At 38.3% G+C, this 72,089-nt stretch overlaps 1 protein-coding gene and 3 long non-coding RNA genes across 4 annotated transcripts; 3 read left to right on the top strand and 1 right to left on the bottom strand.

Annotated features, from left to right (window-relative positions):
- Window positions 1-3,984: 3,984 nt before the first annotated feature.
- Window positions 3,985-17,576, top strand: LOC110675094. The gene is made up of 3 exons (XR_002499273.1): window positions 3,985-4,146; window positions 12,063-12,192; window positions 17,410-17,576. It is a non-coding gene; the product is annotated as an uncharacterized LOC110675094 (long non-coding RNA).
- A 413-nt stretch (window positions 17,577-17,989) lies between these two features.
- On the top strand, window positions 17,990-20,767 carry LOC110675806. The gene is made up of 2 exons (XM_021841614.1): window positions 17,990-18,092; window positions 20,186-20,767. The coding sequence occupies exons 1-2, from the start codon at window positions 18,075-18,077 to the stop codon at window positions 20,699-20,701; spliced, it is 534 nt and encodes a 177-aa protein (XP_021697306.1). The 5' UTR covers window positions 17,990-18,074; the 3' UTR covers window positions 20,702-20,767.
- A 6,037-nt stretch (window positions 20,768-26,804) lies between these two features.
- Window positions 26,805-27,782, bottom strand: LOC110675095. Its single transcript, XR_002499274.1, has 2 exons — window positions 27,531-27,782; window positions 26,805-27,416 (listed from the first exon to the last, which is right to left on the bottom strand). It is a non-coding gene; the product is annotated as an uncharacterized LOC110675095 (long non-coding RNA).
- A 29,926-nt stretch (window positions 27,783-57,708) lies between these two features.
- Window positions 57,709-58,193, top strand: LOC110675096. Its single transcript, XR_002499275.1, has 2 exons — window positions 57,709-57,795; window positions 57,852-58,193. It is a non-coding gene; the product is annotated as an uncharacterized LOC110675096 (long non-coding RNA).
- The last annotated feature ends 13,896 nt before the right edge of the window (window positions 58,194-72,089 follow it).

The raw sequence follows: 72,089 nt of genomic DNA on the forward strand, positions 1-72,089 counted from the left end.
GTAGGTGTATCAGCTATGGACATAATGTTTTCCTATTTCGCCATACGCGATAATTCATTTGTTCTCAGTTTTTAGGGTAGTTTGATATCAAATATATTTTGCTGTTAAAACATTTTAGAGCATTCAAAATGTGAAAGTTTTCGAGAAAATCACATATGGAGGAATAAGGGCCCGTAACATCATTTGGAACGTTATGTTAACATATAACATTTTTATTGAAACATAAATAAATTTATATAACAATTAAATATCACTATGAATAACATAGAATGGGAAAGAAGAGGCATTATCAGGGCATCATTGGACTTACAACTAGGCAGAGGATTGGAGTGCCAATAGGAGAGATAGTGTAGGCCGTTCGCGTATTATACTTTTATTTAATTTTACTTATTACTGTCCTAGCTATAAAAAATAACTACATACATAACACAGTCTTAATGTTCATTTTATTTAATTATTATAGTTCAGGCGTGGTGTATTATCGTATTTCATTGGTTCCAGGAATATTATGAAGTCTGCGTACCGGAGACACCAATTTAATCAATGCTCTTTATCTTTCAGCATGTTCTTCTCTACAAAATGTATTTATTTCTGGAGATTGTTTTTGGAGATGATATTGAATCCATCACATTAATTGAAATAAAATCTATATCAATCATACATGTACACAATTAACATTTTTATATTTTTTTCATTATATTCATTTCATTTTTTAAAATGTTGGGAATTGGGAGGGTGCATCTGGGCATCATTGAAGTTGCAGCTGGAGTGGAGTGCGGGAGTTTAGGGGAATGTGCCGTAACATCCTTGTAGATGGGTGTATGTCTCCAACAGTGTAATGGATTTAAATCGACCTTCTTCTAACAAACCATCTCGTGGAAAGCTGGACAAGTACTGCGATTCTCATCATTCTATTTGTGTATTATATTGTTTTTCCTGCGGGTTTCGCGTAAGTATCTCTGCTTACGGGTCCGTCACGATATTTTTAATTCATGTATTTTTTTTCAGTATATATCAGCAACATAATAGCAGGAAGCCGTCGCAATCATTATAAACATTGTCATTGAATTTTTGTTTTTCAGTCTTGTTGGAACAATATGTTATTATGTATTTAATATTAATCATCTTTCATTCAACGATTCTAGGTAAAATCATCGAGTTTTTGCATGATTTCTTATATTTTTATATTTTAAATTATTGTATATAATTTTATTACATAACAATCATGTAATTGAATCATATAACATGGGTGATATTGGGAGGGTGCATCAGGGCATCATTGAAGTTACAGCTGGACAATGGAGTGGAGTGCCAGCCGGAGTCAAGGGTTGAAGTAACCGTAACATCCTTGTAGATGGGTTCTTCTATCCCAACAGTTGTAATGGATTTGACGCGCCCTTCTTATAACAAACCATCCCGTGGATAACTTGGCAGATATTGCAAATTTCATTATACTTTCTGTTGGATCATATTATTGGAAGGAGATTCTCTATTTCCCGCGGGTTTCGCGTAAGTGCCTTTACTTACGGGTCCGCCACACCCCCTTTTGGCCGTTCAAACAATAGTATGTTGAATTCAGTTTGATAATGAAGGTTGTCGTTACTGTAAAGTGGAACCGCATGCAGAGCAAGACTCAAGCTAGGATGGTGGCTACCTACATACATATATACATACATACATGGAAAACAAATGCATATCGCATACCCTTACAGCAAGGCGCTGTAAATATCCGCGGCGTGTGAAAACTGCGACCATTTGGAGATTAAACAATGGCGATCGGTGGAGTCTTGCCAAATCTACCGGAAAAGTGGCTTGCGATCGAGAGCTGGACGACGACACGCTTGTTCACAGATCGCGGGAATGCGCGCTGCTGCTGAATGGCACCCTTCGCGTCGCCACGGTGTTTGTATGCAAATTATTTATCGGTGACATTAGCGAGAAGCGAAACTAATGGTCGGCCACTCGAAAGATGATGTTTTGTTTTAGGAAACTTGATTTCTTACATCGTATCGAATTAGTCGGTGTGACTTTCTTTGCTGGTGAGTGATCTTTCGCCGTATCAGTTATCATAGGGCATCTCCGGTTAATTAGCTTGAAAATGACTTGATTAGGATATAAGCAGGTGCAATTGATATTCAACACGAAGAAGCATTTTTTGTTTGAATTAGGGGAACTGGGGGTAATACGCCCATAGGGGGTGTGGTAGGTTGACAGTATGCTGAGCAGGCCATACTTTTTATAGAGTGCATTATTATTCAAGTTGACATTCAAGAAGTACCACATTGGCGACGAGCAAGAACCCACGGTGGAATCGGAATCCAGATAGGACAGGAACTCAAGTTGATTCTCAAGTCATCGATTAACGGTAACTATAAAATACCTGAATTTCCGACGGATAACATCTGATCGGATCAGGTATGGGTAATACGAAAAGTCTCGCCTAGAAATAGGGAGACGCCTTAACGACGGATGAAAATCCGACCGGAGAAGGGAAGAGAAATGTCTCGCCTAATGGTAGGGAGACGCCTTAACGGTGAAAAGCCGGAGAAGGCAAAAATGTCTTGCCCCAAAAAGGGAGACGCTGAAATGGCAGATGAAAATCTGACCAGAGCAGGCAATAAGAACGTTTCGCCTCATGTGAGGGAGACACCTAAACGACGGATGATAAAGCAGTTGGAGAAGGCAAATAATTTCATCTAATAGGAAAGAAACCTATGAAGAAAAGCAATTTATAAAAAATGCTCACCTTGGAAAGGAAAAGTCGTTATGACAGTTTTGAGCTGTCAGGTTATGTAAAGGGAACAGTTGAAGCTACAATCCTTTGTGACCAGTGGTAAAATCATATGTTCACTATATTGTGATCTCAACAGGAAACATTCGAAACCGCTGGTACGATCCATTGTATAAAAAAAAAAAAAAAATATTGTAGAAAATAAATGGAAAATGAAAATGTATAATTATTTAGAAGGCGCTTCAAAAGTAGTCAAGCTGGACAAAATTTCTGAAGAAACAGAAATTCAAATATTGACGAAAAGTCACGAAGAATCAAATTGCAAGCAATCAATACAAAGCAATCTGTAAATAGAGTAAAATAAAATAAAATAAAATTATTTGAGGCCAATTTCTGGATGAAAGATTTAATGACATCACACTCCATGAAAATATTAAACTCAGATGTTTAAATAAATAACAGTTGTCCCCTCAGAGTGAAAGCACGCCTTTCGGCGAAGAAAAGGAGATGTGGTAGGTTGACAGTATGCTGAGCAGGCCATATTTTTTATAGAGTGCATTATTATTTAAGTTGTCATTCAAGAAGTACCACAGGGGGCAAAACGCGCCACCCTCGATTTGGACGAACGGTGTGGTTAGGAATCCTTTTTTTTCACCCTAGGTTATAGAAAATGGATTCTCTTTTTTATATTTTTATGTGTTTTTCTCAAAAAAATCGTAAAAAACGTATAAAAACGTTTTTCGCTATTTTCGTTGCAATTTTGTGCGATCTTCAAGGTCAAATTTTAGGTCGATAAATAGCCAAATTTCTGAAACTATCGCCAGGAGTCAACTTGTGCACTGTCATAGTTTGTAGAACATGCAAAAAATATGTTGAATTTGTCCTTAAAAAGCTTATTGAACGACCTAAACTTTAATCAAACAAAACGCCCACCCCTATTTCATAACACCAAAACAGCCGTTTGAATTCAAATTCTACCAAACGTAAGGGCAACTTCACCGGTGGTCCAAATCACCGGTTGGTTCCAAATTTTTGGACCATTTTCAAAATTGGAGCTTGCACCGGTGTTGCAAATTATGTTCCAATTCTATTTTATACCAGTTTTCTGGTCTATTTTTTTGGAACAGGCTAACTGCCTGGTCCATTTTTGGTCGGATTTGGAACAAGATTTGAGCTGTTCCAAATCTGATTTGACACAGAAAAACAAGGAGAGAGATATTTTTGTTTTTTTTTCACGCACGCGATGACAGTTCCTTACGAGGTTTTCCGTTGGTGCGTGGTGCTTTGCTTTGCTTTGTGGAATCTATTTTTCCTACGAAGTGAAAAAAGTGATAAGAAGGAATTCCTCTTCCAAATATTCGTCCGGGATTTGCTGCAAGAGTTTCGCCAGGGATTTGCTCCAGGAATCCCTTCGGGTAAGTAGTTTCTTAAGAAATTTCTTCCGTCGATTTGCACCAGGAATTCTCAGGATTTCCTCCAGAAAATCATTTCCACCAGGAATCCCTCCGTGGATTTTCTTCCGTTGGGAATTTTCTCCAGGAATACCTCCGGGGATTTCCTCTAGAAATCCCTCCGGGTTTTTTTTTTCAGGAATTCTTCTGGGGATTTATACAGGAATTCTTTCGGAAATTTCAGGCATTTTTCCGGAAATTGCTTCGGGGCTTTTTTCAGAGAATTCATCCGAGAATGTTTCTAGGGATTTGCAGCATGAATGTTTTCGGGGATTTTGTCTAGAACAACAGGAGTGTTTGGGATTTTACACCAGGTATTTCTCCACGGAATGTCGTTCTTCTGGAAATTCTTCCCCCTGACAATTTCGGAGTTCCTGTAGGAATTCTTCCAGACTTCCTCTGGAAAATCCTCAAGAGTTCTGCCGGGAATTCTTCCAGAGTTACTCCGAGCATACCCCCAAGAATTTCTTCGGAATTCCTACAAGGTATTTCTCCACGGAATGTCGTTCTTCTGGAAATTCTTCCCTCTGACAATTTCGGAGTTCCTGCAGGAATTCTTCCAGACTTCCTCTGGAAATTCCTCAAGAGTCCTGCTGGGAGTTCCTCCAGAGTTACTCCGAGCATACCCCCAAGAATTTCTACGGAATTTTTCAGAGAATTCATCCGAGAATGTTTCTATTGATTTGCAGCATGAATGTTTTCGGGGATTTTGTCTAGAAATTCCTTCGGCGATTTCATTATGAAATTCCTCCAGACATTTTATCCAGAAATTCCTTCGGGGATTTATTCAGAGAATTTATTCGGAGATTTCCACCAGGAGTGTTTGGGATTTTAAACCAGGTATTTCTCCACGGAATGTCGTTCTTCTGGAAATTCTTCCCTCTGACAATTTCGGAGTTCCTGCAGGAATTCTTCCAGACTTCCTCTGGAAATTCCTCAAGAGTTCTGCTGGAAGTTCCTCCAGAGTTACTCCGAGCATACCCCCAAGAATTTCTACGGAATTCCTTCAAGATTTACTTCGGAGTTTCTCCAGGACTTCCTTCGGAGTTTCTCCAGGAATAATTTTTGAGTTTTTCCAGGATTTCCTTTGGTGGTGGATTTCCTTCCGTCGGGATTTTTCTCCAGGAATACCTCCGTGGATTTCCTCTAGAAATCCTACCGAGGATTGCATTCAGGAATTTCTCCGGGTTTATTTTTCAGGAATTCTTCTGGGGATTTATACAGGAATTCTTTCGGAAACTTCAGTCATTTTTCCGGAAATTGCTCCGGGGCTTTTTTCAGAGAATTCATCCGAGAATGTTTCTATTGATTTGCAGCATGAATGTTTTCGGGGATTTTGTCTAGAAATTCCTTCGGCGATTTCATTATGAAATTCCTCCAGACATTTTATCCAGAAATTCCTTCGGGGATTTATTCAGAGAATTTATTCGGAGATTTCCACCAGGAGTGTTTGGGATTTTACACCAGGTATTTCTCCACGGAATGTCGTTCTTCTGGAAATTCATTCCTCTGACAATTTCGGAGTTCCTGCAGGAATTCTTCCAGACTTCCTCTGGAAATTCCTCAAGAGTTCTTCCAGAGTTACTCCGAGTATACCCCCAAGAATTTCTTCGGAAGTATTGTAAGATTTACTTCGGAGTTTCTTCAGGGCTTCCTTCGGAGTTTCTCCAGGAATAATTTTTGAGTTTTTTCCAGGATATCCTTTGGTGGTGGATTTCCTTCCGTCGGGATTTTTCTCCAGGAATACCTCCGTGGATTTCCTCTAGAAATCCTACCGAGGATTTCATTCAGGAATTTCTCCGGGTTTTTTTTTTCAGGAATTCTTTGGGGATTTATACAGGAATTCTTTCGGAAACTTCAGACATTTTTCCGGAAATTGCTTCGGGGCTTTTTTTCAGAGAATTCATTCGAGAATGTTTCTATTGATTTGCAGCATGAATGTTTTCGGGGATTTTGTCTAGAAATTCCTTCGGCGATTTTATTATGAAATTCCTCCAGACATTTTATCCAGAAATTCCTTCGGAATTTATTCAGAAAATTTATTCGGAGATTTCCACCAGGAGTGTTTGGGATTTTACACCAGGTATTTCTCCACGGAATGTCGTTCTTCTGGAAATTCTTCCCTCTGACAATTTCGGAGTTCCTGCAGGAATTCTTCCAGACTTCCTCTGGAAATTCCTCAAGAGTTCTGCCGGGAATTCTTCCAGAGTTACTCCGAGCATACCCCCAAGAATTTCTTCGGAATTCCTACAAGATTTACTTCGGAGTTTCTTCAAAGCTTCCTTCGGAGTTTCTCCAGGAATAATTTTGGATTTTTTCCAGGAATTCCTTCGGTGTTCCTTTAAAAGTTCCTCCAGGAGAGTTTTGCCGGAAAATCCTCCAGAGTTACTCCGAGCATACCCCCAAGAATTTCTTCAAGATTTACTTCGGAGTTTCTTCAGGACTTCCTTCGGAGTTTCTCCAGGAATAATTTTCGAATTTTTCCAAGAACTCCTTTGTCGTTCCTTTAAAAGTTCCTCCAGGAATTTCTTAAGAGTTTCTATGGGAATTTCTACAAGAATATTTTCAGAGTTTCTGCAGCAATTCCTACGGAGTTCCTGCAGGAATTCTTCCAGACTTCCTCTGGAAAATCCTCAAGAGTTCTGCCGGGAATTCTTCCAGAGTTACTCCGAGCATACCCCCAAGAATTTCTTCGGAATTCCTACAAAATTTACTTCGGAGTTTCTTCAAAGCTTCCTTCGGAGTTTCTCCAGGAATAATTTTGGATTTTTTCCAGGAATTCCTTCGGTGTTCCTTTAAAAGTTCCTCCAGGAATTTCTTAAGAGTTTCTATGGGAATTTCTACAAGAATATTTTCAGAGTTTCTGCAGCAATTCCTACGGAGTTCCTGCAGGAATTCTTCCAGACTTCCTCTGGAAAATCCTCAAGAGTTCTGCCGGGAATTCTTCCAGAGTTACTCCGAGCATACCCCCAAGAATTTCTTCGGAATTCCTACAAGATTTACTTCGGAGTTTCTTCAAAGCTTCCTTCGGAGTTTCTCCAGGAATAATTTTGGATTTTTTCCAGGAATTCCTTTGATGTTTCTTTAAAAGTTCCTCCAGGAATTCTTCCAGACTTCCTCTGTAAAATCCTCAAGAGTTATACCGGGAATTCCTCCAGAGTTACTTCGAGCATACCCCCAAGAATTTCTTCGGAATTCCTACAAGATTTACTTCGGAGTTTCTTCAGGACTTCTTTCGGAGTTTCTCCAGGAATAATTTTTGAGTTTTTCCAGGAAATCCTTTGGTGTTCTTTTAAAAGTTCCTCCAGGAATTCTTCCAGACTTCCTCTGGAAAATCCTCAAGAGTTCCTCCAGAGTTACTTCGAGCATACTCCCAAGAATATCATCAAGATTTACTTCGGAGTTTCTCCAGGAATAATTTTCGAATTTTTCCAGGAATTCCTTTGTCGTTCCTTTAAAAGTTCCTCCAGGAATTTCTTAAGAGTTCCTATGGGAATTTCTAGAAGAATATTTTCAGAGTTTCTGCAGCAATCCCTACGGAGTTCCTGCAGGAATTCTTCCAGACGTCCTCTGAAAAATCCTCAAGAGTTCTGCCGGGAATTCCTCCAGAGTTACTCCGAGCATACCGCCAAGAATTTCTTCGGAAGTCTTTCAAGATTTACTTCGGAGTTTCTCCAGGACTTCCTTCGAAGATTCTCCAGGACTTCCTTCGGAGTTTCTCCAGGAATAATTTTTGAGTTTTTCCAGGAATTCCTTTGGTGTTCCTTTAAAAGTTCTGCCAGGAATTCTTCCAGACTTCCTCTGTAAAATCCTCAAGAGTTATACCGGGAATTCCTCCAGAGTTACTCCGAGCATACCCCCAAGAATTTCTTCGGAATTCCTTCAAGATTTACTTCGAAGTTTCTTAAGGACTTCTTTCGGAGTTTTTCCAGAAATTCCTTTGGTGTTGTTTCTTTAAAAGTTCCTCCAGGAATTCCTCCAGACTTCCTCTGGAAAATCCTCAAGAGTTCTGCCGGAAGTTCCTCCAGAGTTACTCCGAGCATACCCCTAAGAATTTCTTCGGAAGTATTCCAAGATTTACTTCGGAGTTTCTCCAGGACTTCCTTCGGAGTTTCACCAGGAATATTTTTGAGTTTTTTCCAGGAATTCCTTTGGTGTTGTTTCTTCAAAACTTCCTCCAGGAATTTTTCCAGACTTCCTCTGGAAAATCCTCAATAGTTCTGCCGGGAGTTCCTCCAGAGTTACTCCGAGCATACCCCCAAGAATTTCTTCGGAATTCGTTCAAGATTTACTTCGGAGTTTCTTCAGGACTTCTTTCGGAGTTTTTCCAGAAATACCTTTGGTGTTGTTTCTTTAAAAGTTCCTCCAGGAATTCCTCCAGACTTCCTCTGGAAAATCCTCAAGATTTCTGCCGGGACTTTCTCCAGAGTTACTCCGAGCATACCCCCAAGAATATCTTCGGAATTCCTTCAAGATTTTCTTCGGAGTTTCTTCAAAGCTTCCTTCGGAGTTTCTCCAGGAATAATTTTGGATTTTTTCCAGGAATTCCTTTGATGTTTCTTTAAAAGTTCCTCCAGGAATTCTTCCAGACTTCCTCTGGAAAATCCTCAAGAGTTCTGCCGGGAGTTTCTCCAGAGTCACTTCGTGCATACCCCCAAGAATTTCTTCGGTAGTATTCCAAGATTTACTGCGGAGTTTCTCCAGGAATTTCTTAAGAGTTCCTATGGGAATTTCTAGAAGAATATTTTCAGAGTTTCTGCAGCAATCCCTACGGAGTTCCTGCAGGAATTCTTCCAGACGTCCTCTGGAAAATCCTCAAGAGTTCTGCCGGGAATTCTTCCAGAGTTACTCCGAGCATACCCCCAAGAATTTCTTCGGAATTCCTACAAGATTTACTTCGAAGTTTCTTAAGGACTTCTTTCGGAGTTTTTCCAGGAATTCCTTTGGTGTTGTTTCTTTAAAAGTTCCTCCAGGAATTCCTCCAGACTTCCTCTGGAAAATCCTCAAGATTTCTGCCGGGACTTTCTCCAGAGTTACTCCGAGCATACCCCCAAGAATTTCTTCGGAATTCCTTCAAGATTTACTTCGAAGTTTCTTAAGGACTTCTTTCGGAGTTTTTCCAGGAATTCCTTTGGTGTTGTTTCTTTAAAAGTTCCTCCAGGAATTCCTCCAGACTTCCTCTGGAAAATCCTCAAGATTTCTGCCGGGACTTTCTCCAGAGTTACTCCGAGCATACCCCCAAGAATATCTTCGGAATTCCTACAAGATTTACTTCGGAGTTTCTCCAGGACTTCCATCGGAGTTTCTCCAGGAATATTTTTGAGTTTTTTCCAGGAATTCCTTTGGTGTTGTTTCTTCAAAACTTCCTCCAGGAATTCTTTCAGACTTCCTCTGGAAAATCCTCAAGAAATCTGCCGGGAGTTCCTCCAGAGTTACTCCGAGCATACCCCCAAGAATTTCTTCGGAATTCGTTCAAGATTTACTTCGGAGTTTCTTCAGGACTTCTTTCGGAGTTTTTCCAGAAATACCTTTGGTGTTGTTTCTTTAAAAGTTCCTCCAGGAATTCCTCCAGACTTCCTCTGGAAAATCCTCAAGATTTCTGCCGGGACTTTCTCCAGAGTTACTCCGAGCATACCCCCAAGAATATCTTCGGAATTCCTTCAAGATTTTCTTCGGAGTTTCTTCAGGACTTCTTTCGGAGTTTCTCCAGGAATAATTTTTGAGTTTTTCCAGGAAATCCTTTGGTGTTCCTTTAAAAGTTCCTCCAGGAATTCTTCCAGACTTCCTCTGGAAAATCCTCAAGAGTTCTGCCGGGAGTTTCTCCAGAGTCACTTCGTGCATACCTCCAAGAATTTCTTCGGTAGTATTCCAAGATTTACTGCGGAGTTTCTCCAGGAATAAATTTTGAGTTTTTCCAGGAATTCCTTCGGTGTTCCTTTAAAAGTTCCTCCAGGAATTCTTCCAGACTTCCTCTGGAAAATCCTCAAGAGTTCTGCCGGGAATTCCTCCAGAGTTACTCCGAGCATACCCCCAAGAATTTCTTCGGAATTCCTTCAAGATTTACTTCGGAGTTTCTTCAGGACTTCTTTCGGAGTTTCTCCAGGAATAATTATTGAGTTTTTCCAGGAAATCCTTTGGTGTTCTTTTAAAAGTTCATCCAGGAATTCTTCCAGACTTCCTCTGGAAAATCCTCAAGAGTTCTGCCGGGAGTTTCTCCAGAGTCACTTCGTGCATACCCCCAAGAATTTCTTCGGTAGTATTCCAAGATTTACTGCGGAGTTTCTCCAGGAATAAATTTTGAGTTTTTCCAGGAATTCCTTCGGTGTTCCTTTAAAAGTTCCTCCAGGAATTCTTCCAGACTTCCTCTGGAAAATCCTCAAGAGTTCTGCCGGGAATTCCTCCAGAGTTACTCCGAGCATACCCCCAAGAATTTCTTCGGAATTCCTTCAAGATTTACTTCGGAGTTTCTTCAGGACTTCTTTCGGAGTTTTTCCAGAAATTCCTTTGGTGTTGTTTCTTTAAAAGTTCCTCCAGGAATTCCTCCAGACTTCCTCTGGAAAATCCTCAAGAGTTCTGCCGGGAGTTCCTCCAGAGTTACTTCGAGCATACCCCAAGAATTTCTTCGGAATTCCTACAAGATTTACTTCGGAGTTTCTTCTGGACTTCTTTCGGAGTTTCTCCAGGAATAATTTTTGAGTTTTTCCAGGAAATCCTTTGGTGTTCCTTTTAAAGTTGCTCCAGGAATTCTTCCAGACTTCCTCTGGAAAATCCTCAAGAGTTCTGCCGGGAGTTACTCCGAGCATACCCCAAGAATTTCTTCGGAATTCCTTCAAGATTTACTTCGGAGTTTCTTCAGGACTTCTTCAGAGTTTCTCCAGGAATAATTTTTGAGTTTTTCCAGGAATTCCTTCGGTGTTCCTTTAAAAGTTCCTCCAGGAATTCTCCCAGACTACCTCTGGAAAATCCTCAATAGTTCTGCCGGGAGTTTCTCCAGAGTTACTTCGTGCATACCCCCAAGAATTTCTTCGGAAGTATTCCAAGATTTACTGCGGAGTTTCTCCAGGAATAATTTTTGAGTTTTTCCAGGACTTCCTCTGGAAAATCCTCAAGAGTTCTGCCGGGAGTTCCTCCAGAGTTACTCTGAGCATACCCCCAAGAATTTCTTCGGAATTCCTTCAAGATTTACTTCGGAGTTCCCTCAGGACTTCTTTCGAAGTTTCTCCAGGAATAATTCTTGAGTTTTTCCAGGAATTCCTTCGGTGTCCCTTTAAAAGTTCATCCAGGAATTCTTCCAGACTTCCTTTGGAAAATCCTCAAGAGTTCTGCCGGGAGTTCCTCCAGAAGTTGAAAACAACCGTGCCAGTACCTGTCAACTTTGACAGGTACTGGCACCATAGTCCACTTTACGAAACCACAACACTGATGCTACTTTTACACGTTACGACACCGCCTTCTGTCAAAATTTCATTCATAAAATTAGCTATCAGCTGTCCACAAACGTCTCGTAAAATGGACTACCTATTGTTTTCAGTTTCCGAAGGAGAGAGAGAGAGAGCGATTGTCTGATTACGTCATCATGCATTGGGAAATACACTGAGGTTTTTTTACACGAGGGATACGTGTAAAAATGAACTGTGTAAATTTCTGAATCCATGTAAAAATGAACTGTGTAAATTCCGAAACCCGTGTAAAAAACGAAAAAGGAACGTGTAAAAAAAGCTTTAGTGTACCAGCTTTTGTTTTGAATCAAAAATAGAGTATTTCCCTGGCATGTTGTGAAAATTTCCAATTCAAAACAATCCTTGATCGAATCCGTCTTGCAATCTCTTCATTTTAAAGTTATACAGCATTAAATTTGATCAATATTTTAATTTTTCCAGATTCTGAAGTCGAACTTTTCTATCATGGATTGGTATGATGAAATAGTTGACAGTGCAATAGCATTCTCTCCTTTCCTAATGGACAATGAAGACGATGACGTGATGATCAATTTACTGATGGAAAATTCAGGTAAGTACTTGATTAAATTACCTGTAAGGAAAATTTCAAATATTACGTAACGCAAAATTTGTCAGTTTTAGACCCCCTCCCTACCCCACGTAACAGGTGAGTGATTCCAAGCAACAGCACCAAAATTTGGTAAATTTTTTAATTCATTTTTTTCTATTGAGCTGAAACTTTGCACAGTTTTCCAGTTCCATCTAAATCGTCATTTTCCGATATCAAATCTTCAAGTTGAGTCGCGACTAACTTTTCAAAAGGGTGTATGTGAAAATGGTTCAAAAATATTCAAAAAGCTGCACAGCAAAAACGGTTCGTTCGATTGTTAGACAACTAAAGAAACAAAGTTAGACAACTAAATAAAGATTTCAAAAAAAATACACACAGTAAAAAAAATTTTTTTTTTGCATTAAAAAACATAATTTTTGACACAAAAACTCAAATATCTCAAAACCCTATCGGAATACCAACATAATTTTTTGAGGGAAAACGGTCCATTATATTAGCTACCTACCATAAAAATTTGGTGATGGTAAACCAATAAACAAAAAAGTTATGACATTTCAAATATTTCACAATTTTCACATTTAGTAGAAAAAAAATTTTTTTTTTCGGTGTAAATTATTACGGGAACCGCAGTTTGTTGCTCATTTTATTGTTAAGGGCCTTGCGTGAATTAAACAAGTCGTTTTCATGTATTCATTAGTATTATGTATATTATATGTATAAATATTATGTATATGTATAAATATAATATGTATATGTATATATGTATAAATTAAAATGAATTAACAGATTACACGAAAATATTTTTTTTTTTACCAGGATATTTTTTTTAGAGTATGATCGATGAGTTTCTAAATGTTATATATAAACTTTAAAAGTTTTGGATTTGGGTATGCGTTATGAGATCATGAAAACATTTTATTAATACTTATTTATTTATTTATTGTTATTCAATTTTTTTACAATATCGAACACTTTTGCATCATTATCAGTACAGTTCGAGTATAGTTTTGCTTTAATTTTATTTTCTGACAATGGAATGAAACAGTGAAATTTTTGGGTTCCTTGGATCGTTTTCGCGTTATTATATTGCTCGCTGAGCTCTGATGCCGTTAATTCGTACTCTTCAGTAGTAGTAAAACAAAATGATAATTTTGTTAAATCTTCTTCTTTTCTGCGATTCGCCCAATCAAATAGTTCTTTTGCAGTTTTAATTGGATGCTCACGTTCTTTGGCTAAACTTGCTCTTGTGGCCATGCGCTTGTCGCTGATGGTACCGTGGCAAGACTATCTGCACTTGGTACTTCTGGTAACTCCTCAGTTGTTGTCGGTGCATCTAGTAATTCCTCAGTTGTTGTTGTTTTCGAACTTCCTGCAACCTGATCCACCGATGATGTACAGATTGCCCGTTTGTCAACGTTTAAACGGCAGGACGTACAAATGCGTAAATTTGTATTCAATGTAGACATTGGAGCATAACCAGCCGCTTTCAGTTTATCTATGGTGCTTTCGGTGAGATTTCGTAGCTCTTTCGAACACTTTTTTTCTGCAAACGGCCTGCAACAGTTGAGAAAGCGACTACTCATGTTGCTCGTTAGATTTTAATAAACAAAATCACTTTTAAGTTTTTACTGACTAGTTTGGTGTCGTTTGCTTGACTGAAGAAAAATTTTACAATTAAATCTTTTATAACCATAGTGGTAGTATATTTTTAGCTTTTTCGTGAGTATGTTCATGGTATGTACCTATCATGTTTTTGATGTTGTTGAAGTTACTCGCTTTCTCCCAAATATGATTAACAAAGTCTATTCTCTACCAAGGCGGGTCTATACCCAGGTGTAATCAGATTTTAACTTTGTGGAGAAAACCAGCGCTGAGAAAACCGACCTGCTTTACGTATACTAGATCACCTGGGTATAGACCCGCCTTGTTCTCTACGAGGTAAACTTTTTGCAGGTAAACTAGTCGTATACCTGTATAGAAAACTTTTTTTTGTAGCTTTTGTCTTCAATATTAGATTTCTTATAGGTTTCTTTTATGAAAAGGTTTCAACACTATTGAGAGAATTTTTCTTCAGTTACGTACAATAAAAAATATGACACTATCAAGATTTTAGATCACAACACTGGATCGCGTCTAACTTTTTAATAGATGCTATAATAGTTATGAATAATTAAATAAAATATCATGAAAACAACTTGTTAACCTCATGTGGTACCCTTAACAAAAAATTCAGCAACAAACTGCGGTCCTAAAAAAATTACAAAGAAATTTTTTTTTTTTCACTAAGTGTCAAATTTGTGAAATATTTGAAATGTCATAACTTTTTTGTTTATTGGCTTACCATCACCAAATTTTTATGGCAGATAGCTAATATAATGGACCGTTTTCCCTCAAAAAATTACGTTGGTATTCCGATAGGGTTTTGAGATGTTTGAGTTTTTGTGACAAAAATGATGTTTTTTAATGCAAAAAAAAATTTTTTTTTACTGTGTGTATTTTTTTTGGAATCTTTATTTAGTTGTCTAACTTTGTTTCTTTAGTTGTCTAACAATCGAACGAACCGTTTTTGCTGTGCAGCTTTTTGAATATTTTTGAACCATTTTCACATACACCCTTTTGAAAAGTTAGTCGTGACTCAACTTGAAGATTTGATATCGGAAAATGACGATTTAGATGGAACTGAAAAACTGTGCAAAGTTTCAGATATTTTTGAAATGGTCGATCAGAATCGACTTGCATGCCTCCGTGGAATCCCTCAGGTGTTGTATGGGAATTTAAAATTTTTGTATGGACCGTAACACTCCGGAGGACCCCCTCCCTCCCCCTAGTGCGTTACGTAATATTTGAACGATCCCTAAACCCTTCCGTTACCAATCCCCCCAAACAATAGTTGATACAAAAAAACACGTTTTGAACTATGACTTTTTTTTATTTTTCGAAGAGGATAGCCTTCTTGTTTAAGGATTTGGTCAGAATTTTAGAATTGGCTACACACTTAGATTATTTCACCTCAGTAAAATTTTTCGCCGAGAATTCAACAGCTGAGAACTCGGTAAATTTTAACGCCGAATCTCGGTACTTATTTTACCGAGATTTCGGCAATCCGAATTTTTTGCCGAGATCTCGGCGAACGTTACCGAGATTCGGTAAACGTTTACCGAGATCTCGGTAAAAGTTTTACCGAGAATCGTCAAATTATTACCGAGATATCAGCTGTTGGGTTCTTGGCGAAACCGTTTAAGTGTGTTCATAGTTCCGGAGTTATTCCGGAATCATAAGGGGGTTTCTAAATCGCCAATTTAAAAAAGTGGATTTTTTGAAAGTTATTACAATGGAAGTTGATCTTCAATATCCTCAATCAAGCAGATATTTATTTATTTATTTTTTTTTTCTCTATTAAAGAGACTTTCATATTTAATTTATTAATTAATTTATTAAAACTACATACCACAGACAAACAGACGTCACATTCTCATCATTGTGCATCGACCACCTTTTTACGGTTAATTCAAAAATATGGTAGGTGGCCAATCCAAGAGAGCCAATAAAAAATGAACGAGGAAGACGCGACAACACAACGGAGGAAAATTCCATAAAAAAAGAGTGCAATCACAACTCCGCGAGGCTTTGTTTGGACGAGTCACTAAAGAGTTATTTTAAAGTGTCAGTAAGAGTGAGCATAGAAGCAAGAGAGAAAGAGTATCAATAAAAATCCTTGCATTTCGATACACTCTAATCGTTTGAGGATTCGTGTTGTGAATTTTGAGTTAAATTTTTACTTCTCAGAAAAACCTCGAAACCATCTCATTTTTGTATCGAATAGGTGCTTCTGTCACTTAACTGGTTATTCCTGAGCTGATAAATACGGTCGTTATTCCATAAATTCCCACAGAAAAATTTTTCATATTATAATGATCAACTTTCGAAAACATAGTTGCAAAGACAAAAGAATATAAGCCTCGTTATTTCTTTTATGTAACACGCGGGCCACTTCACATTAACATTCAAAATGTGTTCGCGGGCCGCACAAAACCTTTACGAGGGCCACAGTTTGGGGACCACTAATATAGGATATATCGATTCACCGACCGACACCTTCCTGATAAGTTTTGGGTCACTTCTAAAAATCAGACCAAAAACCAGAGCTATTTGATCAGCTTTGTGCAAAAACAAACAAAGAAAATATACATTTGTCTCTCACAAAAACGTGGCAGGTTTCAGACGAATTGCGCCAATGCTTAAAGCTAGTACAACTATTTTCATTCAATAAAAGCTAAAACAATCGGTTCGATAATTGCTGAACACGAGCGATTTGAAAATTGTAAGTTCATCCTGACATATCAAAAGTCATCGCCTAATAATCTGTTCTACTAACTCTTCTGTGCGACAGAATTCCATGATATTCAGACTACTATTTTGAAATCATAAACGTCCTCACAATTTTGCTAAAAACATGATCATCAAAATACTACATGGATACGTTAAAATATTATTTGCCTAATATCAGGTTCAGTTACACACCTGTGCCATCAAACCACTATAAGTGAATCCTAAACACCTACACTCTAAATGTCCTCTATAATGTAGTTGGAAACCTCATCAATAATTATCAATTGGAAGGTTACCAAATTTAACTCAAAAACTAAGTGCAATTACCCCACTGTACAACAGCTCTACAGATTTTTCGTCCACCATTTGGAAGCTATAATGGTCTTCTACAAATTTTAGAAATAATATTCTTAAAATATTTCATTGAAACGCACTTCTACAGTTATTAACTGAGAGCTTTCTTTGCCAAAGTTGCCATTTTCGCATTCGTATATTGTGTGGCAGGTACGATGATACACTATGCCCAGGGAAGTCAAGGAAATTTCCATTACGATAAGATCCTGGACCGACCGGGAATCGAACCAGACACCTTCAGCATTCGACTAAGGAATTTTAATATATTCATTTGAAAATAAAATCTCTTTTCTGGTATGGTACAATGAATTAGCACAATCACGCTTTCAATGAAGATAATTTTTGGGATATATTTGACAGTTCATTATTGAAACAAACTACAGAACTTCAGAAAATTTGCGTGAAAATCGGGAAATTCAATACGTTTATCGATTTGATAATATTTTCAATTATCCTCAATGTGTTATCACAGACAAACAGACGTCACACTCTCATCATTGTGCATGTGTTATTATCAATATTTTTGTTTTACAGAAAACTCACCTGTACGGCGCGGGTCACGGCCAGGAAGGCGTCCAAACATCGATCGTAACTTTCAATTAGGACATCGCCTGTTATTTGATGACTACTTTCGCGAAAATCCAACGTACGATGAGAAACACTTTATTCGACGATTCCGCATGACGAAAGTTATGTTTTTAAAAATCGTTGAAGATCTGAAGGTCTATGATCAGCATTTTACGCTTCGTTGTGATGCAGCCGGCAAAATAGGACTCAGCCCAATACAGAAGTGCACTGCCGCTTTAAGAATGCTAGCATATGGATCATCGGCCAGTTCTTTAGATGAAAATATCCGTATCGGCGAATCAACAACCTTACAAAACTTAAGAAAGTTTTGTGAAGGTATTATAACTGTGTATGGTCCACAATTTCTGCGTCCACCAAACCCAACAGAAGTAGAAGAACTAATGCATGAAAATGGAGAAAGAGGCTTTCCAGGCATGATTGGGTCGATAGACTGTATGCACTGGGCATGGAAAAATTGCCCTGTGGCTTTGAAAGGACAATACCAAGGAAAGGAAGGAAAACCTACAATCGTTTTGGAAGTCTTTGCGTCCAAAAACACGTATATTTGGCATGCGTTCTTTGGTTGCCCAGGCAGTTGCAATGATATCAATGTGCTCGATCGTTCGCCGTTAATGAATGACATCATAGAGGTAATTTTTTTGACTATACCATAAGTACGCCATTCGCCGCCCTCATCTAACAGCATTTTGAAATGTTAAATTCAGTAAAGAAAACCGGGTTTTCGACATTTTACACAACTTTTTACGTCGTGTTGTGTTGAATTGTGAAAAATGTATAATGCTAACGAAAAATTCTTGAGGTTTATAGTGAGGTGAATATCGTTATGATATGATGTCAAATCTATAGGTGTCCCAGAAATTATGGCCACGACTTTGTTAACGAGAAACACAATATTAAATATATTTACATTTTTGTATTTTTCATTGGGGTATTTTGAATGCTGCCTGTGAAAATTTTGTTCGACAAAATAACCTTTTACATTGTTCTTTTTTTATTTTAGAACATCAATTCTTATCTAGCCAGAACAGACCTTACTTTTGTGTAGTTGGAACTTAACTAGAATTGAAAGTTTTTATCAAAATTTTACGAATAATTTTCGTTTAAAATTAATTTGATTTGGCTTGGCTAGAAAACATTTGACAAAATGATAGGTTCAACTCGCTTGTTTTTCTCTCCACATAGGGTAGAAGCACCGGTTTTGGCCATACGCCAGTTGTAGCCACAGCGGATTATACACCGTTTTACATAGCCAATCAGCATAGAACCTTTTGTTTTCAGTAGTTCAAATTCACATGATAGAGCTACATTCATTTACTCGTCCAAATTGATTCAAAACATAAGAACAACAATTCATTTTCCTTATAATTTTAACTCCCATACACCTAATTTAGCCAAGGCACTCCTAATTTGGCCACTCTCATGAGAAATCAGTGCGAATGGCCAATTTAGGAACCGAAGTTTAATCTCTGGCCGAAACTGGTTGTCAAGCGCAGAAAAAAGACCTGTAACCCGGTCAAGGCCTACTTACCGAAGATGCAGTATGAATAATAATAATTCATTTCAAATTTACTTATATTTGCTTACTTACTTTTAAGATTTTCACATGTTTCAACAGATCAACAGGCTTGCAAGCATTTTTAAAAATCGACTAAAAAAACTAAAAAATCGATATCAACTGGATTTTTTAGATACTAATAAAATTTTGTATACTTAAGGTAATAATTTCCAATAAAATTAGTGATGGTCTCGCTCATCGTATCGGCAATGATAAAATATATTTTTTAAGATTTTTATTGTACGTACTTCATAACCTAGCACAAATTTCGTACAACTAACTCGCTCAGATATGACGTGATTTATGCAAAACTGATAAGAGCTTCCAGAAATATAACGCCATTTATATTCAGGTAGTGGAAAAATCGCTCAAAATTCAAAATCTGCTTTTGATAAGTGTAAGAATAAAAAGTGTGAAAATCATTTTTCATTTTTTTCATCTCGAAATGACAGTATGGTAAAGTCGTGCCCATACTTTCTGAGACACCCTATAATACCTTTTGATTTCTTTTTAAATGGGTTTCAATCATTTATGGACATATTTTCGGAAATGCAATACAAAATTTCAAAGATAGTAGTTTTGCTCACGTATTCTGTATGATGTCCATTTTACCAGCAACAGCTGTTCATTTAGCCCACATAGTGCAGGTAAAATGATCATTTCCCAGTTTTTTTACGATAAAAATATGTGCAAAATTTAGCTATTTTAATCTGAATTCGTGTTGCTGTTCTATTTAACATGCATAATTTCCCGGATTCTCACTTGCCCCTGGGTCCTTGCTGGTGCCTTACTTGTAAAACTCGCGTGGGCGTACCAGTAAATATGAACTTCGTTCCAAACCTTTACGAGATGTTCTATTATTTGACCGATACCGCTACATTACCGAGAAACTTTATTAAGTTGTTGCAACACACTAAAATAAATACAACACAGTCGCTAAATAAGATTCACACAGTATTCGAAATTTCTTGCCTTTCTGTACTTAGGACAGAGCGTAACATGTATATTATATTTACGGATAACTTTAAGACCAAACCAAAAGGAATAGTCCAAGTTATATACGCGTAACGGTTTTTCCAAATTATTTTAAATACCCTACGTTGGTCAAACAGGCTGAGTAGTGTGTATAAGCACATGTTAGAATGCTTTTGTGTTTTCTCTTTCCAGAACAAAATGCTGGATGGCCAATGGACACTAAACGGAAACACCTACAATAGAGGATACCTTTTAGCTGATGGCATCTATCCCGATTGGCCTATATTCATGAAAACCATATCCCATCCGCAAACACCAAAGACCAAATTGTATGCCAAATGCCAAGAATCACTACGTAAAGATGTGGAACGCTGTTTTGGAATTCTCCAAGCTTGTTGGCAAATACTGGTCAATCCTTGCCGACTCTTTGATGAAGCCAGCATGAAGGACATAATAATGACTTGCGTAATATTGCACAACATGAGACTTCATTTCAGACACAGCAACCCAGAGCTGCAAAACCAGGTCGAAAATGTGCATCCTGATTTACCTTCTTCGGAAACAGCTGGTTTCAGTCGGGCGTCCCAGCGTACGTTTGATGAAATGTGTGAAGATCGCATTCACATTAGAAGCAGTCAACAGTATCATGAATTACGAAACGTGTTAATCGATCACTTATGGATGACTAAGGGTAATCTTATTGATTGAAAAGTAAGGTACATGTCAATAAATAAAACTAATAAGAAAAAGATGTTCTACGTAAAACATGTTCAATTCGTCAGTTTAAAGATTTTTTGAATTATAATGTGCAATCTATTACCGGGTACATCCGTTGGTTTGACTACTTTTAATCTGAACACTTGAATATCGAGTTATGGAAAGTTAATTATACTAATCTAGCTTGTTTTATCTTAGAATGTTAACAGATAAACATACGTAACACATACAAACGGGAAAAAAATCTGTGGTAAAAAATACTATTGTAGCTGATTACGCCCATTCTTGACTCTACCATGGAATTTCAATTTACCAATTTACCATGTTTACGGTACAGCCCACCACATTACTGGTACGCTTGGCAGAAATAATTTACAACAATCTGATTTCGACAACAGACATGGTAAAATTAAGCGCATATCTGGTCTGGAGGAACTCCCGGCAGAACTCTTGAGGATTTTACAGAGGAAGCCTGGAAGAATTCCTGGAGGAACTTTTAAAGGAACACCAAAGGAATTCCTGGAAAAACTCAAAAAATATTCCTGGAGAAACTGGAAAGAAGTCCTGGAGAAACTCCGAAGTAAATCTTAGAATACTTCCGAAGAAATTCTTGGGGGTATGCTCGGAGTAACTCTGGAGGAACTCCCGGCAGAACTCTTGAGGATTTTCCAGAGGAAGGCCGGAAGAATTCCTGGAGGAACTTTTAAAGGAACACCGAAGGAATTCCTGGAAAATTTCAAAAATTATTCCTGGAGAAACTCCGAAGTAAATATTAGAATACTTCCGAAGACATTCTTGGGGGTATGCACGAAGTAACGTTGAAGGAACTCCAGGCAAATTTCTTGAGGATTTTTCAGAGGAAGTCTGGAAGAATTCCTGGAGTAACTTTTAAAGGAACATCAAAAGAATTCCTGGAAAAAATAAAAAAATATTCCTGGAGAAACTCCGAAAGAAGTCCTGAAGAAACTCCGAAGTAAATCTTGAAGGAATTCCAAAGAAATTCTTGGGGGTATGCACGAAGTAACTCTGGAGGAACTCCCGACAGAACGCTTGAGGATTTTCCAGAGGAAGGCCGGAAGAATTCCTGGATGAACTTTTAAAGGAACACCGAAGAAATTCCTGGAAAAACTCAAGAATTATTCCTGGAGAAACTCCGAAGTAAATCTTGAAGGAATTCCGAAGAAATTCTTGGGGGTATGCTCGGAGTAACTCCCGGCAGAACTCTTGAGAATTTTCCAGAGGAAGTCTGGAAGAATTCCTGGATGAACTTTTAAAGGAACACCGAAGAAATGCCTGGAAAAACTCAAGAATTATTCCTGGAGAAACTCAGAAAAAAGTCCTGAAGAAATTCCGAAGTAAATCTTGGAATACTTCCGAAGAAATTCTTAGGGGTATGCTCGGAGTAACTCTGGAGGAACTCCCGGCATAACTCTTGAGGATTTTCCAGAGGATATCTGGAAGAATTCCTGGAGGAACTTTTAAAGAAACAACACCAAAGGAATTCCTGGAAAAACTTCGAAGGAAGTCCTGGAGAAACTCCGAAGTAAATCTTGGAATACTTCCGAAGAAATTCTTGGGGGTAAGCACGAAGTAACGCTGGAGGAACTCCTGGTAGATTTCTTGAGGATTTTCCAGAGGAAGTCTGGAAGAATTCCTGGAGGAAGTTTTAAAGTAAAACCAAAGGAATTCCTGGAAAAACTCAAAAAATATTCCTGGAGAAACTTCGAAAGAAATCCTGAAGAAACTCAGAAGTAAATCTTGAAGGAATTCCGAAGAAATTCTTGAGGGTATGCTCGGAGTAACTCTGGAGGAACTCCTGGCAGAACTGTTGAGGATTTTACAGAGAAAGTCTGCAAGAATTCCTGGATGAACTTTTAAAGGAACACCGAAGAAATTCCTAGAAAAACTCAAAAATTATTCCTGGAGAAACTCCGAAGGAAGTCCTGGAGAAACTCCGAAGTAAATCTTGGAATACTTCCGAAGAAATTCTTGGGGGTATGCACGAAGCAACGCTAGAAGAACTCCCGGCAGATTTCTTGAGGGTTTTCCAGAGGAAGTCTGGAAGAATTCCTGGAGGAACTTTTAAAGGAACACCAAAAGATTTCCTGGAAAAACTCAAAATTTATTCCTCGAGTAACTCCGAAAGAAGTCCTGAAGAAACTCCGAAGTAAATCTTGAAGGAATTCAGAAGAAATTCTTGGGGGTATGCTCGGAGTAACTCTGGAGGAACTCCCGGCAGAACTCTTGAGGATTTTCCAGAGGAAGTCTGGAAGAATTCCTGGATGAACTTTTAAAGGAACACCGAAGGAACTCCTGGAAAAACTCAAAAATTATTCCTGGCGAAACTCCGAAAGAAGTCCTGGAGAAACTCCGAAGTAAATCTTAGAATACTTCCGAAGAAATTCTTGAGGGTATGCACGAAGTAACTCTGGAGAAACTCCCGGCAGAACTCTTGAGGATTTTACAAAGGAAGTCTGGAAGAATTCCTGGATGAACTTTTAAAGGAACACCGAAGAAATTCCTGGAAAAACCCAAAAATTATTCCTGGAGAAACTCCGAAGGAAGCCCTGGAGAAACTCCGAAGTAAATCTTAGAATACTTCCGAAGAAATTCTTGGGGGTATGCACGAAGCAACGCTAGAAGAACTCCCGGCAGATTTCTTGAGGGTTTTCCAGAGGAAGTCTGGAAGAATTCCTGGAGGAACTTTTAAAGGAACACCAAAAGATTTCCTGGAAAAACTCAAAATTTATTCCTGGAGTAACTCCGAAAGAAGTCCTGAAGAAACTCCGAAGTAAATCTTGAAGGAATTCCGAAGAAATTCTTGGGGGTATGCTCGGAGTAACTCTGGAGGAACTCCCGGCAGAACTCTTGAGGATTTTCCAGAGGAAGTCTGGAAGAATTCGTGGATGAACTTTTAAAGGAACACCGCAGGAATTCCTGGAAAAACTCAAAAGGAAGTGCTGGAGAAACTCCGAAGTAAATCTTGGAATACTTCCGAAGAAATTCTTGGGGGTATGCACGAAGCAACGCTAGAAGAACTCCCGGCAGATTTCTTGAGGGTTTTCCAGAGGAAGTCTGGAAGAATTCCTGGAGGAACTTTTAAAGGAACACCAAAAGATTTCCTGGAAAAACTCAAAATTTATTCCTGGAGTAACTCCGAAAGAAGTCCTGAAGAAACTCCGAAGTAAATCTTGAAGGAATTCCGAAGAAATGCTTGGGGGTATGCTCGGAGTAACTCTGGAGGAACTCCCGGCAGAACTCTTGAGGATTTTCCAGAGGAAGTCTGGAACAATTCCTGGATGAACTTTTAAAGGAACACCGAAGGAACTCCTGGAAAAACTCAAAAATTATTCCTGGCGAAACTCCGAAAGAAGTCCTGAAGAAACTCCGAAGTAAATCTTGAAGGAATTCAGAAGAAATTCTTGGGGGTATGCTCGGAGTAACTCTGGAGGAACTCCCGGCAGAACTCTTGAGGATTTTCCAGAGGAAGTCTGGAAGAATTCCTGGAGGAACTTTTAAAGGAACACCGAAGGAACTCCTGGAAAAACTCAAAAATTATTCCTGGCGAAACTCCGAAAGAAGTCCTGGAGAAACTCCGAAGTAAATCTTAGAATACTTCCGAAGAAATTCTTGAGGGTATGCACGAAGTAACTCTGGAGAAACTCCCGGCAGAACTCTTGAGGATTTTACAAAGGAAGTCTGGAAGAATTCCTGGATGAACTTTGAAAGGAACACCGAAGAAATTCCTGGAAAAACTCAAGAATTATTCCTGGAGAAACTCCGAAGTAAATCTTGAAGGAATTCCGAAGAAATTCTTGGGGGTATGCTCGGAGTAACTCCCGGCAGAACTCTTGAGAATTTTCCAGAGGAAGTCTGGAAGAATTCCTGGATGAACTTTTAAAGGAACACCGAAGAAATGCCTGGAAAAACTCAAGAATTATTCCTGGAGAAACTCAGAAAAAAGTCCTGAAGAAATTCCGAAGTAAATCTTGGAATACTTCCGAAGAAATTCTTAGGGGTATGCTCGGAGTAACTCTGGAGGAACTCCCGGCATAACTCTTGAGGATTTTCCAGAGGATATCTGGAAGAATTCCTGGAGGAACTTTTAAAGAAACAACACCAAAGGAATTCCTGGAAAAACTCCGAAGGAAGTCCTGGAGAAACTCCGAAGTAAATCTTGGAATACTTCCGAAGAAATTCTTGGGGGTAAGCACGAAGTAACGCTGGAGGAACTCCTGGTAGATTTCTTGAGGATTTTCCAGAGGAAGTCTGGAAGAATTCCTGGAGGAAGTTTTAAAGTAAAACCAAAGGAATTCCTGGAAAAACTCAAAAAATATTCCTGGAGAAACTTCGAAAGAAATCCTGAAGAAACTCAGAAGTAAATCTTGAAGGAATTCCGAAGAAATTCTTGGGGGTATGCTCGGAGTAACTCTGGAGGAACTCCTGGCAGAACTGTTGAGGATTTTACAGAGAAAGTCTGCAAGAATTCCTGGATGAACTTTTAAAGGAACACCGAAAAAATTCCTAGAAAAACTCAAAAATTATTCCTGGAGAAACTCCGAAGGAAGTCCTGGAGAAACTCCGAAGTAAATCTTGGAATACTTCCGAAGAAATTCTTGGGGGTATGCATGAAGCAACGCTAGAAGAACTCCCGGCAGATTTCTTGAGGGTTTTCCAGAGGAAGTCTGGAAGAATTCCTGGAGGAACTTTTAAAGGAACACCAAAAGATTTCCTGGAAAAACTCAAAATTTATTCCTGGAGTAACTCCGAAAGAAGTCCTGAAGAAACTCCGAAGTAAATCTTGAAGGAATTCCGAAGAAATTTATGGGGGTATGCTCGGAGTAACTTCCGGCAGAACTCTTGAGGATTTTACAGGGGAAGTCTGGAAGGATTCCTGGAGGAAGTTTTAGAGTAACACCAAAGGAATTCCTGGAAAAACTCAAAAAATAATCCTGGAGAAACTCCGAAAGAAGTCCTGAAGAAACTCCGAAATAAATTATTATTATTATTTATCTTTATTAGGGAGATTCCCACTCCGAAATAAATCTTGAAGGAATTCCGAAGAAATGCTTGGGGGTATGCTCGGAATAACTCTGGAGGAACTCCCGGCAGAACTCTTGAGGATTTTCCAGAGGAAGTCTGGAAGAATTCCTGGATGAACTTTTAAAGGAACACCGCAGGAATTCCTGGAAAAACTCAAAAGGAAGTGCTGGAGAAACTCCGAAGTAAATCTTGGAATACTTCCGAAGAAATTCTTGGGGTTATGCACGAAGTAACGCTGGAGGAACTCCCAGTAGATTTCTTGAGGATTTTCCAGAGGAAGTCTGGAAGAACTTTTAAAGTAACACCAAAGGAATTCCTAGAAAAACTCAAAAATTATTCCTGGAGAAACTCCGAAAGAAGTCCTGAAGAAACTCCGAAGTAAATCTTGAACGAATTCCGAAGAAATTTATGGGGGTATGCTCGGAGTAACTTCCGGCAGAACTCTTGAGGATTTTACAGGGGAAGTCTGGAAGGATTCCTGGAGGAAGTTTTAGAGTAACACCAAAGGAATTCCTGGAAAAACTCAAAAAATAATCCTGGAGAAACTCCGAAAGAAGTCCTGAAGAAACTCCGAAATAAATTATTATTATTATTTATCTTTATTTGGGAGATTCCCACTCCGAAATAAATCTTGAAGGAATTCCGAAGAAATGCTTGGGGATATGCTCGGAATAACTCTGGAGGAACTCCCGGCAGAACTCTTGAGGATTTTCCAGAAGAAGTCTGGAAGAATTCCTGGAGGAACTTTTAAAGGAACACCGAATGAATTCCTGGTAGAATTCAAAAATTATTCCTGGAGAAACTCCGAAGGAAGTCCTGGAGAAACTCCGAAGTTTGTCTTGGAATACTTCCGAAGAAATTCTTGGGGGTATGCATGAAGTAACGCTGGAGGAACTCCCGGTAGATTTCTTGAGGATTTTCCAGAGGAAGTCTGGAAGAATTCTCCACGATAAAAATATATAAGAAATAAGAGTTCATAAAACTCTAAGCTGAGAAGTAGGATATGATCCAAATGGAGCGTAAAACTAGAAGTAGAAATTAAAGAGAGAGCTTAATATGAAGAATTACCTATTTTATTGTAGTCGCTAAAATTAGGTCTGTTCTAGACTTCATTCGAGGTAACCAAGCTAACGAAATCGATGAAATCGTTGTCCTGGTGGGAGCATCCCTCAATATGGGCCAACGTTGGAAACTGAGCGATCATAGTGTCTACTCCACTCGGTTCTTTGGCAGCCACCTTTTCCATTTCCCATGTGTCGGATTCTTCCACGAAATATTTTTCTTTCATTTGTACCGAAACTTCGGCAGTCCCAAATGCTGTCTCATGGATCATGTCAATTGGAATCGATTCCTGCTCCGGGCGCCTTCCCACCTATTACAGCTCGAATTTTACCGCTTGACATGTCCACTTCCTGGATGACCAATTCCGGCCACATCACGACATCGGCAGTATCCGTGATATTGATTCCAATTCATGGCTATAAGCGCTGGCAACATATACGAACGTGACGACCTAGCGGTGGCAATCGCAAATCCCGCCGTGTTTCTCCAGCACCTTGAGAATGACATCCTTCTCGCCAAAATATTACGTATACTGGAAGGCCAACTACTGGGAAGACCTATTGTGAGCCTAGCACCGGATGAATTAAGCTTTTCCCGGGTCCTGTCGAACGGAAGAAATAGAAAGACTGAGTTAGTTTTGGCGGAACGACCACCGAACGGTCTACTCCAGGTAGCATCGGTTTAAGTTTTTTTTGGCGCCGTGATCAATACCTACTACAAAACGTGATAAAGGTCTGAAGCACTATATTTTTCGAAAATTATTTCACAATTCCGCGTTAAAACACAAAATTTACTAATTTTGATTGTTTTCGTTGTTTACATTTCAAATGGATCGCGAAAACTAAATAAATAGAACAACCGGTGCGCACGCGGGCGATTTGGTCTATTTTCACTGGTCTAATTAATTTTGACAGGTCCATTTTTGGAATATATTTGGAACAAAAAATAGACCACCGGTGAAGTTGCCCTAATGCCATATTGAAGTTACGACGCGTAATATGGAACCTTACAAATGTACATTTTGCGCATCCAGCATGTATACTATTATACATTACGCTCCAACTAGTTCATAGCCTACTTCTCAGATTACTGTTACAGTCAGCTATCCGTAACTCGAAATTGAAGGGACCATCGAATTCGGGAGATATCGACTTACAGAACATAAAACCAATGCAACTGCGATCCTAGGAGGTACCATCGAGTTAGCCATGAAAACCAACTTTTACTATGGATATCTAACTAGATATCGAGATACGAAAAATCGAGTAAGAGAGAGTTGACTGTATAAGGAAGAGTTATAACTTTATAATGATAAAAAACAAATCAACCTGACTTCGAATCAAAATTTGGCCTTTGGTAAAGTTTCTGTTGAGAATAATTTGTGAACTTTTGCAAACAATATTATGACGAAGAGTTATAGGGCTGAACACAAAGGATTTTCGTTTTGTACAATAATTGTTCATTTATTAAATTATAATTAATTCAATGAATCCTTGTTAACCTGGCTCTGTTTCTTCAACCACGATTTCATCTCACGCTACCCAAACCTTGTTACGCCTGATCAACCCACCTGCGCACCACGCCTCCTTGTTCTAACCGAATTTGAAGCAAACGTCAATTCTGCAGGATTTTTGTCTGGTAGTCTCGCGACGTGTCATACCCAGCGCACCCTTCCGGTTCCAGGGTTGGCCCAGGAAGGTGTGTTTTCTTCCCCCTCAACGACGGGTTATTATCAACTGATTTGCTACGAAGCATTCATAAAAACTGCGTCATGGTAGAGTTCTTGTAGGTGAACCATATACTGGCTTCTGTCCAAAAACTTTACAGAAACCATTCAAAAATGTCATCAAAAATCTGTAATGAATCTGGCAAGGATTCTGCCAATAGGCATGTCAAATCAGTCTTGTTATATAAAATAATCTAGAAACGGATGTTCTGTGGAAGGATGTAAATGTTTTTAAACTCGGAGTATAGCATAAAGTTAGTTGATACATCTTGTAAACGCCTCAATTTGTTCCTTGGTGTAAAAGACATAAAAGCGCTACCAAGTATATACCATATTAGTATAATAATTTTAAACGTTTTCGATGGTTTTGTAAGGTGCTATTTTAGCAAAAAAAAAAAGTGAAACACAGATATTTGTTAGTCCAAGTCATTCAGAACCGATGGCGAACACTCAAAAAGCAGTAATATCGGTCGTGTTTTGATACTTTTGTATAACAAGACTGATTTGAAATGCTTTGCTCTTTAATTTTCTTAGCATTATCGATTGAAGTACAATTGCGTCATATAACTCATAATTTCAACGGTTTGACCGATAATTTTCCTTAACTATAACAAATCACTTCAAAACGTTTTCCAAAACCCTAGCTATTCAAGCAAGTTTGTGATGAAAAACGATTAATAAATAAATGTAAAACATTGCTAAGTGACGGAAACGCCAAGTGAGCACTTAATATTGACACGTAATTTTGGGCAAATTTGTTGTGGTGTCTATGTAAAACCCAAAATTTTATTCAAAAACAAGTTATTTTTTTATGTGAGATCAAATGTTAAATATGAAATAAACACATTTTAATAAAAGAATTTCGCGTTTTTAAACACAATTTTCGTTAATTTGCATGATTAAACGCAAGTGGGCACTGTACTTTGGTGGTGACTGCATCTATCTCTTTAAAATTATTTCGAACTAACGAGAACTTACCTCACAAAAATTACTATAAATATAAAGTTTATTTCAAAAACGCATCTAGGAACACCTTGATGCAAACAAAAAAGCGTTCTGAATCTATTCGGTAATTTATGCAAATTTCCTTCGAAACATATTGAGACTTTTTTTTAACGATTCTACTGATCTGACCTGACAAATTCAACCAATCCCCATCTCCAGGATTTTGTTTTCACTTATACTTTCTGGCAATATTCCAACATGAGCTCGTCCATGAGTTAAAGCTACAATTATTCATTGAAAGACTTTCATTGAAAGACTTTCTTCACTTTAATTTCAACGACTCCACCAGAGCTTCATCAAGGAATTTCTCCAGGAATTCAGAAGAAAAATTTCTCTAGAAACTCTTTCACAAACTTCAGGATTTTATGTAGTTTTTGTTTCACAGTTCCTTCGGAAGACAATCCAGGAACTTGTTCAAAAGTTTTATCTGGTAATGCACCAAGAATTTTGTCACTACTTTCTCGTGAATTTATTAAAAATCAAACTTTTGATGTAGATAGTTTTTGGGCAAGTGTGATTTATTATGGTTTTGACAGACAAATTAGTTGTATAACCATCAAATTTGCAGTAAACTACTAGTTTGTAGTAAAAAACCCTTGGAAACCATAAATCTCGGAAGAGATGCAGTTTTTTTCCCAAAGGCACTATATGACTCTGAACAGCTCCGAACACGTTCGCGAATCACTTTAACTTCGGTTACTCGGAAGCAGGACAGGTGCGAGTAAACCAGCGCTCTGACGCTCGGGAGCGTTTGGTTTTGTTTTTGATGGATTGTCTCGCATAAAACGTTATTTTATGAGTTCATATGTACATTTTGTTTCGCCCCGCATAAGAGTACAGGTTAGTTCGCAATAAAATCGATACACTCGTATTGTATGCTATTTATCATCATATAAAAATGCACGTATATCGCCTCCACTTTTGTACGTATAAGGCCTTTTCGCACCATCTTATACGTGGAACTTTCCACATATAAGCATCGCATAACGCAAAAGGTGATGCATAGCTAGACTTGAATATTGTAGAGCGTTGAAGAAAGTAAGATCAGAATGGTGAAACAATGCGAAGAAAGGGAAACGTTCCAATGTCCGGTTCTGGTTATAGCGTGGAATCAGTAAGAACTAAGTAAAAGACATCGAATGATACATCTTACACAACCAAAACACTTACATATTAGTCTTACTACGGACAGGGCCTGGGTTTGCACACATGACCTTTCATTTACAAAGTAGAATCGGTAGCCTTTCGACCACCAAACCAACCTTGGAAGCTCTTGTAAACTTTCCGGAAAAGTTCTTGAAGTAATTTGTACAGGAAGTAATTCTTAGTGCTATTATAGTAATACCTTGGATAGTACTTTGAGTTTTTTCCTAGAAGAGTCTCAATTTCCTCAATAATCTGACGAAACCCTGGAAAAATTTCAACTAAACTAAGTTGAATAATCGAACAATGCTTGCAAGGTCCTTCGAACCTCCTCTTTGCTGATGGAAATTCTGGCTGCACTCTTGCATGCATCCTATAGCTAGGGCATAGACATTTCTAAAACCTGTGTACAAAATTCTGTTGTACATCTTGTTCAAACGACTGAGATTACTTGAAGAGTCCTTGAGCATGAGCATGAGCATGATTGACCGCCCACAGTTGCTACTTCGTTATTGCAAGAACAGCTTTACTTACACAGGGAACCAGGATCAGTAGCATCTTCAATGTGTAAGTACTGGTGCTCTCATTATTATAACAAACAATACCGGCGCCGGCTGCGTCCGAATGCAGGTCAATTTGGAAATGGGAGAGAAATGTTGACGTGTTACTTGCCTTATGGAAGCCGAGAAGTCCTCTGCACTTCCTAGAAAACACTGGGAGTTTGGATATGGGAAAGGATTCGTTTTGGTAAACGATAAAGATATAATTTAAAATGAATACGTGAACACGGATGATCGATACCGATAGTGCGGTTACTATGCGAACCGGGCACGATCCGAATTCCGTCGCTCGCCCTCAAAGGAGATGCAACAGATTCAACGGATCAAACAATACTCTGAGATTACTTGAAGAGTCCTTCGTTGCAAATACCAGGCTGGTTTTTGCGCAAGAACTGACCAAGATGTTCGAAACTTGCAGACCATCATTTGAATCGGGGGCCAGTGAGGTCTCCCTTCGCTTTTGAAGCTTTTGAAGAGAGAGATTTGACCATTATTTCTACCTAGATAAAGGCTCCAGGCAGAGATAGAAGAGAGGGGCTTAGTGGTGTTGATGCAGATGATAGTGTTAAAAGTTGTTGAAAAAATTGGTTAGCACACTTTTGACACACGAAAACGGAGAAAAGTAAAAAGCGTAAATTAATTTCTCTCTAAGAGAAAATAATTTACGCTCTGGTATTTCTGAATCTGTCAGATCTCTCTGGATGACAGCAGTCGGTTCAATCGAAAATGGCGTCGAAACAGCAAGCACTCTGCGAGCGTGTTGTTCGGTTTTACGGAACGCATGGTCATCGACCCGAAACTTACCCCAGTGCCGTCCAATTGAGGAGTTTTTCGGCTCCCTCAGTGCCCTAGTGTACAAAAATAATTGTCGGGCGAAGGATACGAAACAGTTGACCACGAGGATCCGGACTTGTACTCGGAAGATAGACGTCAGTTGTCCCCAGCGTTCTTATGAGAGCATCGCGACTAAGTTGCCTCGTACGGCTGATCAGGGATCTTTCTTTAATATCCATTGACGTTGGAAAGTAAACATTAAGTTTTTGATAAAAAATACTGAAATCGTTGACATTTTTTTTACTATATGACTGAGAACATCCGTTATATGTGCGGGTAGAAGTTCAGGATTGCAACTAAAAGTACGGATTACTGTGGAGACTCCAGATCGATCCAACTAAAGCCTGCACATTTATTTGCGATCCTGCACCTTTAGGGAATTTTGTTTCAAATAGGGAGCCGGATCCTATTCTTGGCACTTTTGATTCACTTGGGCAGTGGGGTTTTTTGAAAGTTACAGAGCCCATATTTGGCCACAGTATGCGTCGTACTGAAGCGCTTCGGCCATTTGGCCGAACGTCGTTTGGCCGAATGCCGTTTGGTCAAACGCCATTTGGCCGAATGCCATTTGGCCGAACGGGTCATTTGGCCGAATGCCGTTTGGCCGAATTTCGAACAAAAAAATATCAAATTACTATAACACTTATGTGTTAGATTCTTAGGTGTTACCCAATAATTGATCAGCTGATTAATTAAGTTTAATGATGTGACGGGACGTCATGTTTGTCACTATATAAGTGCTCCAAGACAATGATAAAATTGACCCGTTCATTTAGGACTAAGTTGTGAACTCCACTCATTGCGTCAAGACTCAAAGCTCATGGTGGCTTCCAACGGTATGGTAGGGTTCCAGTTTTTTAATGATTTCATAACAAGTTTTTCCTTTTTTTAAGCATAGGCTATTCTTTCGAGTTATACTGGTTTCGTTACTATTGGCAATAATTCAGCTTATATTTAAATAGGGAATTTTACCTTCTTTAAATCATCGGCAGTTCTTTGTACTTATACTAATATTAAAATTGTTTGCATCGCACTTGCTTAAATTTTCATAAGAGATTTTTCCTTCTTTTGATCATAGGCTGTTCTTTCTGTTTTTCCTCCAATATTAGGATTGCAACGTGTGAACAGAACTCTACACCGTTGCTTGCCAATAGCAGTAAACCGATTGACTCGGTGAACAATTACGTGGAAAAAGCTTACAGTTTCTCCGTTGTGAAAAGAAGAAGCCAAAATTGGCGGACTAGAATTATATACTTAATACGATTCGAGGGATCGAAGCAATCCAGTCCTGCAGCAGGACTAATAAGTCGTGAACCGTTTTAGTTACTGTCAAAAGCTGACTACAAACACAATGCAAAAACTTCTGCTGGCAGCTATTACCGCTAGCAGAAAAGTGAATATTTGCTTACATTTAGGATGTTCTTCTTTCAGCACTGACTGTTAGTTGAACTAACATCAAATAGCCAATTATGTGTATATCAATGATCATTAATCTTCTTTAAAAATAAGTTGAAGAAGTTTTTTGAAATTCAGCTTCGAAACTCACTATAATAACATGCTAACTGTAATTTACTATTATTTCCTATTTCGGCCAAACGGCATTCGGCCAAATGGCGTTCGGCCAAACGGCATTCGGCCAAATGGCATTCGGCTAAATGACCCGGAACCCTTATTAGTCCTTGTTACATTTTAAACCTAGTTAAAAATGACAAGTCTAGATTTTCTCAGTTGGTCGAGAATGAACTTGAGACAAGGAAAAAATGGAGTCGAATTCTACAATCTGTTTTCTTATCTTTTATCGAGGATAGGATTCTGATGCATGGACAATATCGGTGTCATTTCTTGACTTTATCAAGGGATCCGATTTTGTCTGATAAAGGGGCGCGACTGTGGAGAGTGTACCCACCACTCTCTTCCAAGGGTGTAAATAGCGGAACCTTTCAATTAGAATCCATTCCTGCGATCAGGAATTACTGTAAGAAAACCGAATACTTTATCACTTCTCTTTAGTGATAGGGTAACACGACATGCACTAAACAAAGGACACGAGATATACTGCAATAGATCAAACATTGGTCGCAGTAGTTTATGTTCCGAACAGAAAAAAAATCTTAGAGAAGTGAATATTATAAAGCGTATAAAATTGTCACTCATTGCGCATGTTGCAACGAAGAATTCTAAAAGTAATGATCTGCAGGGAATCGAACACGTTGAATATACTTTAGTTATTTTTTTAATTACGTTTTTTATGATAACAACTTTAATATGCTCAATAATTATAAAGAGGATTGAATTTTTGAAAATCTTGTTCATAGAAAAATATAAAATGTTCTTAAAAATATTATACTTTCAGCGGCTGTTAATTGTCAGGGATCAATAATATGTCTCAACATCAATCGTTATGTACCATTCATCATTTTACCCCTAGGAAACTCGCAGCGATCGGGGATAAATAACCAGTGATAACGACACATTCAAGATGCTTAAATTTATTGCCAAACATGTGTATTTTCATGTGGTTTTCCCTTCGTAGCATCTTCCGATGAAAATGGTTAAGGTCAGCGACGTGTGTGACTGTCTCAAGGAGGCTGCGGGGAGACGGATGAAATACCTTTAACGATGGGGTCTCGCATTCGCCAAATCGAGACTCGAATACCCAAGTTTGCGGCGGAAGAAGGGTAAGGAGGTCATCTTTAGCTCACCGCTCACGACAAACGACGAAACATACGCTCAATGAATGAAGAGGTCCTAAGTTTGCGGTGCCAGAAAATGCTATGAGCAGTCACAGCAGCAGAGGACCTCAAAGATACACTGCCGTGTAAAAGTTTTGGGTCACTTCTATTTTTGTTTTCTAAATTTCTAAAAAGTGAACAAATAACTTTTTCAAGATGACTTGAATGACTAGGTATTTAAATAATATTGAAATGTTCTAAAATTTTTTTACAAATATTTTGAAAGTGCTCTTCAAATAATATGAAAATACGTTGATTTAAAATTTTGGTCAATCCAATGCTGAGAAAATAACCCATATTTTTCAGTGTGTGTGTTTTTTTTTAAGAATGTCACAATTTTGAGTAAAAAATTAGAAAACAAAATTCGAAAAATATTTTCAACGAAGCAAGATTGCTTTTCGAATGGGCCATAGAAAGTTTCAATTAAACGTGCAATCACAAAGCTATAGACGAAATACTTTTGTGTGTTCTTGAGGGGGTTTATCCAAACCTTTGCACGGGAGTGTACATGAAAAGGAAATTTGTGCTGAAATTCAAGAAAAAGTAAAAGTTTTTCTTTGTGGTTTACATATCCACTGCCGCTTACGTGCGATTGTATTTGCTTATTGTGCAAGCGTTCGTTCGGTCAGGTGGCGACGCGGTGGCTCATCAATATTCGATAACGGAATTGGCATTCGCGGTGACTCTATCGGTAGCGAACGCGCGCGCGAATTGATTGATACCAGTGCCACAATGGTCCGAATTGAAAATATAGCAGAAAAAACCTTGTTTTTGTTGATTTTGAGCGTATCGTGTCATCAGAAAACTTGCTCGTAGGGGAAGTGGTGGTAAAATGAACGACTTTTACCGATAAAAAAATCAATTTCAATAAATTGTTATCACGCACAGATGATTTAGAGCATAAATGGAACTGTTCGAGTTGATACGGAGGCCAATTGAAGTGAAAATATCAACGAAAACTAACATTTTAGAAAACCACGTTTAAAAATACGAGGCTGACGTAACTTTTTGCAGGGAGGTCTTGAGGTTTTTCAGTGAGGTGCATATCGTTATGGTATGATGTCAAATCTGATATCTTTAGATTTCGTTTTGAATGGGTTACAATCATTTATGAACATATTTTTGGAAATGCAACGAAAATTTTCAAAAACATTGGATTTGCTCACATGGAGGTCCCTTGCAGTTGCCCAAAATTTTATGGCTCATAAGGTAATCTAGAATGCCGTGCCAGGGTTGGGAAAAAATCTGAAATTCATTCTACAGTAGCCAAACAAAGCCAATCGAAGTCAGCGAAGCCAGTGAAACTCACGCCTACCGATGCTGTAGACAAAGAGCCTTGAAAATCGCAAAACACTCGTTGCTAAGGGCAACCTAAAATTACTGTAGAAAAATGTTCTATTTCCCGCTGCATTTCCCGCATTTAGAGCCTTCAATGACACTCACGATTTAGAAAATTCATTCACCCAACATAGGCTACTTGATGAGTTTCACGTTTTTGAACTACTGTACTGGGAAAGCTACGTGATTTTCGCGAAATTCAAGCCTACTACTATTACCATTCCCAGCACTGCATGGAGGTCTTAAATGTGTCTTTGATATTTGTCTTATATGGATACACTTGTATGAACACTAGACACCAAACTTCTAACTTACCAGGATCTTCATACATAGAAGATGGAAGAAAATTTGTTACTACTATTTGCCATCTCTTGGGTGAAATCCCAATCAGGTTTGTCAATGTCAGATAGCGCTTGATCTGATGAGAGAAGAACTTCATCGAGACACCCTCCTATTTGCTTATCAGAATATCGAGATACGAGACATTAATAAATAGTTATTGAGTGGCATTGAATTAACATTGCTATGGATCTTAGCTTCTAATCTTGTTATGATGGGTGACAATCATAAGTCTATTGTATAATGTAGCATTGGATCGCACATCAAGAGATCTAGTAGGCATGAAACAACTTCGACGCCTCAATCCCATAGTAACGTCAGAGTGGAAGGTCAAGTTCTTCGTGGGGCTTACGTTTGCCCACTTAGATCCTGAACTCCACAGTTATTTATGCAACAAGTTGCAAAATGATGACTTTTTCAGCACGACGAGTGCTGGAAAAATCGAGTTTTGGAACGAGTTGCAAACAACATTTTTTGCAATTGAGCAGTTCTCGCTGAAACCAGGCCGCCATTGGCACCCATCGTTAAAATTCCAATTTTATGTCTGTGATCGCTAGTTTTCGATAAAACTTAAGGGTGGTCCTTTCTGTTTTCTCAAATTGGTGGATCCCTCGTACGCCAGCCAGCTGAACAGTTTGCGAAAAAGCCCATTTTTTGATAAATCTTGGGTATTTCTTCACGTGATATGTCTCATATTTCCCTTGAAACACACAGCAAGCTTAGTGGCATCGTATAAAGAAAGAATATAGCTTTCATTCGAAGTTAAAAAAAAATTTGGCGGCCTTTTTCAATTTGGCCGTTATTTTGAATTTTGTTAAAAAAATCGTTTATTCACCATTAGCGCACCGCTCGTTTTGAATTCTGAGATCACCATCAGAAAGCTGAGATAAAATTGCGTAAGATAGTCTACAAAAACTAGGTGAGCAATGGTATTTACCCTATGAAATGAACGATTTTCTAAATCATGTTCTACGATTTTCACGTTTATGGCGAGTGCAATCAATGCAAATATAACTTTTTGTACAAAGTTTCTCTGTTGTAGCTTTCAATCATTGGTGTATTATTCGAGTCAGGTGAAGAATAGGAGCATTATTTTGAGTGAAAAAATCTGGCGGCCATCTTGGTTTTAAGTAGTAGAATAAGTTTTCACCTTCATAGCACTCAACATATCCAATCCAAAATTTGAACAAATGATGAATTAAATTATCAATAATTTTAGAGAAAAATCGTTGCAATCTTCCATTGCCAAGCAGGTGAAAATTCACCTGTAAAAATTTTGAACGGCAAACAAAATATAATAGGGGTATTCACTTAAAGTTGCGTAAACTGAGATATCAGTGATGAAATATTTCATATGAAATATTCCTATTCGGGGATGAAAAGTGAGAAACAATAATCTAGTTACCTACCCAACAAAACTGTCAGGCTACTCAAAAGTTAATTTGTATACATTCACGGTTTTTTATTCGATTTGCGTCAGTCAAGAATTCAGTTTAGTCGATGACCTCGTGACTCGTGCCTATTCTGCGCGGCGTGTGAGGTGACACGAGTCGAATGAGGTGACAATTGTCGACTCGCTCCCATTTGATTAACATTAGTCGTCTCACTTCACTCGCGGTGAGAGCGACTCGTCTCGACTCACACACCGCGCAGAATAAGCACAACTGTTTTCTTCTCGGTTCCCGGAATCTATCCCAGATCGTCAATTTGTTCAATTACCTTGCTCATATTATTTAAAAAATGGTTTGATGGGTCTGTTGTTAGATCGCTTTGGGTCTCTGTATCTTGATTCGGATAGTTTTTCACGATAATAAAAGTAACGCCAGGAGAAATTTGGTAGAAAATATTTTTTTTGTCTGTTCTGCAATGGAATAATTATCATGTGATTTTTCAACTAAAATAGTCAATTGCGGATCCGCGAAATGCCTTCATTGCCTGATGACTAATTTGATGACGAATGATGGAAGTCGATGGGCATTACATTTAAATTGGATTAGTCTTAAGGTGAAACAGCTTGAAATCAACTTCTGAGATTGCACTAAAACTTCAAAGGCACAAATCTCGCAAAGCAGGCCTCCAACAACAGTGCACTTTTTATTTTGGCTTTGTGCACTAGCAGAAAGCTTAAAATAAGAAGATCAGAAACGTTTGCCTACTATTTCTCCAGTTTTGTGCCTTTGAAAACGCGAGTAGGGTCACAAGTCAGCCATTGTGACGGCCATCTTTGGATTCCGAGATGTGTCACCTTAAACACAACATTATACCATAAAATTATAACTTCTCATTGTTACAAAAAAAATATTTGATTAGACGAACAGTACCCGGAGAGAGCAGCATCTCTGGCTTGTTCTACCACCGTGTCATCAGTTGCATAATTAACGTTCCGTCGATCGTTTTCTTCAAAGCATCTTTAGATGGTCAATTCTACTCGTATGGTTGTTTTCCAGTTGTGTCGGAGCTTTTCAATGCAGAATCAATATTTCAAATAGAAATTAATCGCAACTTTTTCATTCAACTCGTTTTTGTTAATGTTTGCTTATAGATAACAAACTTGATGAAAGTTGTTATAGCGACCAACGCATTCTTGGATTGATCGACCGTGATATCTCATCACATTGAAATATTTCCCGCACAGTTTATACAAATTTGTGAAATATTTAAGATACTACGTTTATCACGATATACGGGAGAATTTACGCCGATAAGTGAATGGGGCTCTGCACAAAAATCTACCTCTCCCTTTCTTTCTTTCACGAAATTTGTAAACAACAAGGCCAGTAAACGTCAAAATCCCAAACAAAATCAAAACAGCGCAGAGGCCTATACTGCCGTTATACGCATAATTGTCCCATGTTACTTTTTGTGCATTTTGACTTTTTTTCATCAAACAGTTTATTTTTACGTATAGTTTTAGAAAACACTTACAAAAAATTAACTTTATTCGGAAACTCAATGAAAAGCAAGCCAAGTCAATTTGTCCCATTGTTGAATTTCCACGCATAACTGTCCCACTACTGTATTTCCACGCATAACGGTCACACTATACAATTCGCTGCGGTGATCTCGAACAAAATATTCAGTAGGCAGTTTTTATTTAGCTGGAGTTTGGGAAAATCGTTTTGAATATCTTCTTACGTTGACTTTACATCCCATGTGGAACACAACCTGTTTTATGTGTTTGTATTATCGGGATACATTCATCATTCAGGCGAGCCCAACGTCAATTTTGGTTGAAATTTTCAATATCAAAATATTATTTCCCATCCGTTTTTCAATTAATTTTAGTTGAATTTTCAGGGTCAATCAAAAAATTCTTCTAGTTTTTGGAACCGCGGTTTTCGATTAAAAATTTACCGTAATTTTGAATTCATCGCGGGGAGCACTGAAGTAATCCCACTTGAAGAATCAGTAACCACTTTAATTTCGAGTCCATGGCTTGCGACAAATCAACTTCATGATTTAGCAAACCAAGTCTAACTAAAAATGGTTCGACCATCATTTGGATGACTTTACCACATGCTGGGTTGTTCCGAATACCGGTTCACTGGTGGAATCATATTGGCGAATCTGAAACCTGGCTTGCGACATATCAATTTTCACTAAAGGTGGTTCAGATGTATTTGAATGACTTGACCACATGTCGGATTGTTCCGAATTCCTGGTTTCCTGGGGGAAATGGCCACTAAATTGTCGGTTCTGAAACTTAGTTCCCAAACTTCATGAATTTGCAAATCAAGTCAAAAGAAGAATAGTTCAAGAGGTTTTGGATGACCTGGTTATTCTGGATAACTAGTTCTTCGGTGCTAGTGGCAAATATGTTGGCGGTTCTTTAACTTAATTTGCGATGATTTTGTAAACCAAGTCCAAAGAAATGTAAGATCGGGTGAATATTTGTGTCTTGAATTTCGAGATGAATATTTACTCCGCTAAATAACCTTGAATTCACCGATGAGTTTCTCTCAAGCCTGCAGCTGGAAGTGTCGATATAGGAATTTATTACATCATATAAACTCTCTAACTTACTCATCTACTCTTTCTTTCACTAACTCATACATTTTCTCATTATCACACAAACAGAAAACTTTGCTTTCCATCCCAAACTATAAAATCGTATTTCTTCACTTCCCTACACGTGGCTCCGTTTGGCACATGTCACTTGAGCCTTCATTAGGTGCCATAACATAGTTTTGAGGATATACGTCCTCTACATTCGGTACAATATATACATAGGAACGGTCATCTACAGCAGTATGCTTAGCACATAATTGATCACTACTATCTGTGGGACTGTTATGCGTAGAAATTCACCAAAAACCCCGTATTTCTAGGCATAACAGTCCCACTATGAATTTCGTAGCTAAATTTACATTTTTCCCATATCACAAACTCTTGACTCTAATGAACATGCTATTCTTTATACTACTGTAAAGATTTTAGTTTGATTTACCACACACCTGGTCAATACGAGGCCTAAATGTGTTAAAATCTTTAAACGCGTTTTTCTCGATTGCATATTTTGGAACATCTAAATACATCATATTTTCAAGGAAACATTCTAATATAACTATTAACTTGTACCTTAATGGAATTGAAATTGAACAAGTTGATGCGTATAAGTATCTTAGTATATGGTTTGATTTCAAATTGAATTGGAACATTCATATTAAACAAATTCAAAAAACATGTTCCAAAAGAATTAATTTTCTTCGCACAATCACAGGTACTTGGTGGGGTGCTAATCCATCTGATTTAATAACGCTTTATAAAACTACTATACGTTCAGTTATGGAATATGGTTGCTTCGCTTTTGGAAGTGCTGCAAATACATATTTTGTTAAACTTGAAAAAATACAATTTCGTTGTTTGAGAATTTGTTTGAAACTTATGAATTCAACTCATACTCAATCAATTGAAGTTCTAACCGGTATTGTTCCTCTCAAAATTCGTTTTCAAGAACTAAATTGCAAATTTTTGATTAATTGTTTCTCAAGTAATCATCCAATTATCAACATTTTGAAGTCCCTATTTGAAATTAACCCGACGAGCAAAATATTGGAATCTTATATTCATTGCTCAACTGAAAGTATTGTACCAATTCCATTGAATGGTTTTTACAATTGTCAAATTGATGTTCATACATATCAACCTTTAATTGACTTGTCGTTATTTCATGAATTAAAACAATTTCCAAAACATTTACATCCTCATTTTGCCAATATCTTATTTGGGCGTAAATTCAATGGAATTGCCCCTGCACAATTTTATTTTACAGATGGTTCATTAAATCAAGATATCGCGGGTTTTGGAGTATATAATAAGTTTTTGGCTCACTTTTTCAAATTGCAAGCTCCTTGTTCTATTTTCGTAGCAGAATTAGTCGCTTTATACTTTGCTTGCAAATTGATTAAGGAGTGTCCACCAAATATTTACATTGTATGTTCTGATAGCTTGAGTTGTCTTCATGCTTTGAACACCATTTCTTTCAATTTCAAAACTCATTATATATTATTTATGTTGAAACAACTTTTATTTGACTTACACTCTCAGGGATTTATCATAAAAATAATATGGATCCCTTCCCATTGCAAAATTTATGGTAATGAACAGGCTGATGTATTGGCTAAATTTGGTGTTGCTCGGGGGCTTATTTATAACCGTGACATTTCTTCTTCTGAATATTATCCCAAATTAAAAGAATATTCCATTAGTAAATGGCAAATTTGTTGGAATTCTAGCGACAAAGGAAGATGGTGTTATTCAATTTGTCCTAAGGTCAGTCACTTTCCTTGGTTTAAGAATACACCAGGTAGTAGAAATTTTATTTGCTCTTTTTCACGACTGATATCAAATCATTATTTGTGTAACAGTCATTTATATCGTATCAATATTAAAGATTCCAATTTGTGTGAGTGTGGAATCTCGTATGAAGACATAGACCATATTGTACTTCAATGTTCAAGATATATTTTACCGAGAGAAAAATTATTTAACAATATAATCAATTTTGGTCATCCAATTCCTGTTTCTATTCGGGATATATTGGGTACAAAGTACTACCCTATACTCAAACTCTTATATCAATTTTTAATTGAGATCTCATGTATTGTTTGATACTCGTTTTTTTGTATTTTTTTTATTTTCAGATATCAAGATGATGTTTGGATACCCAGATGATGTTTAGTAAACCCCCTCCCTCATCCCATTTTTCAAGATATCAATACACACTCAAATCAACATTATATTTCAGTATATGGCTCTGTTATGGTTTTTGTTTTACCGTATGAGCCTTTAGTTTTAGTTTTCTTTTTGTTTTGTAACGTTATGTGAAAAGATAAAGAGGTTTTATGCCTCTTTGAGAAAAATTTCGAAAGGAAATCACTCAAAGGGGCTTTTCCCTCTTTCAAAATTGTTGGTTAAAATAAATAAATAAATAATAAATATTTTGGAACATGGGACAATTATGCGTATAACGGCAGTATACCCCTAATATGTTGTTAAATATTGATAAAAGCTTAATTAAGTTTTACAAATTAGGATGATAGTTTTTTTTTAACACACCACACCTAGATATGATAAATGAATGTAATGTTTGGAATGATACTAACTGCATAAATTAGAACAGGCAAACACGTATTAGGATGAGAAAGTTACAAGAAAAGCGCGTTATCGGCTTAGTCTGCCGAGAATACGGAAATTCTCTTATGCGAATTTCGAGCTTTTTTAAGCGCTATCCAACTTTTTTCTAGGATGCAGAACTTAATTAAGAACAACTTCTCCGAAGGCATCATACGTCGGAAATCACCAGAGAAAAACTTTTTTCCCTGCCTTATTGTCAATTCGGACCATTGTACCCGCGCTACCTAGCATAGTGACAGCTAACCAACGGATGATCGACGGCACGGGCGTGTGCAACATTCTCTGCCATCATAGTAGCATTATGGCACATCGAAGAATGCACGCGCTTTTGCCTAATGATTGGATCCGAAAGCGCTTGTCTCTTCGGCTGTTCAAACGACTCATCTCCCCCAACAACAGCTGATTGGGTGCTTTGCATTATTCATTGAGAGTAAAGTCAGGGAGGTGTTAAACTTTGCAATTGCTACATGGTTGCAAACGAATTGAAGATCGGAAATGATTTACGGGCAATGGTGAGTGACTCTATGTGACGGCAAAAAGGAGGCATGTCTGGCTTAATTTGGTTTATTTGAATCGCTTGCGTTGCATTTCATAACATTGTTGGGTGATAGCTGTTTGTCTGTCTATCATGTTTGACACTTACTTGGCTGGTAATTACCTAACATTGTTTAGATTTTGAAACATTTGGTTTGTGAATTGTGTAAAGTTAAAGATTACAAATAGAGACAGTACTTTTGACTTTCTCTGTTATTTTCTGTTTTAAACAAAGTAATTTTATTTTATTTTATTTTATTTCACTTTGTCTTCAGCATTGCTGTACAGACTGTATTGGTCTTAATCTTATGTAATAGTCTTATTCTAGCTTTACACTTTTTTCTACTCACATCGAAGTCAAAAACATCAACATTTAACAAATCCAAGCATCTTTCCATCGGATGATTTTGTCCAAATACCGTACGATGTCTTGCAGTCCAGAACAACGAACGAAAAAGTTCGCTTGTCGCAGAAGATCAGGGCAATTAATCCGATTCGTCAAGACATCGAAAGCAAACATTCTTTGAAGAAATACACGACGTGTTCGCAAAGGCTCAAGCTTGATTAGTTCACAGCGGTTCTCGTACGGAGGCAGTCTGAGCGCATCGTTGAGATGTGTTCAGCGAAATTCAGCTTACGGTTCATTATCACTCCCAGGCTAAACTTCCACTATCAAACCAGCTCAGATTATTAAAATCACTATCCTACCTGTCCAACTTTGGTGTAAAATTGATTGTGGGTGAATGATTCCGGTTTATAAGTCGGATTTGCGGTGATCGATGATTATTCGACGTAGATGTTGGCGATAAATTGATGAATTTCCAGAGCATCACAGAAACAACACAAGCCACAATAGCAGTGATACCAGATGTTACACAAAGTTGAGTATGATTCGCACAAAATAGAGCTCTTCTGGACCAATACATCATGTGTCTTTTTCAAAATAGCTGATTTATAAGTACACTGTTAATAGATTAACAGATTAATAGCTTAGGAGCACCTAACTTTCAAATTGCTTTTTGCATAAGCGTGCCTCAAGTAATTTCACTAAGAGGATGAGAACAGTAGGTACACTTTGATTGTTAGTTTCAATTAGATTGAACCATTCACTTGGATTAGAGGTTGAACAAATTTCCACCGGCATCTTTAACAAGGACTGATTGCCAGCATAAACAAAAACCAGACGATCAAAACATTGCATTTAGTTCCATATCTGGACATTTTCAAAACAGTTTCAAACGAACTCAGTCCTGACGATTAAACTACCACCCGAGTAACACACATGTTATAATTATGGCATATTAACTACTATATGACCAGTTATTCTGCCTCGATTATAACATGTGTGCTACTAGGGCAGAGCCTATAAGACAAAGAAAAACTAGGGTAAAACCACAAAATTTCAACCAGTCCAAACAAAACTAATTGCAACAAACAGGGTGTCTACTCATTAGCAGAAATGAAATTCCCTGAGATTTCCAGGTTCTTCTAGGTTTAAAAATAAATTCCAAATTCTGTTGATTCTCCAAAAAAAACATAAACGATTAAAGAATAGTTCATTTCACTTGACTAAAAACTTATTTGAAAAAATGTTTCAAAGCACTTGAACAAAAAATATTCAAATTTACATAGAACATATAAGGGGCCCAGATAGCCGTAGCGGTAAACGCGCAGCTATTCAGCAAGACCAAGCTGAGGGTCGTGGGTTCGAATCCCACCGGTCGAGGATCTTTTCGGGTTGGAAATTTTCTCGACTTCCCAGGGCATAGAGTATCTTCGTACCTGCCACACGATATACGCATGCAAAAATGGTCATCGGCATAGTAAGCTCTCAGTTAATAACTGTGGAAGTGCTCATAAGAACACTAAGCTGAGAAGCAGGCTCTGTCCCAGTGGGGACGTAACGCCAGAAAGAAGAAGAAGAAGATATAAGTATTTTCATTTTAATAAACAAAAATTTTATTTTCAGTTTGTTTTAAATATGTAAACAACATTAGAAAAAAAAACAATTAAAAATTTGATGATTTTAATTTGTTTTCGGCAAAAAATTAATTATTCTTTTCAAATGATCTGAAAGTGCCTTCAATCATCAAAATCAGATGAAGAAAATAGTCTATTCGAACATAAGGGAAAAACCTTTCCTCTAAAATGGGATTCTGATTCATGGACATCAGCGATCTTGGGGAAATCGGGTCTGGTAGCATTTGATAGTCTTAGAAATAAGAATTTTAGATACCTCTCGCCTGAAAAAAAACCAAAAGAGGCGAGAATATAAAAAACAACATGAATCACGTCCTGAAATTTTGGTTTCTCATTTGAACAGACATTTCTCTAAGAATAATTCTAAGACTTGTCGGAGTCCCTTGGCATTACGCCAAGTATTACTGCTCGTTTTACCATGAATTCCTTTCACATATTACACCAACGATCTCTTCAGGAGTTTGTTTTGTGATTTTTCAAGAACTTTATAAGAAATTCTTTCAAGGATTTTGTGTTTGATATCTTCAAGAATTTAATCTGGAGTCTCTGAGGATAACCATAGAAACTACTTCGTTGATTCCATCAGGAATTTCTCCAAGTCCATTGGAGACATCTTCAAAGGAAGTCTCATGTTCTCAAGAAATATATCCATTGATTTTTCAATTGATTTCCCTAGGAATTTCTCCAACATTCCTGTTTAGAGCATCCTCAAAATTCATGCAGAAATTACAAGATTTTTTTCATTTTCCAAAGAAATTCTTCTTCTAGACATGTCTCCAGGGAAATGTTCTTCTAGACATGTCTCCAGGGAAATGTTGAGAAAAATCTGCGTGGAATTTCTAAAGAAAATTTCTCTGTGAGTTCTAATATGCCTTGATGATGCCTTGATAAGGTTCTTTGAAAGAAAAACTGCATTCTTGATTAAATTCTTTTTAGGATTTTCTTGATAAAATGCTAATGTAATTGAAAAAAACCCTGGAATATCTGAATATTGTACTACAAGACTTTTTAAAGAAATTCGAAGAGGCTCCCTGAAGAAATATAAGTATGAAAGAAAAACCTGTTAGAATAGCCAACTTATGTGGAACCTTGCATGAAGTTTTGAAGAATCTACAAAGTTTGGAAATATTATTTGAAAAATTATTAGATAAAAGTGTGAACCACAGCAATAGCATTTTGATAAAATTCTGGAGATATTCTAAGAGAAATTTCTGGAGAAACTTAATAAGGAATTACAGGTCGAATTTTCTGATGAATTCTTAGAAAAGTTCATAAATTTGGAATAAGGCCTGAGAAAATGTTCGGAGCTATTCCTCAAAGTAATCGTGGATGATTTTTTATAGACTCCATGTAAAAATGAAAAAAAAAACGACGTAAGAATTATTGTAGGATTTCTTGCAAAAATATCGAAACTATGGAATGAACCTTTGTGCAAAGAAGGAATATGTGGTGAATCTCCTATAACTAACAACTGAAAAAATCGGTGAATGAATCAGTAGAAACACATTTGGAGGAAATCCTAGGATAATCGGTGTCATATTTTTTTTATTAATCTATGTGAAAATTACTGGAGGTAATAATGTTGCACTGCTCTACGATTTTCTTAACAAAATTTGTGAAGGAATTCATTTGGATGTTCATCCCTTGAAAAATTGATGGCCGCATCCCTGGAGAAGCTCAGAAAGATTGAAAAGATTTTCTGTCACGAAAACCTTATATTACAGATGCAAAATAATTTCCCTGATTATAGCCGAAATTCCCTGAGAATTACAGGTTTTTTTCCAGGTTGAATAAAATTCCCTGATAATTCCAGGTTTTCCAGGTTTTTCCAGGTAGTAGACACCCTGAACAAAGCTGAAGGACCTCTCGGTCAAACTCTTAAGTTGTAAAAGAATTTTTGTAAAAAACTCAATGAAAAATAAACATGAATTTAATGCAAAAAAATGCACTCTCGACGTCATGTACCGGCCATGTTTGCAAACTGACTTGATGGGTGCTTTTGTCTAAAAAGTAGACTGTCATGTAAAATTATGTTTTAATGAACATAATTATCAGTTGTGCTTTAAATTTTCATAGCAAAAACACACACAGCAAAAAATTCTCAAATTTAAATGGCACGTATTTTTTATGATATTCATGTAAAACGAGTTGCAACTGAACATTCTACGATAATTAATGTAAACTGTCTCATTGCATTCGATAATGCTTGCAAACTTGAGTGAATCTGAAACATTTCATGATCTTCCATCCAACATTCGCCAATGTTGCATGCTTTCTTGCATCTTGAAAGTGAAATTGCAAACAAGAATTCTCGGTTTACATGATTCTACGCTGAATATTCTGTCAAAAATAATGCACATGGATGGATCGACGGCTTGTCATTCCATGTGCATTATTTATGATTGAATTTTCAGTGTGAAAATCATGTAAACCGTGCCGTTTTGCATGCAACATTCTTCGAGAGAAGACGTTTCGCGTTCAATATTAAGGATTTTGGTAACAATGTTGTATATAATGGATGTGTTTATAGGTTTTATCATTGAATAATACATGAGAAATGGTTTTGCATGGTTGAAGCTAATATTACGATACGTGTAAATCTAAGATTTTTTTTGGTGTGCATGGTTTTGAAAAGGGGGCCTTTATTTTTAAACAAATGTGTAAAACTTGGTTGTTGAACATTGAAATGTCATAATACGTCACACACCAAAAAATCTTAGATTTACACGTAACGTTATTTTAGCCTCAATCATGCAATGCTATTTCTCATGTATTATTCAATGATAAAACCCATAAACACATCTATTATATCCAACATTGTTACCAAAATCCTTAATATTGAACGCGAAGCGTCTTCTCTTGAAGAATGTTGCATGCAAAACGGCTCGGTTTACATTTCACGCTGTAAATTCAATCATAAATAATGTACATGGAGTGACAAGCCCTCGATCCATCCATGTGCATTATTTTTCTAAGAATATTCAGCGTAGAATCATGTAAACTGAACATTCTTGTTTGCAATTTCACTTTCAAGATGCAAGAAAGCATGCAACATTGGCGAATGTTGGATGTAAGATCATGAAATGTTTCAAATTCACTCAAGATTGCAAGCATGTTTGAATACCGTAAAACGGGGTATCTTTGATAATGCGGGTAACTTTGATAGTGCGTTACCCACCACATACTACATCAAATATCTTAATTTCTGTTATTCGGTTAAGCGAAACGAATGTAAAACTAAAGACTATTAGTATGACACTTTATGTAAGAGCTGTTTCCATTTGAATCGAGAGTATTTGAAGCTTTATAAACGAATATTAAAAATTAATTTGATTTTAGCATTTTCGGAACGCTTAAAAACAATCTGTTCTACGATCACTATTTGATGTAGTTTTGATTAGTTGGCCACTTATCTTTGACAGCTTAATTATTATAGAACTTGAATATGGTCTCAAATCTCTTAGCGACAAGGATTTTCACAAACTGGAACCGTTTTTGTAATTGTAAAAGTCAGAAATTTCCATATAGTGTTAAACGCCTAGAGGTATGCAATGCCCTACAAATGTTATGTAATTCATTCAATTTTGTTCGATTTATACTTCACTATCAAAGTTACCCCAAAACAAAAACCCGACTTTCGATTATATGAAAAATTATATATTCATTCACATGAAATCTTTTGGAAATCTATCAATTGCAATCATTAGTTAGGATGCCAGTACTTGTTTTAAAAATATAAACTATAATTCTTTTTTCAATTCAAGTTTTCTTCGAAAAAACTATCAAAGTTACCCCGTTTTACGGTACAATGAGACAGTTTACATTAATTATCGCTGTATGTTCAGTTGCAACTCCTTTTACATGATTATCATAAAAAAATACGTGCCATGTAAATTTGAGAATTTTTTGCTGTGCAGAGGAAACATAAATTTTAGTCGTTTTTAAGTTAAAGATAAAAAACATTTAAGTGTAAAGAGGATTAGGTCACCCGTAATTCTCATTAGTTGGTCGGCTGATACCTGCTTGTCCAGGGATCCAACAGAATCGGACTGGTTTGGTCCACGCTACTCTTTCAATTTGAGGTAACCACGGGCAGGCTTGATAGAAACTCCTCTACGATGTAAAGATGAGGCGATTTTGCCGTTTGTCTGAGGAGTAACAACTGAACTCAAAAATTTCGAAACAGATGCTTAAGCGATTCGAGCGAGCTTGCAAAAAAAATAAGAGGATTTTTTTCTGATAGTCTCTCTCTCTTTTTGCGATGCTCACCTTTACTCTTTAGTGTCTGCCCGAATAAGACAGTCCTCGGGGAGTTGTGATGGCACTCTTTTTTGATAGAATTCAACTCTGTTGTGTTTTGTGCAGGGCTTGCAGGTCCTCCTCGAGCATCCTCCACGTTTCATGTCCGTAGAAGACTAACGGCCTGATGAGCGTTTTGTACATGGTACATTTGGTGGGGGTGTGAATCTTTTTTGACCGCAGGCGCAGCTTCTTGTGGAGGCCATAGTAGGCTCGACTTCCACTGATAATTCGTCTCCAAATTTTACGGCTAACGTTATTGTCAGCCCTCAGAAAGGATCCAAGGCAGACGAAATCGTCGACCAGCTCGAACGTATCCCCGTCTATCAATGAGAATATATACCAAAGTGAGGAAATGACACTTAGTGTGCGTGACATCCATGTACGGTGCAAAATGATTCACCACTACAAGCAAGCGAGCTCGCATAAGAAGCCGTGTAAATTAGTGACGTAGTTATTTTTGTTTACGTTTTTTCTCTTTACTAATACACAGCCATTGCTTCTTCGTCCACACCTTAGTATAAGGTACCGCGGGGCAAGTGGGAACGAAAAAAACGATAGTTCAAACAAATTGTTCAATAATATTTTCAAATGGCAATATTTTTCAAATCCAACAACACAATCACGTTTTGGCAACATATTTGCTGGTGTGTGCATGAAACTAATCGAATAATTTCAAAATTGTGAAAACCTTGGATGAAAGTTTTAGAATGAGCCATTGGACGCAGTTACCTCGCTAAACGGGGCAAGTGGGACACATCCAGTTTCATGCGTCAATCCACATCAGTAAGTCAACCATTACAATAATAGGATTTATAAGTCATAGATTTTTATTTAATAGTATGTCACCTCACATTTAATATTAACTGAAAATTCCTCAATAAAATCGTAAAGAGGAATTAAACATGTTCAAAATATATCATTTATAAGTTGTTAATTAAAATGTAGAACACAAACAATCAATAATTGACGAAATTTTAAATATGTTTTGTTATTATTTATATGCATGTCAGAAAACCACCTTATGGGGTGGAATTGTTTTCCATCACAACTTAATTTGGTAGAAGTAACAAATAAAGTTCAAATAAAATAAAAAAGTAATCGTTCTCATGATGCATTTCAAATTTCAGCTGTGTGTTTGTTCAATTTCGAAGTCGTATTTCAAAAATAAAAAAATAAATTTAAAAATGAAGAATAATAACACTTTTCTTCTCCCTCTTATGCAATTACGTAATTTGAGGTTGATCTTTTTTGATAAAAATCATTTGTTTGAATGTTTTAGTGCTACTCTTTAGGAGAATGTATGAAACGTGTACGAAAAGTTTTGATTCTGGTTTTTGTTTTGATAGGTCCCACTTACCCTAGGTACAAATATATTTTGGGGTGAGAGAGACCATCGAAAATTTCATATGAAATGAAAACAAATTACTGGTTTATCATTAGCAGCTTGCAATAATACTAAAAATATATAGCTTACTGATGGAAATTCTATTTATAACACATTTATTTTTGCAAGTCAATGCAAGACGTGAAACGTGTCACAATTGATCATGCAAGTTCAAAATGGCGCTGATCTGACAACTGTTACATGAACCACATGGTAATAAAAATAACAATATGTTTATTACTAAATACATTCCTTGTCATTGTATCTTCAACTTTCTAGAAGAATACCCCCATGAAAAACTTTTCCTAGTTGAGCTATGACGAAACGCCCCACTTACCCCGGATTCTCACTTGCCCCGGGGTACCTTATATTCTCATTGCCCGTCTATTGTAACACTGCAACCTAGGCGAGCCTTACCGCGCTCGGCCCCACCAACTAGCATGTACTTTGTCTTGGACGCATTCACCACCAGTCCAACTTTTGCTGCCTCGCGTTTCAGGTGGGTGTACAGGTCTGCCACCTTTTCAAATGTTCGACCGACGATGTCCATATCATCCGCGAAGCAAACAAATTCACTAGATCTCGTAAAAATCGTACCCCGGCTGTTAAGCCTGGCTATCCGCATAACTCCTTCTAGCGCAATATTGAATAACAGGCACGAAAGTCCATAACCTTGACGTAGCCCCAGACGGGATCCAAACGAACTGGAATGTTCGCCTGAACCCTTCACACAATTTTGCACACCTTCCATCGTTCCTCCTATCAGTCTCGTAAGCTTCCCGGGAAAGCTGTTCTCGTCCATGATTTTCCATAGCTCTACGCGGTCAATACTATCACTGAAAAGGAAAAGATCTGGTGCGTTGTCGATCGGGCGCCACTTCCCACGAATTCGTTTACTACAGATAACAGACGACGGAAGATGATCTGGGATAATACTTTGTAGGCCGCATTTAAAATGGTGATCGATCGATAGTTCTCACAATCTAACTTGTCGCCTTTCTTGTAGATGGGACATATTACCCCTGCCTTGCACTCCGCCGGTAGCTGTTCTGTTTTCCAGATTATACCTATCCGCTGGTCCAGACAAATTACCAGCCTCTCCAGGCTCAGCTTTATGAGTTCAGTTCCGATATCATTCTTACCAGAAGCTTTATTGTTCTTGAGATGGTAAATGACATCCTTAACCTCCCTCAAAGTGGGGGCTGGTTGGTTTCCATCTCCTGCAGTACAGACGAATGCATTTCCTCCGTCGTCCCGTCCTTCATTGTCTGTGCTCTCAGCGCCATTCAGATGTTCGTCGAAGTGTTGCTTCCACCTTTCGCTCGTCCGTCAAAATGCTCCCATCCTTATCCTTACACATCTCGGCTCGCGACACGAAGCCTTTGTGGGATGCGTTGAGCTTCTGATAGAACTTACGTGTTTCTTAAGACCGGCACAGCTGTTCCATCTCTTCGCACTCCGTCTCCTCCAGGCGGCGTTTTTTCTCCCGAAAGAGGCGGGTCTGCTGTTGTCGTTTCCGTCTATAGCGCTCCACGTTCTGCCGGGTCCCTTACTGCAGCATGACCGCCCGCGCTGCATTCATCTCCTCCAAAATCTGCCTACATTATTCGTCGAACCAATCGTTCCGTCGACTCCGTCCCACATACCCGACGTTAATCTCAACTTCATCGTTGATGACTACTTTCACTGTTCTCCAGCAGTCCTCAAAAGGGGCTTCATCCAGCTCACACTCTTCCGATAATGCAGTCTCGAGGTGCTGCGCGTATGCAGTTTCGACATCCGGTTGCTTAAGCCGCTCTAGGTCAGACCGGGGCGGCCGTCGGTACAGTACGTTGTTAACAACGGTCTGAGTCGATGTGAGCGCCACGCCACGATAGGTCCTGACGTCGATAATGTCGGAGAAGAGCCGTCCATCAATCAGAACGTGGTCGATTTGTGATTCTGTCTACTGTGGTGATCTCCAGATGTATCGGTATGGAAGACTGTGCTGGAAGTAGGTGCTACGAATGGCCATATTCTTGGAGGCGGCAAAATCAACTAGTCGTAGGCCATTTTCGTTCGTCAGCCGGTGGGCGCTGAACTTTCCAATAGTCGGTTTGAATTCCTCCTTCTGGATAACCTGAGCGTTTAGATCTCCTATGATGATTTTGACGTCGTGGCTCGAGCAGCTGTCGTACTCGCTGCGCGTAAAAAGCGCCTTTATCATCATCAGTGATTCCGGAATCGGATTTTGAGCCTCAACTTGCACATTCTCTCATTGATCGGCCCGTAGCCGATCACGTGCCTCTGCATATCACCCATCACTATAAACGCTGTTCCCAGCTCGTGTGTGTTGCCGCAGCTCTGGTAGATGGTATGGTTACCTCTAAACGTTCGCACCATTGATCCACACCAGGGATTGAATCCTGAGAAAATTGAGAGAATCTCTCACGTATCGCTCTCTGTAACTATCATAACATGCTGCACATTATGAGAGACTGTTTATCGTCTACTACTACAACTTTGATTAGATTGGGAGGATAGTAGTGCATGATAAACCTCTCTAAACATGCTCCAAGCCTGGGGGACACTGTTGCTATTGGAAGTTCGTGGATTGTTTATCTTGCCAGTAAAGAAAAACACCTGTCCCAACGGTAAAGAAGCGAGAAAAATGGATTTTATCTTCGCTCTCTCTTTGGGGCTCTCGCTCACTGCTTCCATTTATCAGACTTGTTACACCTTGCGATTCAATGACGATCGTGGACCGCAACAGATGGGATGTTTTTCTTTGCTTGCTTTGATCGTGCTTCATACTCAAATGAGAGCGAATTCTGCAAAGCCTGATCCACACACTAACACACGTCATGCAACGCTACGATGCCGAATCCGCGGTCCTTCAAAACGTCGGCGAGTATGAGTGTGCTCCCGATGAAGTTGAGAGATTTACAGTTACACGAGCTTCCAATCACTAATTCCTCCACGTCGCTGTGGTCTTCGGCTCGTATTCTCTCGTTGATTATTCGTTGCTTTTTTTTTCTTACGGCTGTATTCTCCTATATTTCCGGTGAACCATTCCTAAATGTTCGGAGGGTGTAGTGCCCAGTTTAGCTTAAGGCGCAAGAGAAAATGGCACAAAAGTCAAAACTGAAAAACCAGTTTTCTCCTTTTTAAACAACAAATTGATAAAAATAAAAACACACAGCCCTTTTATTTGGCAAATAAAAGAGCTGTATGTTTTTATTTTCTTCGATTTGTCTATTTAAAAAGAGAAAACTGCTTTTTCAGTTTTGACTTTTGCACCATTTTTACTTGGGCCTTAAAGTCCTTCTCTGGCACTCGGGCGATGATCAGCTGCTCCTGACATGGGAAACAGACGCTGTTGTGAACCGCTCCTAACATGGAGTACAGACGCTCCAGGTTTGCAGGAGCAAAAGCTATAGCAACCCCCCCCCCTTTGCTGTCAGCATACACCAAAGTTCCCACTGGGATTGGTTACCCGATCTTCTCCAAAGTTACTCGTATGCCGGCCAGTACCGCGGGGAGGTACGGATAGGAGTTGCTGGGCAGGAGGCTAAGGACCGCACAGAGGTGTTTATTTTATTTCTTCTGGTACGCAAGGTACCAGTAGTACGCCATGACTAGCCAGTAATGAATAGAAGTGCTGAAGACATACAAATTGTGATACAATGGGCGGTGTGAATAAAAAGCGTTGAACTTTACTACATGTAGCATCTACTCAAAAACAAAATCCACAAAGTTTACTACACTTTTGGTATGAATAAAAAAAAACCTTTCGAACATGTAGTACCTACTACTTTCAAACATGAGCAGTGACTGAGGCTGCACGTTAAAAAAATACTATTCAGAGTGCAGGGTGATGCTGCACGTTAAGAAAATTCCATTCAGAGTGACACTTAAAATCAATCAAATCATGCATATATGCCAAATTTGTTGCTTATTCACACGACAAATCATGTGAAAATATGAATATTAATACATTCCCGCTATTCATCGCGTAATCAAGCATGGACATTAATTCATGTAAATTATGTAATTTTTCACGATTTGAAGTATACATTTGCGATAAATCTAGCATTCCCTTTATGTGCATGTGAATTTTATGACGATGATTACAGATTTTTTTGAGAATTTTGGAATTTTAGCTAAAAAACTGTGTCCTATAAAGAAATCTTGAGATTACAGCAACATAAAATTATGAAATTACTATTCTTTTCTGGATTCCAGTACTGAAATCCTGATGTATAATCTGAAAATCTCAGAATACCTTCTTAAAGATACCAAAATGATTTCAAAAGATCAGTAATCAAATCAGATTGCGGATTTTAATATTGCCACAAGAATCCCTAAAAGTTTTACACAGTCCCAAAATTCTTATGTATAAAAAATCTAGAATGTATCGAAATCCCAGAATTTCATAAAAAATCTGAAATTCCAAAGGAAATCCGAGAATCTTGGATGGCATAATTCTTACATAGTTCAGTATTACTTTATAAATACCTGAATTGCCAAAATTCAAAACTTCTACGGTAATCTTACCGGAATCTCAAAACTCTTATTGAAATCTCAGATTTTTCACGGAAATCTCAAAATTATACCATCCGAATTTTCACGTTTTCGTAACGAATTAACTGAATTAGAATGAAAATTGCCCGATTACAAAAATGTCTGCCATACATCAAAAATATCAAAGCTGCCATTATTGTCCATGATTTTTACTCACATTTCAATTATTATTGAGATGTAACTTTTAGTTTCAAAAGATTTCAATAGATCATATACCGGATTTACAATATTCCCAAAAGAATCCCAGATTGGCTTCCAGAATCCCAGAATTTTTATACCAAATCTAGAATGCCTATCGAAAACCCAGAATTACTATAGGTATTCCAGAATTCCAAAGGAAATCAGAGAATCTGTGATGTCAGTCACACATTCTTACATAAAATTAAGAATTACTTTATAATTAGCTCAATTCCATCCGACATCCTAAGAAACAACACAATAATCGTAATGCCAGATTCAACATAATTATCGTAATGAGTATTTTCGTAGCTGCCACACGATATTCACATGCAAAATGGTCAATTGACATTGAAAGCTCTCAGTTAAAAACTGTGTGAGTAGTCATAAGAACAGTTGAGAATTAGGCTCTGTCCCAGTTGGGACGGGACGCCAGATAGAATACCAGATCTCTCAAATAAATTCAAAATTCCTTACCGGAATCTTAAAATTCTTTTCGAAATATCAAAATGTCTACGGAAATCTCAAAATACCTTTCGAACTATCAAAGCTGACATCGTTTTCCCATGGTATTTACTCAAATTTAAATTATTCTATTCATTTCAACAATCTCAAAGCATGAGTAGCAACCTCTGAAGCTAACTACCAGTAGATTTGTAGTACAGTAATTTCTCGATTATATCACGGATCCAATTTTTTTTGCAGTGATATACCCAAGCGTGATATTATGGAAATGTGTTTACATCCATATATTTTTCATTAAAATTTGAGCTTTGTATTGTAGAAATTAAGCAAAATAAATGAAAAGCACGTGAGTAGAGATGGTCGGGTTTGGCATTTTTCAAACCCGAACCCGACCCGTACCCGACTTATTTTATTTCTTCAAACCCGGACCCGACCCGAACCCGAGACAACAATTGTAAAGCAAACCCGAACCCGAAAAATGTTTGCTATTCAAACCAGAACCCGGCCCGAAACCCGAAAAAAAATCTAAATAAAACCCGAATAAAACCCGAGTTCGAAATGATGATAAATCCATCGTTTCTGATGCATACGCAAGCTTTCAGATTGTTACTCTGTTCACAATTCACATCAAACCCGACCCAAACCCGACTTTTTTCCAGCCCGAACCCGACCCGTACCCGATTATTTTGTAGCCTTCAAGCAAATTAAGCAACCCGTCGGGTTCGGGTTCGGGTCGGGTTTCGGGTTTAAAAAACCGAGTCCCGACCATCTCTACACGTAAGAGATAGGTCAAATAGATATTTGTTGATTGATTAGGGTTTTTTTCGTTGTGAAATGTGTGAAATTCAAACAATTATTATGGCGTGATAAAATCGAACATATAACCGTGCTAAAATCGAGAGTGATATAATGAAGTGATATTAAAACGAGCAGTGATAAAATCGAGAAACTACTGTAAATGCTACCTTTATTCAAAGCAACGCGTTGTTTGAAGTATGTTCGAAAGGTGTACACGCTTAGTTCAGTTTACCCAAAAATTGGTAGTTGATTCACCCAAATTTGGGTTTCCGTTGCATTACCTATAATATGAGTAAATTATACTTATAAAATTTGGTAAAATTCACTCATATTATGAGTAAAGTGAATTTACTCATATGTGAGTAGTCACAATCTATCCATATTTGGATGAAAAAAAAAAACATTAGCTTCATCATCATCAACGAAATTTTCGTGAAGGAACTAAGAGTGGTTGCCTGATAAAGGTAAATTGCAATTAAAATAATTATTCATAACTATTTCTAGCTGATTTGTTTTACAGCATTCATTCCGCTACTTAGGAATCTGCGCCAAGGGGAACTAGCGATGAATTTTCATCCGAGCTATTCCCATTTCACTCGTTTCCGGAAGATTGGATTGAAAACGTGCGTTTTGGTACTCTGGTTGGCAGGTTCCCGGTTAACATTTCTGGATCCACTAGGGCGGAGGTTTACTACCGCAATCCGTTATCCATCGTGGAAAACTCGGCTCCAAATTAATGCAATGTGGAATATGTTTTTGATATTCATTGGCATTTCAGTGGCACGAATCTTCAATCTATCATATTGATTAAAGTTGTAGATTCAATATTGATTCATTAAATAAATGAGATATGTACCTACTATTTCTAGTGAATTGTATTCATTTATTATAATCTACAAAACTATATTAAAAAGATATTCGAGCTCTGAAAAGGTGAAAATCTCGGATTTCCAAATAGAATTAAATTACCCATTTTTTGGTACAGTGGCTTTACCAATTTATGAGTAAAGTCCATTTACCCATAAAATGAGTGTGTGCACTTTTCGGCGATTATGGGTAAACTTTACCCATATTTGGGTAAACTAATCTTAGCGTGTAGAAAGAGAAATGACACAAACATGTTCCACTCGTGTTCCACATATAGCGTTTACTACCGATAATGTAGTAAACTCAACTTTACTACATTTTATTCATACGGCCCAATGGGTTACATGCATGCCCTGTTTCGCTACTCGCCACATAGTAACGCACATGCGCTAGTGTCTATGCACCAAAAATCACTAACAGGTAACGCGAAAAATATTTCTATGGCGAAATGCATCTAACGAATTATTTCTCAAAATTGGGAACTATTTTCGATTTTGGATCCGGTTGTGCGTAATGATTACGGCTATCACGCCTACCAAATATTTTTTCGATCGAAGCTTCCATTCACAAGATATTTGAAGTTGGATGCTTTTCCCCGTACAAAATTAAATGAGAAAACTTCTGCTAATCAACTGTGGACATGAGCAAAGCAGGTAATCCATTGCTATATTGCACCCGGCCATTGTGGAATTAAGGGGAATGAAATCGCCGACAATCTAGCAAGACAGGGTGCAGCTTCGAGCTTTGTTGGCCCTGAACCAAAGACAAATTAAAGACCTTCATGTCCCTTGCAGTTGCTCAAAATTTCATGGCTCATAAAGTAATCTAGAACGCTGTGAAAAGTGTACTGCGATCTGTCAAACTTGGGTACCTTTTGCACTACCGAGGGACCAAATGCAGTACCGTAAAAGGGGGTAACTTTGATAGTTTTTTCGAAGAAAACTTGAATAGGCATGCACGCTGTTTCAAAGTATTATAATTTATATTTTTAAAACAAGTACTGGCATCCTAGCTATCGATTGCAGACGATAGATTTCCAAAAGACTTATTTTGAATGGATATATAATTTTTCATATAATTGAAAGTCGGCTTTCTGTTTTGGGGTAACTTTGATAATGAAGTATGAATCGAACAAAATTGAATGAATAACGAACATTTGTAGGGCATTGAATACCTCTAGGCGTTTAACGTTATATGGAAATTTGCGACTTAGATTACAAAAATGGTCCCAGTTTGTGAAAATGCTTTTCGCTAAGAGATTTGAGGCCGTATTCGAGTGCTATGATAACTAGGCTGTCAAAGATAAGTGGCCAACTATTCAAAATCACATCAAATAGTGATCGTAGAACAGATTGTTTGTAAGCGTTTCAAAAAGGCTAAAATTGTGTCAATTTTCAATATTCGTATAAAAAGCCTCAAATGTTCTTGATTCAAATGAAAACCGCTCTTACATGAAGTGTCATACTAATATTCTTTAGTTTTGCATTCGTTTTGCTTACCTGATTAACAGAAATTATGATATTTCGATTAGTATGTGGTGGGTTACGCACTATCAAAGTTACCCGCATTATCAAAGATACCCCATTTTACGGTGCTAGAAATGGTACCCAATCTGAGCCTGAGTGGGACGGACCTGCCTGAACCGTTCTGTGGTGTTCCTGAGTGCACTCTCAGGATGAAACTGAAAAATTGGGAAATGTCCATGGTAGAATCCAATTGGAACGCCACGGATACATCTAAGCAAGCGAAAAGATTCATGAAACCCAGTCTAACAAAAGTCCGGGCTATATTGAATCTTAATAAAAATAATCTTAGGGTAATAACTGGCCTGATGACCGGTCACTGCCCAAGTAGTTATAATCTTAAAAAGATAGGAAAAATCCAATCCTCTGAATGTCGTTGTCAAGCTGAAAACGAAACTGCTGAGCATTTACCCTGCAACTGCCGAGCATTGCTTAATCAAAGAATGTAAACATTTGGAAAAGGGTTATTAGAGCCCTTGGAAATTTGGCAAGGTAGTCCTAATAGGGTAATAGACTTTATAAAACGAGTTGTGCCTAGTTGGGACAGTGTTACACATCAACCAATGCTGCTCAAAAATTGCTGCTGCTAAAAAATCCATAACGTGAGAGTCCAAAGTAGTTCCATTCGACGATATATCAAAATATGTTAAATATAAAGTCACCTGTTGTTTCATCAATATAGAATTTGCTATGTTTTTTAAGTACAACTTTAATGAACAAATTGAAAAATGATTCAGAAATATGATCGATGTTCCTCTGGATTACTGTAATCTATCTATCTATCTATCTATATAAGGTACCGCGGGGCAAGTGGGTAAATGGGGTAAGTGAAAACAATTGATATATTTTACTGAATATGTGAATTAACGTTTTAAACTCATGCGTAAACCTTTGAGGTCATTGAGAACATTACGATAGGTAATAGATTTCTGAGATTTTTCAGCCATTATTGCATAATAGAGTGAAAAATTGTTAACCTGCCAACTGTTACTCCGTACAATCTTATTTTAATATTTTTAGTGGAAAAAAGTTGCGGAAAATAATTTCCTGTACCACTTCTCAGTTGTCCTCTGTGACAGTTTTAAACTGCAATAAAAAAAGTTTTAGAATTAATTCGACGTAGACCTAAAAATAATTAAATTTAAACACCGTCAATTTTCTTATCAGGTGGGGCAAGTGAAAAGTTTATCATTAGAGATTGAATTTGTGTTTTCTCTTTAAGTAGCCATAAGTAAACATGGTTCGCAATTATCATAGAAAAACATAACGTGCTGATAATTCAAGAAACACTATACTCAAGCGTTAAAAGCTATTAGAAATCATGGAAATTCTCTAAAAGATGTTGCCAAACATTACAATATCAATATGTCTACTTCGGGCAGCAAATTAAAAGGAAGACGTTGACTGAAAAGTTGCAATATTAGAGAACACACGGAAATCTCGTGGAATGTTTATGTAAAGCTAGTTCAAAACATAAAAATTGGGTATAGGTCTATCCACATAAAAAAGACCCTAAATACGTTATTGAACGATTCCGTTTGATTTCTCCCGAAGAGTTATCCGACGTCATATCCGACTTTCTCAAAAACAAATAACGAGCGGTGGAAATTCTACAGAGCAGAAATGCAATTACTGTCCTATAATGTAAGAACTAACATTGGAAATGTTGCAGTTATAATGTTGTCGAATCATTTCAACTAACATAACTGAACAGAAGAAAACTGAAGTGAAAAGAATAACATTTTCTTTGTTTACATGTTACTTATGTTATTGTTCATTGGGAAGTCTTAACAAGTATTAAAGCTAATTGAAATCGTGAATATAACTGTTTGTTTTTGAATTTATTGTTCAAAACGGTAAACTTTTCACTTGCCCCACTTTTGGGGCAAGTGAAAAGTAAGGAGACATTTTCCAAAAACTTTTTCTGTATTTTTTTCTTCAATTTTTCATAAAAATCTATTTCAGCATGCTGCTTATATATGGTGGGAGTCAAGCTAAAAAATATACACAACCTCATTTGTTTCAATTTAAAGTCTCTAGAATTGGAAGAATCTCAACTATGCGAATTCCATTACCCACTTACCCCACGGTACCTTAAATAAAAATGGAGTGGTGTTTGTATGTCACAAAATGGCTACTGGATTTTAGAAATTCTTTTATTAATATGTTCTTAAAGTGTTCCGACGTGTTTGTGTATATGAAAAGCCCAGGGCATTGAACGCAAAAGTCGGAAAAACGGGAGTGAACGGAAGTGTCATTTTGTACGGGACGTTTCATGGTATTTTTCAACAGCCTACTTGATGGCAAGACAAAGTTTGCTGGGTTCACTAGTTTTACAGTGAAACCTCCATGAGTCGATATTGAAGGGACCATCGACTCATGGAAATATCGAGTCATGGAACAGAAATCCTTTGGAAAGCTGTTCTAGGGACCATCATAGTAACCATGAAATTTTGTTTTTAGTATGGTTCCATGAGTCGATATCGAGTCATGGAACATCGACTCATGGAGGTATCACTGTATACTAATTTCTCAATTTTTCACGGATAACTCAAACAGTCAACCACCATCATATGCCGAAACGTGTTTTCATATTGTTTGCTAGCAAAACCACAGAAGTCGTGCCCAACCAATTTTCCTCCCACTTGACGCTGCTGTTGAGCTGGTAGCCAGCTAGGTGATGTGAACCTACCCCAAGAAAAACATCCGCCTGGGAGCACCCCATTGAATTCCCGGACTAAGCATTTAGGAATGGGACATTCGCTTCCGAATGAAAAGAAAATGAATCCATGATGATGATGATGATGGTTGAGGCAACCATCTGTCGCAAACCTAGTGCGTGAAATTCACTTCATCCGTCTACTTACGAGGTATCTTTGAATGGTTTCGATGGTGTAGTTTGATAACTACTGCAGAGAGGTTTGCGGTTAAGTCTTCTTCTTTTAATAATCATTAGCGAGACAATCAAGATTATGATGCTACGGTTTGGGTTGTTGAGTGTGAAGGCGCCGGTGCACAGGAGGGACACTTGAGGAAAAACAGTTTCGTGGAGGGTGCTTTATGAGGTTCACGTGCGTAGGTTGATAGCTGCTTCTGATTAAGGTGGCATAATTGATTGAGGAGAGATGGCAACATAGTAATAAGTTGTTCAAATAGGATTTGTTTGTTTTTCTTTTCTTTTCAGCGATAACCTTCCCAATAACAACATCCGACTTCCCAAGATGTAGGTATATGAGAAGAGTTCCAAATAGTCATTCCTTCTCCTTCCCCAGCTGTGGATGTGTCCGGGACATCTCTCGATCGTTGGAGGATGCGTCTTTCTCGTCTGAGAGACAAAGGTTAAACTTAAATGACTGAAAAGCCGAATTTCAATTCCACTAGGACTAGAGTATACTCTTATATAGATAGATATAGATATAGTATAGGTATATATACCTTTTGACGCCTTTGACAGATGCGAGTATTTCGACCTCAACTGTAGGGCCGTCTTTAGGAATTAAATGGTACAGTTCTAAATTCGATATTTCTTTTATTTATAGGTACTCTACTAGACAGCTAAAAGATTCATTATCAAATTACTGGCTTTGGTATCGTATTTGATCGTATGAATGAATTGTAGTGTGTAAACTACTGAACTGATTTTTGGTATCAAACAGCATAAAAGCATAGTTTTTCAATCATAAAATCGTTTTTTCTTGAAAAACGTGCTGGGAAAATTTACCGAATGAAGCAGGCAACTCTCATAATATGGTCGACGTTAAGTCAGAGTGGACCAAGTACAAAACTTGGGAAATTTGGATTATTCTTACATTAGACACGAAATTACATTACTTCCATATCACTTTGATCAGATTTGATGAATGTTGTAAACTGCGAGAGATATGTAAGAAATTTACTTTGGATGGTCAATAAAAATCCATAAAAGTATGCAGTCAGAGTGGACCAAGTGCTTATTACCATAACAGCGAAAATGATCAGCGCGCTGATGAATGCGAGGAAATGAAAGACATTTCAAGTGATTTGTCTGATTTTTTCACATCGAATTAGGGTGCAGAGCTACTTCGGCACTTCCATGACTCACTTTGGCATGGGGGGTTTTTAGCAGCCGAATTGTCTGAATCTTTGCAATAAGAAGCGCTTAAGTACGACGCATATTGTGTCCAAATATGAGCTTTGCAGCTTTCAAAAAACCCCACTGCCGAAGTGAATCAAAAGTGCCAAGAATAGGATCCGGTCCTATTCATCTTCTTATCCATCAATAGAAATTCATTAATATTACTTATTTCAATGCATTTGATTTTGATTTTTGACCATTTACCACATTTGGATGGGTGGTCAGAAATTGCAACACTTTCTGTGCAGACAGAGCGATCCAAGTGTCAAAAAGCAATAAACTGCTTAATTATTGGGTTTTTTGAGTCGATTTCAGAGTCCGATAGAAGCTGTTGGTAGTTCTATGGTGTCTGAAAGGAATGTCCTAGAACCCGCGCATTGGACCAGTATATTTTGGCTGGTACTCACGATTTTCACTTGGTCCACTCTAACTGAACGCATATTTGAATATTGCTGGTCTGACCCCCTGACCCTGCAAAACTTTAATTTTCAAGCTATCGTAATGCCACTGATTTTGGGATTGAGGATATGGATTATTGAATAATTTATTATACTGATGTCGAAGGATGTTGATAATCTGTTTATCTTAGAGATATGCACCCAGTGCAACCATACAAACATTAAATGATTGCTATTTTCCTATATATTGTTCAGTCAGAGTGAACTAAATCACTGAACGGTGGTCTTTAGTTCAGTCAGAGTGGACCAAGTGTACACAGTCCATCAAAAAAATTCTATTATTGGTTTTTATTATGTTTTTCCAAGGTTATAACTTCACATTACAATTTTAACGAGTTAAAAAATTACAAAGTGTTAGACTTTAAGCCCATTTTTCTCAAAATATGAAAAATGTTACTTGGTCCACTCTGACTTAACGCCGACCATATGATAATCATAAGGGATGGTACACAAATTATGTCACGCTAAATTTTGACTTTTTCGACCACCTCTCTCCCGCCCCTTTGTCACGGTTTATGTATGAGTCCTTCGAAAATTTTGTAAGGCTGTCACGCTTGGCTTGACCCCCCCCCTTGGAGCGTGACGTAATTTGTGCATGACCCCTAATATGATGATCATAATATGATAATATTATAATATTATTGTCATGGTCTACGAGTTTTTGCGAATTGCTCAATGCTAATGAATAAAATAATTGGTAGGTTCCTAATCGTACCACAAAAATTCTAGGGACCTTCCTCCATCCAAGCGCTTGTTCATTGAGTTTTACATGCTATCAAAACAAAACGTGTGATTTGAAATAGGATTCTTTATCATTCTATCAACTAGGGATGGTAATTTACAGCCGACTATACTAATAAATATTAAATATTCCACGTTTATAAACGTTGAAACGAACTTCGCGTCGGAAATAATCTAGTCTAGAGACAAATCTGTAGAGGGATTAGGAATAACGTAGCCAGCGAGCGAAATCTATTAGCGTGCATGATTTCAAACGTTAGCGACTGTGAATACGCTTGTTAGGTATGCAATGAGCGATACATTGGATAAACGAATGCGAAAACGTATCATTTCTTGGTACAGTGGGGGACCAAAATCCGTACAGGCTCAAAATCAGTACACTTCAAATAAAAAGTAGACGTTTTGTATGGAGCGTACGGATTTAAGCTGGAGCATTACATTACATACATTGCATGGTAGCGGTGGCTGTCATTGTCTGAGTCTGAGTCTGAGTAGTGGTAGCGAAGGACAAAAGAGCATAAAAACACAATATAATTTAATCGATCCATAAGCTTAATTTGTAGTTTGAAGTATCCCAACTAACAATTTTAGCGCTATAAGCCAAGATTATTTGCTTTGTGCTGTTTAACAGTTGAATTGAAGCAGCGAACGCAGCAAAAAATGAAAGCTGTCAAAAATAGAACGATTAGCGTTAATACAGCTGTAACGCAAACGTTTTGCAGCTACAATTATTATTTATTTAGTTGGTGTTACATCAATTAATTTGATAAAACCTCGTTAACGATGTTACGCCAATTTACTCGGTCCAAGGCTGTGTCTCTCCAACCTCGATTTTGGCCCACGTTCTCCAGATCTTGTTGCACCTGATCAAGCCACCTCGCTCGCTGTGCTCCCCGCCTTCTTGTGCCAACCGGATTCGACGCGAACACCATCTTTGCAGGATTGTTGTCCGGTAGTCTTGCAACATGCCCTGCCCAGCGCACCCTTCCGGCTTTCACAACCTTCTGGATACTTGGTTCGCCGTAGAGCCTAGCGAGCTCGTGGTTCATTCTCCGCCGCCACACACCGTTCTCCTGCACTCCGCCAAAGATCGTCCTAAGCACCCTTCGTTCGAACACTCCAAGTGCTTGCAGGTCCTCTTCCAGCATGGTCCATGCTTCATGTCCATAGAGGACCACCGGTCTTATAAGCGTTTTGTACATGGTACATTTGGTGCGGGGGTGAATCTTTCTCGACCGCAGCTTCTTCTGGAGCCCATAGTAGGCGCGACTTCCACTGATGATGCGTCTCCGTATTTCACGACTAACGTTGTTATCAGCCGTTAACAAGGATCCGAGGTAGACGAACTCATCAACCACCTCAAAAGTATCCCCGTCTATCGTAACACTGCTTCCCAGGCGGGCTCTGTCGCGCTCGGTTCCGCCTATCAGCATGTACTTTGTTTTTGACGCATTCACCACCAGGCCGATTTTTGTTGCTTCACGTTTCAGGCGGGTGTAGAGGTCTGCCACCGTTCCAAATGTTCTGCCGACAATATCCATATCATCCGCGAAGCAAACACATTGGCTGGATCTTGTGAAAATCGTACCTCGGTTATTGAACCCGGCTCTCCGCATGACACCTTCTAGCGCGATGTTGAACAGCAGGCACGAAAGTCCATCACCCTGTCGAAGTCCCCGGCGGGATTCGAACGAACTGGAATGTTCGCCCGAGATCTTCACGCTATTCTGCACACCGTCCATCGTTGCTCTTATTAGTCTTGTGAGCTTCCCGGGAAAGCTGTACTCGTCCATGATTTTCCATAGCTCTTCGCGGTCGATGCTATCATAAGCCGCTTTGAAATCGATGAACAGGTGATGCGTTGGGACTTGGTATTCACGGCATTTCTGGAGGATTTGCCGTACAGTGAAGATTTGGTCCGTTGTCGAGCGGCCGTTGATGAAACCAGCTTGATAACTTCCCACAAACTCATTTGTTATTGGTGATAGACGACGGAAGATAATCTGGGATAGCACTTTGTAGGCGGCATTCAGGATAGTGATCGCACGATAGTTTTCACATTCCAGTTTGTCGCCCTTCTTGTAGATGGGGCATATGACCCCTTGCTTCCACTCCTCCGGCAGCTGTTCGGTTTCCCAGATTCTGACAATCAGCCGGTGCAGACAGGCGGCCAACCTCTCCGGGCCCATTTTGATGAGTTCAGCTCCAATACCATCTTTACCAGCAGCCTTATTATTCTTGAGCTGGCTGATGGCATCCTTAGCTTCCCTCAATGTGGGGGCAGGTTGGTTTCCTTCATCCGCCGTGCTGACGTAGTCACTTCCTCCGCTGCCGTGACCCTCGTCGCCTGTGTTCTCCGTGCCATTCAGGTGTTCATCGTAGTGCTGCTTCCACCTTTCAATCACCTCACGTCCGTCCGTCAAGATGCTTCCGTCCTTATCCCTACACATTTCGGCTCGCGGCACGAAGCCTTTTCGGGATGCGTTGAGCTTCTCGTAGAACTTTCGCGTTTCTTGAGAACGATGCAGCTGTTCCATTTCTTCACATTCCGCTTCTTCCAGGCGGCGCTTTTTGTCCTGGAATAGGCGGGTTTGCTGCTTCCGTTTTCTTTTATATCGCTCCACGTTTTGTCGCGTTCCTTGCTGCAGCATTGCAGCCCGCGCTGCATCCTTCTCCTCCAAAACCTGCCTGCATTCTTCGTCGAACCAATCGTTACATGTCCTCCTTTCCACGTACCCGACGATGCTCTCGGCTGCGTTGTTGATGGCTGCTTTTATGTTGCTCCAGCAGTCCTCAAGAGGGGCTTCGTCAAGCTCGCCCTCTTCCGGCAACGCTACCTCGAGATGCTGCGCGTATGCGGCAGCGACGTTCGGTTGGGCCAGTCGCGCTAGGTTATACCGAGGCGGGCGTCGATACCGTACATTGTTGATGACGGATAGTTTTTGGCGCAGTTTCACCATCACCAGGTAGTGGTCGGAGTCAATGTTAGCGCCACGATAGGTTCTGACGTCGGTAATATCGGAGAAGTGCCGTCCATCGATCAAAACGTGGTCGATTTGTGATTCCGTCTGCAGTGGTGATCTCCAGGTGTATCGATACGGGAGGCTGTGCTGGAAGTAGGTGCTGCGAATGGCCATGTTCTTGGAGGCGGCAAAATCTATCAGTCGTAGGCCGTTCTCGTTCGTCAGCCGGTGGGCGCTGAACTTTCCAATCGTCGGTCTGAACTCCTCCTCCTGGCCAACCTGAGCGTTTAAGTCTCCTATGATGATCTTGACGTCGTGGCTTGGGCAGCGGTCGTACTCGCGTTCGAGCTGCGCGTAAAATGCGTCCTTGTCATCATCAGTGCTTCCGGAGTGAGGGCTATGCACGTTTATGATGCTGAAGTTGAAGAACCGGCCTTTGAGCCTCAACTTGCACATTCTTTCGTTGATCGGCCACCACCCGATCACACGCCTTTGCATATCACCCATCACTATAAAAGCTGTTCCCAGCTCACGTGTGTTGCCGCAGCTCTGGTAGATGGTATGATTACCTCTAAACGTTCGCACCATCGAACCTGTCCAGCACACCTCCTGCAGCGCTACGATGTCGAAACCGCGGATCTTCAGTACATCGGAGAGTATGCGTGTGCTTCCGATGAAGTTGAGAGATTTGCAGTTCCACGTACCGAGTTTCCAATCGCTAGTCCATTTCCGTCGCTGTGGTCTTTGCCGATTGTTCCGGTCCGTATTCTCTCGTTGACGTTCCTGTGCTGATTTGTTTTTACGGCTGGCTTGCAGGGCCTGACACCAACCCCCTAGATTTCCGGAGGACCATTCCCCCTAAATGTTCGGAGGGCCATAGTGCGCAGTTTAGCTTAGAGTCCTTCTCTGGCACTCGGACGATGATCAGCCGCCCCTGACATGGGGAACAGACGCTGTTGTGAGCCGCTCCTAACATGGAGTACAGACGCTCAAGGTTTGCAGAAGCAAAAGCAAAAGCAAACCCCCCCTTCCCTGTCAGCATACGACCAAAGTTCCCACCGGGGGTTGGTTACCCGATCTTCCCTAAGGTTACTCGTACCCCGGCCAGTACCGCGAGGAGGTAGGGATAGGAGTTGCTGGGCAAGAGGCTAAGGACCGCACAGAGGGGTCTATTTTATTCCTTCAGGTACGCGAGGTACCAATGGTACGCCATGCCCAGCCATTTACCAACCTTTGCAGCTACAAATCTTAGCTGAATAAATTTCGTCAGTTATCGCTTTTGCTGCTTTCACTGTAACTCAACACCGTAAAAGATAGCAACCTAATGATGTGGAATAAAACTCGCCATCATCAATCCGGCTGCTTCTATACAATAGCTGTGATGTTAAAGTCACCAAAATAGCTTTGGTGAGCGAATTTGACGGATAGCGCCGACAATTTTTGTCGCATAGGATTCATCGAATGTAGCGTGGTTGTTGCACCATGGCAAGATTCATTTCCCGAGCGCGTGCACGGAAAGAAATAACAATTGTGATTAAAAAAAAAACAGTAGCGGAAAATCAACTGATGATCATTGTCGTTCTACTATTATCAAACATTTTAATAAAAATAAAATGCTTTTAGAAGTGCGCAGCAATGCTAAATCGGTCTGATGTATTCTGCGCAGTTCATATGTATTTTCCACACGTTCTCCTATAATTGTTTTTAATCCACTTCGATACCGTCAATCCGCCCCCAAACTGGATGGCGTACACTCAGCTTAAGGTGATTATAAAAACGAAGCCAAACAAGGCCACAAGACTGGAGAATCTGACAACAGTTTGCGTTGAAAACCAATCAATCTGCTTGCTTGCTGGTGGTGACTAATGGGATAAATTTTCAACGGTGAGAGCTGTTTGGTTCTCAAGTCTTGTGCTTTTGAAAATTTGAGGTGTGGCTTTGTTCTATAATCACCGTAACGCAATTTATAATTAAGTATTGAGTTGTAAATATTAGTATATATTACTTGTGTTGCTAGAGGACATCTTGAAAATTCACTGAGATTCTTTCAGAAACCCTTCTGAAATTATTATATGTAGTTATTTCTTTGATCGCTCTGATTTTTCCAATAACCTCCTTGGGACTTCCTATTGGACTATCCCAGAAACCCATCTTGGGTTATTATGGAAATCCTTTCAGGATTCTGCTGTAAAATTCTGGAATTCTGCCGTAAAAAATTCTGGAATTCTGCCGAAAATGATTTAATGATTGCTTTCCAGTGTAATGGAATCTATTTTAATAAAATCTGGGTTCGGGGATTCTCACAAAATTTCTCGGGATTTCTTGTGGAAATCCAATCGAAATTATTATTTAAATTCTGATATTTTCCTCGCAATTCTTCAGTATTTCTTCCGTGAAACTCTTTGAAAGTTCTTCAAAATCCCTTTGAGATTCTTTCCGAAAAATGTCTTAGATTATACCTATTATTCTAGAATACTCTCGGAAAGACGCCTGAGACTATAATCAAAAAAATCTATTATTTCACTTCACTTTCTTCCGTGCAAATTCATGGGATTCTTTCGGAAATTCCTCTGGAATTCTTTTGTAAATCCCAATGGAATTCTCCCAGAAATCCCTGTGGAATACTTCCGAAAATCCTGCTAAGAATCTTCCAGATGACGGGGATTTTTTTAAATCTTTATTTATGGAAATCATCCGAAAATTCCTCTGTAATTGTTTGTAAATCCTCCTTATATTCTTACAGAAATCCTTCTTATATTCTTACAGATTTATTGCTATTGATTTTATTGTTTCTGCCTGAGATAATTGTGTATATCCACAATTATTCCGAAAATTCCTTCGTGGTTCTTTAGAATTTTTTTCTAAGATTTTTTGAGAAAAAAAAACTCTGTGATTCTTCTGGAAATTCATAAGGAAGTGTTTTTGATTTTTTTCGTGATTTATCATTGATTTTCCTTGAAAATTTTCTTAAATCCTTGGCAGAATTTTCTGAAAATCCCTCTTGACTTCAAATGGAAATCCTCCAAGAAAACTACCGGACAGTCACTGGGACTTTAAAAAAAATACCTATGAGATTCTTTGATTACTGATTTCTTTTTCTGAGCATCTTTTGAAAGTGACTTTTAAATGGTTCCGGAAATTCCATTTGAAATTATTCCGTAAATCTTTCTGGAGCTCTTCTGGACATCGTAATTATTCTGGAAAATATTCATGAAATCGTCTGGATGTCTGTGACTTTTCATTTAATCTTCAGGGGTTCTTGCGAAATAACTTCTGAGATTCTTTTGGATATCACTGTAAAAAAACATTCAAAATCCATTCGAAATTCTCCTGAGATTGTTTCAGGAATTTACGAGAATCCTTAAAATAATTCCTTTAGAAATCTCCCTGATAATATTTTAGTGATTTCTCTGTGGTTCTTCTGTAAATCGACCTGGGATTCTTCCGGAAATCCTCCTTTAATTTCAAAGCAATTTCCAGAAGAATTTTCAGAAGGATATGTTTAAGAATCCTGTATATTTTTCCCTAAGAATCTCAATGTATTTAAACAAAATACCAGGACAATTTACGGTTCAATCCCACAAAAACTTCCGGTGGAATTCTTGAATGCTTATCATTCAAGCAGAATTCCAGTCGTATTTCCGGATGAATTTCGGCAGGTTTTACGGAAGAATCCCAGCAGAATTTCTTGAATAATTCCAGTGAAATTTCTGGAAGAATCTTTGAAAGATGTTTTGAAGTCCTTCAGCAGGATAACAGAAAGAAATCTGGGGGTATTGTAGAAGAATTTCCGAAAGAATCCTAGAGAGATAGTCGAAATAATAACAGTTTTCTTGAAAAATTCAGGAAACTCCCAGAGTCTAGAGGTAATTCGGGAAGAATTTCTGCAAGAATCCTTAACAGAAGGATTTGAAGGATCCTCAGAAAGATTTTCGAAAGTATCCCAGAAGGCTTCCCGAAAGAATGCTAGAAAGATATCTGGAAGATTTCCTACAGGATTTTTGGAAGAGTCCCAGACAAATTTCAAGAATATGGACGTAAAAATCTCAGTGGCATTTCTACAATAATTTCAGAAAGATTTTCGGAAGCATC

Source organism: Aedes aegypti, chromosome 2, assembly GCF_002204515.2.
Source record: "Aedes aegypti strain LVP_AGWG chromosome 2, AaegL5.0 Primary Assembly, whole genome shotgun sequence".
NCBI classification, from domain to species: domain Eukaryota; kingdom Metazoa; phylum Arthropoda; class Insecta; order Diptera; family Culicidae; genus Aedes; species Aedes aegypti.